The sequence below is a fragment of the Rutidosis leptorrhynchoides genome, chromosome 3 (genome assembly GCF_046630445.1).
Source record: "Rutidosis leptorrhynchoides isolate AG116_Rl617_1_P2 chromosome 3, CSIRO_AGI_Rlap_v1, whole genome shotgun sequence".
Taxonomy (NCBI): domain Eukaryota; kingdom Viridiplantae; phylum Streptophyta; class Magnoliopsida; order Asterales; family Asteraceae; genus Rutidosis; species Rutidosis leptorrhynchoides.
Window position 1 is genome coordinate 147,566,905 of NC_092335.1, and position 72,089 is coordinate 147,638,993.

Here is a 72,089-nt window from a genome sequence, read left to right on the forward strand (position 1 = left end):
ATAGGTGGGTCGAGCTGATAAACGACTATGATTGTGAGATTCGCTATCATCCCGGGAAAGCGAATGTAGTGGCTGAAGCTCTAAGTAGAAAGGAACGAGAGCCAATTCGAGTACGAGCGATGAACATAAAAATTCGCATGAATCTCAACTCACAAATCAAAGAGGCTCAACGAGAAGCTCTTACTAAGGAAAACATAGGAAATGAAATAATGAAGAAGTATGAGAAGCAACTCTTTATATGGGAAGACGGAATTCGATATTTTTCAAAACGTATTTGGGTACCAAAGTTGGGTGGATTAAGGAAGTTGATATTGAACGAGGCACATAAGACAAGATACTCGATACATCCTGGAGTTGGAAAGATGTATCAAGATCTTAAGACGCATTATTGGTGGCCTAATTTAAAGACAGATGTTGCAACATATGTCGGGGAATGTTTAACTTGTTCCAAAGTCAAAGCAGAACACCAAAAGCCGTCAGGGTTACTTCAACAACCAGAAATCCCAGAATGGAAGTGGGACGGTATTACCATGGATTTTATTACAAATTTACCCAAGACTGCATGGGGTTATGACACCATTTGGGTAATAGTTGATCGTCTCACCAAATCTGCACATTTCTTGCCTATAAAAGAAACGGATAGAATGGAGAAACTATTACGATTATACATAAAGGAAATTGTTTCAAGGCATGGAATACCTATTTCCATTATATCCGATCGTGATAGAAGATTTACATCAAAGTTCTGGCAATCACTACAGGAGGCCCTGGGAACTCGTTTGGATATGAGCACCGCATATCATCCTCAAACTGATGGGCAGAGTGAAAGAACAATTCAGACTCTTGAAGACATGCTCAGGGCATGTGTGATCGATTTTGGAAACGGATGGGATAAATATCTACCATTAGCAGAATTCTCGTATAATAATAGTTATCATGCGAGCATTAAAGCTGCACCATTTGAAGCACTGTATGGAAGGAAGTGTAGATCCCCTATCTGTTGGAATGAATTAGGAGATCGACGATTAACTGGTCCCGAGATCATACACGAAACTATTGAGAAGATAGTACAAATCAAGGAGAGATTGAAAACAGCCCGTAGTCGCCAAAAGAGCTACACCGATGTCCGAAGGAAACCATTAGAGTTTCAGATCGGTGACATGGTTATGCTAAATGTGTCACCTTGGAAAGGTGTAATACATTTCTACAAAAGGGGTAAACTGAACCCAAGGTATGTAGGCCCGTTCAAGATCATCGAACGCATTGGACCGGTAGCTTATCGACTTGAGTTACCACAACAACTCGCCGGAGTACATAATACGTTTCACGTTTCAAACCTTAAGAAGTGTCTTGCAAAGGAAGACCTCACCATTCATCTTGAAGAAATCCAAGTCGACGAGAAACTACAATTCATAAAAGAACCAGTCGAAATCATGGACCGTGAAGTTAAACAGCTCAAGCAGAGCAACATACCAATCGTTAAGGTTCGTTGGAATGCTTGAAGGGGTCCCGAGTTTACTTGGGAATGAGAGGATCAGATGAAACAAAAGTACCCACATTTGTTTCCCGAGAACGCAAAATAGGTACAACTTTAAAATTTCGGGACGAAATTTATTTAACGGGTAGGTACTGTAACGACCCGGATTTTTCCGATTGTTTTATACATATGAGATTAATATTTACATAAATTAAACATTACCAACATGATAAGCAATCCAAATTGTTGAGTCTTATGTTTTTAAAAAGAGTTTTACACAACGTTTGACCGTCCAATTTGACCGATGATATCACGAACTATATAACATACGATAATTATACGATTGTGTATATATATGTATTTATACATATTTAACATGATCTAAGGATGGTTTAACATATCATTGTGTACTAATAACAATGAGTTATAAGTATACTTTGAGACTACTAACTTAAGTTTTCAAAACGGTAATTATACGTAACGTTCTTTGACACATATACCTATAATCTATAATGCTTATACAAGTATCGTATAAATACGTATTTAATCACTTTTAAAGGGCTTAAATACATAAAACAATATAAGTATATTCACAAAAGATAGTTATATTTGAATTCTCGTTCCGTTTCCTCAAGATTTCTACACGTGTACCTAGGGTATATGTACCGTAATATACGCAGCTTCTAGATGTATTTACTATTGATAAATACCAATTATTAGACCTCAATTATTTGCTCTTAGCAGCCTTGGTTAGTCAACAACATGTGGGATCAAGTAGGAAGACTTATGAGCTAAAAATCAAAACTTAAAATCTATATATATACATACATATACACGTTTACATATACATGTAGTGACCCGAACTTTTCCATATTTTTATATATTAAATAAAATTGATATTTACATGATTAAATGTTTCCAACATGTTAAGCAATCAAACTTGTTAAGACTTTATTAATTGAAATAGGTTTCATATAGACAATTGACCACCCAAGTTGACCGGCGATTCACGAACGTTAAAACTTGTAAAAACTATATGATGACATATATATGGATATATATATAGTTAACATGATATTATGATAAGTAAACATATCATTAAGTATATTAACAATGAACTACATATGTAAAAACAAGACTACTAAATGATTTTGAAACGAGACATATATGTAACGATTATCGTTGTAACGACATTTAATGTATATATATCATAATAAGATATATTAATACATCATGATATCATGATAATGTAATAATTTAACATCTCATTTGTTATAATAAACAATGGGTTAACAACATTTAACAAGATCGTTAACCTAAAGGTTTCAAAACAACACTTACATGTAACGACTAACGATGACTTAACGACTCAGTTAAAATGTATATACATGTAGTGTTTTAATATGTATTCATACACTTTTTAAAGACTTCAAGACACTTATCAAAATACTTCTACTTAACAAAAATGCTTACAATTACATCCTCGTTCAGTTTCATCAACAATTCTACTCGTATGAACCCGTATTCGTACTCGTACAATGCACAGCTTTTAGATGTATGTACTATTGGTATATACACTCCAATGATCAGCTATTAGCAGCCCATGTGAGTCAACTAATACATGTAGGAACCATCATTTGGCAACTAGCATGAAATATCTCATAAAATTACAAAAATATGAGTAATCATTCATGACTTATTTACATGTAAACAAAATTACACATCCTTTATATCTAATCCATATACCAACGACCAGAAACACCTACAAACACTTTCATTCTTCAATTTTATTCATCTAATTAATCTCTCTCAAGTTCTATCTTCAAGTTCTAAGTGTTCTTCATAAATTCTACAAGTTCTAGTTTCATAAAATCAAGAATACTTCCAAGTTTGCTAGCTTACTTCCAATCTTGTAGAGTGATCATCCAACCTCAAGAAATCTTTATTATTTACAGTAAGATATCTTTCTAATACAATGTAATACTCATATTCAAACTTTGATTCAATTTCTATAACTATAACAATCTTATTTCGAGTGAAAATCTTACTTGAACTTGTTTTCGTGTCATGATTCTGCTTCAAGAACTTTCAAGCCATCCAAGGATCCTTTGAAGCTAGATCAATTTTTCTCATTTCTAGTAGCTTTTTTTCCAGAAAACTTGAGGTAGTAATGATGTTCATAACTTCATTCTATTCATACATATAAAGCTATCTTATTCGAAGGTTTAAACTTGTAATCACTAGAACATAGTTTAGTTAATTCTAAACTTGTTCGCAAACAAAAGTTAATCCTTCTAACTTGACTTTTAAAATCAACTAAACACATGATCTATATCTATATGATATGCTAACTTAATGATTTAAAACCTGGAAACACGAAGAACACTGTAAAACCGGACATACGCCGTCGTAGTAACACCGCGGGCTGTTTTGGGTTAGTTAATTAAAAACTATGATAAACTTTGATTTAAAAGTTGTTCTTCTGGGAAAATAATTTTTCTTATGAACATGAAACTATATCCAAAAATCATGGTTAAACTCAAAGTGGAAGTATGTTTTCTAAAATGGTCATCTAGACGTCGTTCTTTCGACTGAAATGACTACCTTTACAAAAACGACTTGTAACTTATATTTCCGACTATAAACCTATACTTTTTCTGTTTAGATTCATAAAATAGAGTTCAATATGAAACCATAGCAATTTGATTCACTCAAAACGGATTTAAAATGAAGAAGTTATGGGTAAAACAAGATTGGATAATTTTTCTTGTTGTAGCAACGTGAAAATTGGTAACAAATCTATATTAATCATATCCTAGCTAACTTATATTGTATTATACATGTATTCTAATATATTATGTAATCTTGGGATACTATAGACACGTATGCAAATGTTTTGACATATCATATCGACCCATGTGTATATATTATTTAGAACAACCATAGACACTCTATATGCAGTAATGTGGGAGTTAGCTATACAGGGTTGAGGTTGATTCCAAAAATATATATACTTTGAGTTGTGATCTAGCCTGAGACGTGTATACACTGGGTCGTGGATTGATTCAAGATAATATATATCAATTTTTTTCTGTACATCTAACGTTGGACAACTAGTTGTAGGTTACTAACGAGGACAGCTAACTTAATAAACTTAAAACATCAAAATGTATTAAAAGTGTTGTAAATATATTTTGAATATACTTTGATATATATGTACATATTTGTTATAGGTTCGTGAATTGACCAGTGGCCAAGTCTTACTTCCCGACGAAGTAAAAATCGGTGAAAGTGAGTTATAGTCCCACTTTTAAAATCTAATATTTTTGGGATGAGAATACATGCAGGTTTTATAAATGATTTACAAAATAGACACAAGTACTTGAAACTACATTCTATGGTTGAATTATCGAAATCAAATATGCCCCTTTTTATTAAGTCTGGTAATCTAAGAATTAGGGAACAGACACCCTAATTGACGCGAATCCTAAAGATTGATCTATTGGGCCTAATAAACCCCATCCAAAGTACCGGATAATTTAGTACTTCGAAATTTATATCATGTCCGATGGAGGATCCCGGAATGATGGGGATATTCTTATATATGCATTTTGTTAATGTCGGTTACCAGGTGTTCACCATATGAATGATTTTTATCTCTATGTATGGGATGTATATTGAAATATGAAATCTTGTGGTCTATTGTTACAATTTGATATATATAGGTTAAACCTATAACTCACCAACATTTTTGTTGACGTTTAAAGCATGTTTATTCTCAGGTGAATATTAAGAGCTTCCGCTGTTGCATACTAAAATAAGGACCAGATTTGGAGTCCATGTTTGTATGATATTATGTAAAAACTGCATTCAAGAAACATATGTCGATGTAATATATTTCTGTTGTAAACCATTATGTAATGGTCGTGTGTAAACAGTTGTCATAACCCGTCCTTAACCATAAGAACGTGTTAGATAACGTATGATTTCATTGCGAGGTATTGACCTCTATATGCGACATTTTTAAAAAGGAAAACTGCATATATTATACATTACAAACCAAACCATTATTTTTGTTACAAGCTTTAGACAATAAAAAGATGATTATCGTTTAACGATAATCTTCGACTTACAAACTTTACAAATGATAATAACAACACGATTTCTAGCATATTTTACAACACACGTCCTCGGATATGCAGTTTTATTTTTGACACAAATATGAGTACGCATGATCCTGCTTAGATTCAACATAATGCAGCGGAAGCTTTAATTATCACCTGAGAATAAACATGTTTAAAAACGTCAACATAAAGTTGGTGAGATATAGGTTTAGTGCGCAGCAATATATATATATAGACCACAAGATTTCGTATATAAACATTTCAATAAAAATATTCTAAGTGGTTGAGCACTTGGTAACCATACTTAACATTTTCACGTCGCATATTCCCTTTAATATGAAATCTTACTACACCGTACCAAGTGTAGTCACAAAACGAAGTACTGTGCAACCGTTGAATACTGGTCGTCCAGTCCGATTGGGGTTGTCAGGCCCGATAGATCTATCAACAGGATTCGCGTTTACAATACCGCTGTAAATATTAGTTACCAAGCTACAGGGAAGTATGCCAGTGGTACAACTCAACGTAGAATATATTTTTCAGTTACTTGTGTCCATAACGTAAAACATAAAATACATGTATTCTCATCCCGAAATATTTAGAGTTTAAAAGTGGGACTATATACTCACTCTTGTCTTGATGATATATATATTTTGACTCAGTCTTCCGGTTGATATCACGAACCTATCCATATATAATATATCAATATGTTTTCATTTTAAAACAAACGTTATATATATATATACTTGTTATACTTTTAATATTTTGAATATTTCCTTAGTCCGTAGTTAGCATTCCGATGTTAGAAATTCAATTTTTAATGGTTCATTTTTAGATGTTTAATATACCCGCAATAAACAAAACCCCCAACGAAATAAATAAAACCCCATCGTATATGTATTGGTCGAGATTAATCTTGACCCATGGTACCGGTGTTGTCAAATGACGTGTTGCGTACATAAAGTACCGGTGTTGTCAAATGACGTGTTGCGTACAATCATGGGATCTTATAATTAATCTTCTCGTGTTGTTTACGGGTGATCCTGAACCATATAAAATTGAATTATAAGTACATATATATAAAATATCATGTTATCTTAGAAATATGTGATTTATATCATTTTTTCCAATTGATCCCGTAGTTGAAATGATCTAGGATAACCAATTTTGTTTCGGTCATAGTTTCTTCGTTACAAATCCGTTTTCGTTGATTCAAATTGCCATCTTCTTGGATCGAGTTCTTCTTTAAGACTATGAACTGTAAATACCTTGGTTTGTATTCAAAATCATACGGCATAAGTGAAACATTAGTGAAACATATGAAGTTAAACATTTTTGTTACAACAAAATCATTTAATGACCATTTTTCTAAAAATACTTATACTTTGAAAAACCAAGTTTTACCTTGTTAAATTAGCATATACATAAGTTATATTACAGGTCTTGAAGTATTTTAAAAGTTAAGTTAGAAGGATCTATTTAGTTTGCAAACAAGTTTGAAAACATTCAAACTATGTTCTTGTTGTTAAACTTTTGTACCACAAAATAAGATAGCTATATATATATGAATTGAATAAGGTTATGAACATAGATTCTACCTCAAGTTCCTTGGATAAGATTGCTGTAAAAGAGGAGTAAGAAGCTAGAATCAAAAGGGTGATAGAAGTGGATGAAAGTTTGGAAGTAAGTTGGTGTTCTTGGAAGGTTTTCTTGAAGTGTTTTTGTATGGTTTTCTTATGGTGTTTTAGTATGGTTTTTGAAGCTAGATCTTCTTGGAAACTTTGCTGAATTGATTAAGGGTTTTAAGGCTTCAAAGTATGTGTGTGTTTTGCTAGAGAATTTAAGGTAAAATGAATCAAAAATGCTCATGTATATAAGCTACAAAAAACGTGTTTCATGGGGTATCCATGACAAGATTTCAAGTTGTTCTTTTGTGTAATTAGTCAATAAGCTTCCAAAATCAATTACCTAGCCCTCATGGCATGAATAATGGCTGGTTAGGTGGTGATTTTGATGTGTATTTACTATTAGTAAATACGTATAGGAGCTAGGTATGATACGAGTACAAATACTCTAGGTATACGTATAGAAATTTTGTGAAAAATGAAATGAGGATTCAAATATAGCTATCTTTTGTGAATACACTTATATGGTTTTATGTATTTAAGTTCTTTAAAAGTAATTAAATACATTACTTATACAATATATGTATAACATTATAAGTCTTAAGTATATATGTCAAATAACGTTACGTATTGTTATCGTTTTGAAAACTTAAGTTAGTAGTTTCAAAATACACATATAACTTGTTGTTATTAATATAAAATGAGATATTAAAACATTCTTTAATCATGTTAAATATGTATATATACATATATATACACAAACGTATAATTATCATATATTGTATAGTTCGTGATATCATCGGTCAAACTAGACGGTCAAACGTTGTGTAAAACTCTTTTCGGAAATATAAGTCTCGACAATTTGGATTGCTTATCATGTTGGCAAGGTTTAATTTATGTAAATATTAATCTTATAAGTATAGTATGATCGAAAAAGTGCGGGTCGTTACAACAGTATATTTTAGATTACCATTATTTGATAATCTACGTAATGCTTTTGAAACCTTTATTGATAAAATAAAGATTATGGTTGTTTTAAAAATGAATGCAGTCTTTGAAAAATATCTCATATAGAGGTCAAAACCTCGCAATGAAATCAATTAATATGGAACGTTTATAATCAAAATGAACGGGACATTTCAATACATACATATACTTCCATATCAACTTTATTTCAAGATAAATGATCTTCTAAACTCTCTCATCTTCAACTTTCAAGTGTTCTTCAAGGTCTTCATAAGTTTCTAACTTCATAATCAAGGTAAAACTATGTTTAAACTTTGATTCAATTCATGTAAGTTAATTATCTTAAATCAAGATATAAACTTACTTAAAACCTTTGTTTCTTTCATGATTTCACTTCTTAATCTTCCAAGTCATCAAGAACAAGTTCATATCTTGTTTATTCAGTAACTTTCTTCATCTTACTTGAGGTATAACCTTTGTTCATCATCTTGTTCAATTATAACTATCTTATTAAGAATATACAAATCATAACAACAAGAACATAGTTTGAATGATTTCAAACTTGTTCGCAAACTAAATAGATCCTTCTAACTTGACTTTTAAAACACTTCAAGACCTATAATATATCATAATTATATGCTAACTTAACAAGATACAACTTGATTTTACAAAGAACACCTTAAAACTGAATCTACATCGTTGGAGTGCAACCGGGGGCTGTTTTGGGTTGGATAATTAAAAACCATCTTAAACTTTGAATTGGAAGTTTATATTATGGAAAAATGATATTTCTTATGAATATGTTAATATATAAAAATCTCATGGTGTAACTCAAAGTGTAAGTATTTTTGTAAAAATGATCATCTAGATGTTGTTTTTACGACGGAAATGATCACTTTAATAGGATTCACCAAAGTTTGACCTATAACCTGTGATTTTGAATGCAAACCAAGGTATTTACAGTTCATATTCATAAATAATGGCTCGATCCAAGGAAGTGGCAAGTTGAACCAACAAAAACGGAGTTGTATTGAAGAAACTACGATTAAAACAAAATTGGGTATCCGAAGCTAGTTTAGCTACAAAAATAATTTGAATAAAACCAAACTAATCATATCTTGGCTAATTAACATGATATTTTATATATATTTACTCATGATTTGATTTTACATATTTCAGGACCACCCGTAAACAATACGAGAAGATTAATTATAAGACCTCATGATTGTACGCAACACGTCATTTGACAACACGGTACTTTATGTACGCAACACGTCATTTGACAATACGGTACCATGGGTCGAGATTAATTCCGATCAATACGAATACGATGGGGTCTTTATTTATTTTATTGAACAACTAATTGTGGACTACTAACATCGGACTGCTAACTACGGACTATTAGATATTGAAAGTATTATAAGTATATATGTAACGATTATTTGAAAAGAAAATATGTTGATATATTATATATGGTTAGGTTCGTGATATCTATCGGAGACCAGGTCGGGTTATATATCTTCAAAGCAAAAGTGAGAATATAGTCCCACTTTTAAACTCTAAATATTTCGGGATGAGAATACATGCATTTTATGATTTACGTTATGGACACAAGTGATTAAAAATATATATTCTACGTTGAGTTGTACCGCTGGATACTTCCCTGTAACTTGGTAACTACTATTTACATGCGGTATTGTAAACAAGAATCATGTTGATAGATCTATCGGGCCTGACAACCCCAACCGAACTGGACGACCAGTATTCAACGGTTGCACAGTACTTCGTTTCGGTGACTACACTTGGTACGATGTAGTGAGATTTCATAATAAAGGGAATATGCGACGTTGATTAAATGTTAAGTATGGTTATCAAGTGCTCAACCACTTAGAATATTTTTATTAAAACGTTTATGTATATGAAATCTTGTGGTCTATATTTATAACGCTGCTAGCATTAAACCTATATCTCACCAACTTTATGTTGACGTTTTAAGCATGTTTATTCTCAGGTGATAAATAAAAGCTTCCGCTGCATTATGCCGAATTTAAGCAGGATTTGGAATATGCATATTTGTGTCAAAAATAAAACTGCATACCGAAAGATTTGTAATGTGAAATATGTTGGAAATCGTATTGTTATTATCAAATGTAAAGTTTGTAAGACTAAGATTATCGCTAAACGATAATCATTATTATGTTGTTTAAGCCTTTGGTTATAATAAAGGTTATGGTTTGTATCATAAAAACGTATGCAGATTTTGAAAAATGTCACATATAGAGGTCAATACCTCGCAATGACACCAATAAGTACGTGACGTTTATAACCTATATGAACAGGACGCTTCACATAGTCCCTATTTGAGACTAATTTGACCAAAATTATGTTACATTCATTTGAAAAGTACAAGACTTGCAAGGTTTAGTTTACAAACGGTTCGACAACACGTTTAAGTTTACAAAGTTATAAAGCATAAATGAAGTAACTTGCGACATAATATAAGTTGAAAATCACAGTTGCTATAAATAGCGTAAGTATGTAAACATTTGTTTGAATCCAAAGGTGATATCACTAGCGTATGCATGTATGCTTGACCCCAAGCATGTATGAGTGTACGCGGAAGCATGTATCAAATAGCCATGTATGAACCTGAGAAACATATAGAAAACTGTCAACGAAAAACGTTGGTGAAATCATAGGTGTTTGTAAATTTTGTATTTGAACCACAAGATTTAATATAAGATGATTATCAAAATCATTTGCATTCCAAAGTTGTTGTTTGTATCGCGGGCACCCAATTATCAAACTTAACTGTTTTGTACCCTGCTACATAGTGTTAGAACATACACTATACTCGAAAATATATTTCATCCGCTAACGGTAGCGAACCGTCCGAATGAGGCTCGTCAAGCCCATGTGATCACATAATATAAGTTCTCGTTTACACTCTACAAGTGTAACTAATGATAATTGAATTGAGGCTTTTTGTTCAAACCCGTACGTGGAATGTTCGTTTTCGTACTTGTGTTCAAAGTGTAAAAGTATGATACGTATATGTTTTTCATCCCATAGTTTAAAGCATAAAAGTTGTTGAAAGATGGGACTATGATCTCACCTCGAGTACACGAGTATAAAAGTACTTCACAAGGTAAACGTGTGCATGATAGTTGCTTAGCCTTGACCTAAACAAGTAAGTTGTATCAATTAACCGGTTACGACACAAGGTAGGGCGAAATGCGTTCAATTAGTCCTATGGCTCGTTACGACTCAATTAGTATAGCATGTGAATCATGTTGTCAAGTTCCATGCAAGAATCAAGTATAAAATATGATTAAAACGATTGCATAAGTGTTTGGTTAAGTTTGACTAAAAGTCAAACTTGGTCAAAGTCAAAGTCAAAGTCAACGGGGTCGGGTCGGGTATCCGACAATTTTCCCATGATTTAAAAGTATATATAAACATGTTTGTCAAGTTCCATGTTAATCGGAGTTACGAGTAAGCGGGGGTGAAAACGTGAAAAACAAAAAGTAGTTGGGACAGACCCAAATGGCGTGCCGCTCCATATTTGGCGCGCCGCTCCATTTAACTGATCAGCAAGTCTGGCAGTTTTCACACTCAAGCACGAATCCAACTTCAAATACACATAAATCATAAACCGTAAACATCCAAAATAAGTATCTTATATCGTTGAAAAAGTATTTTGATAAGGAATACAACTAACCACTTTTCATCAAGTAAAAACATCATTTACAATAGCCGAAATCTCGTCAAGTGATCATTATATGTTCAAAATCATCGTTTCAAGTTTACAAAATGCATTTCTTGACTCGGGAATCCAATTCACACATATGATATGCCGTTTTGAAGGTAATGAAACATACATTACAACTAAACACTTACTAATAACATTTCATGACATTCAAACATCAAAAGTTCGTTTTAAGTCTATCAAACCCTAACCAAAATTCACAAAAATCAATAATCATGTGTTTGAAGTTATTCTTACTCAACCTACGCATCAAAACGAAGCTAGTGATACTAGTAACACAATTAAAACATGAACTTTAACAATTTAACAACATTAACTCATCCAAAATCAAAGATTAAGCACACCCATTTCAAATGTTCAAACTAGTTACTCAAAACAACGAATCGAGCAAACAAAACATATATTCATGTTATACACGAGCCATAGACACTAACTAACACCATTTCAAGTATATAAAACGAATTTAGAGAAATCTAGTGTTTTAGAAATGTTACCCAGACGAGATGAAATTGGTACCAAAATGTAGAGGATGAAGAGAGGATCACGAAAATGTAATTTGTTTTGATGTTTGCTTCTTGATTCGAATTTAGATGATGATTTTGTGAGTTGGGTGTTTGAGTTCATAAAATGGAAGTAGAGAGAAAATGGGGAGGTGGAGGATGGAGTGAATGAATGGTGGAGAGTGGGGTTTGACTAGTTGACATAGTCAACTAGTTTTGCCCCTTTGCAACTTTGGTCCCTCAAGTTTGAAAGCGGGTGCGGGAATTAACCAAACGAATATTTTAAAAACGCTCGAGTAAACGAGTGATGTTATAATTAAATAACGGGAATATTATGAACGTTAGCCAACGGAGACTACGAATTTAAATAACGAAAGGTATTATTAAAAAAAAGACGGCGTTAAAATAAATTTAACGGAAAAACGCGGGATGTTACACATTAAGCAGTTTTATATTAATGAATTGACATAATTGATATTGTCGTTTTCATTTATATCACTGTGTTCTATATTAGCATGATTAATCCATGAATAATTGTTGATTATTCAAAATCTCCATAATCGGTCATGTTATGGGAATAACATGAATTAAGATTAATGTGAAATTTTGGTTATATTCATTGATGATGAATAGTTAACTTGTTGAGACCAAAATTCATATGTATTCATTGATGATGAATATTGGAATGACCCAACCATGAGATGTCACTACATGGATCGTAGTCAGTAGTGAATCTTTTAGTGATTATGTCTTTGTGTTCTTAGACTTGAGATGCACGTCCGTCTTGATGAGTGTAGCATTGTACTTTGATATGGTTAAACGCTGTCATGAATAAGGCTGTTATAAAGGCCATTATTGGGTATAATGTAAAGCTCGTGATAGACACGTGTATGCAATATAGGATTTGTTCCTCTAAAATGTTTGGAGTTAGATACTTTTTGAGCTCCTCGATGAATGAATAATATATTTGTGTGGCCGCACCCAGATGTAATTAAGATGATACTTAATTAATTTAGTGATCTAATTCAGTTCTAAGATCGAAAACAAAATTGTTAAACAAATGAGAATGACCGATGATCCATATATCAAATTTAACTAAAGTATCTGAAACAGAAGGACAAATGACATTTAAACTTACCATAAACAGTTTCGAGAAACTACCCTCACATGAATTTGGGGACAATGACGTGTTGCTAGACGCTTACCATTGTTTGTATAGTTACTTGGTGTTGTGCCATGCACAATGAAATGTCCCGTTCTTATTGATTAAAAACGTTCCATATTAATTGATTTCGTTGCGAGGTTTTGACCTCTATATGAGACGTTTTTCAAAGACTGCATTCATTTTTAAACAAACCATAACCTTTATTTCATCAATAAAGGTTTAAAAAGCTTTACGTAGATTATCAAATAATGATAATCTAAAATATCCTGTTTACACACGACCATTACATAATGGTTTACAATACAAATATGTTACAACAAAATAAGTTTCTTGAATGCAGTTTTTACACAATATCATACAAGCATGGACTCCAAATCTTGTCCTTATTTAAGTATGCGACAGCGGAAGCTCTTAATAATCACCTGAGAATAAACATGCTTAAAACGTCAACAAAAATGTTGGTGAGTTATAGGTTTAACCTATATATATCAAAATCGTAACAATAGACCACAAGATTTCATATTTCAATACACATCCCATACATAGAGATAAAAATCATTCATATGGTGAACACCTGGTAACCGACAATAACAAGATGCATATATAAGAATATCCCCATCATTCCGGGACACCCTTCGGATATGATATAAATTTCGAAGTACTAAAGCATCCGGTACTTTGGATGGGGTTTGTTAGGCCCAATAGATCTATCTTTAGGATTCGCGTCAATTAGGGTGTCTGTTCCCTAATTCTTAGATTACCAGACTTAATAAAAAGGGGCATATTCGATTTCGATAATTCAACCATAGAATGTAGTTTCACGTACTTGTGTCTATTTTGTAAATCATTTATAAAACCTGCATGTATTCTCATCCCAAAAATATTAGATTTTAAAAGTGGGACTATAACTCACTTTCACAGATTTTTACTTCGTCGGGAAGTAAGACTTGGCCACTGGTTGATTCACGAACCTATAACAATATATACATATATATCAAAGTATGTTCAAAATATATTTACAACACTTTTAATATATTTTGATGTTTTAAGTTTATTAAGTCAGCTGTCCTCGTTAGTAACCTACAACTAGTTGTCCACAGTTAGATGTACAGAAATAAATCGATAAATATTATCTTGAATCAATCCACGACCCAGTGTATACGTATCTCAGTATTGATCACAACTCAAACTATATATATTTTGGAATCAACCTCAACCCTGTATAGCTAACTCCAACATTCACATATAGAGTGTCTATGGTTGTTCCGAAATATATATAGATGTGTCGACATGATAGGTCGAAACATTGTATACGTGTCTATGGTATCTCAAGATTACATAATATATAATACAAGTTGATTAAGTTATGGTTGGAATAGATTTGTTACCAATTTTCACGTAGCTAAAATGAGAAAAATTATCCAATCTTGTTTTACCCATAACTTCTTCATTTTAAATCCGTTTTGAGTGAATCAAATTGCTATGGTTTCATATTGAACTCTATTTTATGAATCTAAACAAAAAAAATATAGGTTTCTAGTCGGAAAAATAAGTTACAAGTCGTTTTTGTAAAGGTAGTCATTTCAGTCGAAAGAACGACGTCTAGATGACCATTTTAGAAAACATACTTCCACTTTGAGTTTAACCATAATTTTTGGATATAGTTTCATGTTCATAATAAAAATCATTTTCTCAGAATAACAACTTTTAAATCAAAGTTTATCATAGTTTTTAATTAACTAACCCAAAACAGCCCGCGGTGTTACTACGACGGCGTAAATCCGGTTTTACGGTGTTTTTCGTGTTTCCAGGTTTTAAATCATTAAGTTAGCATATCATATAGATATAGAACATGTGTTTAGTTGATTTTAAAAGTCAAGTTAGAAGGATTAACTTTTGTTTGCGAACAAGTTTAGAATTAACTAAACTATGTTCTAGTGATTACAAGTTTAAACCTTCGAATAAGATAGCTTTATATGTATGAATCGAATGATGTTATGAACATCATTACTACCTTAAGTTCCTTGGATAAACCTACTGGAAAAGAGAAAAATGGATCTAGCTTCAATGGATCCTTGGATGGCTCAAAGTTCTTGAAGCAAAATCATGACACGAAAACAAGTTCAAGTAAGATCATCACTTGAAATAAGATTGTTATAGTTATAGAAATTGAACCAAAGTTTGAATATGATTATTACCTTGTATTAGAATGATAACCTACTGTAAGAAACAAAGATTTCTTGAGGTTGGATGATCACCTTACAAGATTGGAAGTGAGCTAGCAAACTTGAAAGTATTCTTGATTTTATGAAACTAGAACTTTTGGAATTTATGAAGAACACTTAGAACTTGAAGATAGAACTTGAGAGAGTTCAATTAGATGAAGAAAATTGAAGAATGAAAGTGTTTGTAGGTGTTTTTGGTCGTTGGTGTATGGATTAGATATAAAGGATATGTAATTTTGTTTTCATGTAAATAAGTCATGAATGATTACTCATATTTTTGTAATCTTATGAGATATTTCATGCTAGTTGCCAAATGATGGTTCCCACATGTGTTAGGTGACTCACATGGGCTGCTAAGAGCTGATCATTGGAGTGTATATACCAATAGTACATACATCTAAAAGCTGTGTATTGTACGAGTACGAATACGGGTGCATACGAGTAGAATTGTTGATGAAACTGAACGAGAATGTAATTGTAAGCATTTTTGTTAAGTAGAAGTATTTTGATAAGTGTATTGAAGTCTTTCAAAAGTGTATAAATACATATTAAAACACTACATGTATATACATTTTAACTGAGTCGTTAAGTCATCGTTAGTCGTTACATGTAAGTGTTGTTTTGAAACCTTTAGGTTAACGATCTTGTTAAATGTTGTTAACCCAATGTTTATAATATCAAAATAGATTTTAAATTATTATATTATCATGATATTATGATGTACGAATATCTCTTAATATGATATATATACATTAAATGTCGTTACAACGATAAACGTTACATATATGTCTCGTTTCAAAATCATTAAGTTAGTAGTCTTGTTTTTACATATGTAGTTCATTGTTAATATAATTAATGATATGTTTACTTATCATAATATCATGTTAACTATATATATAACCATATATATGTCATCATATAGTTTTTTTACAAGTTTTAACGTTCGTGAATCACCGGTCAACTTGGGTGGTCAATTGTCTATATGAAACCTATTTCAATTAATCAAGTCTTAACAAGTTTGATTGCTTAACATGTTGGAAACATTTAATCATGTAAACATCAATCTCAATTAATATATATAAACATGGAAAAGTTCGGGTCACTACAGTACCTACCCGTTAAATAAATTTCGTCCCGAAATTTTAAGCTGTTGAAGGTGTTGACGAATCTTCTGGAAATAGATGCGGGTATTTCTTCTTCATCTGATCTTCACGCTCCTAGGTGAACTCGGGTCCTCTACGAGCATTCCATCGAACCTTAACAATTGGTATCTTGTTTTGCTTAAGTCTTTTAACCTCACGATCCATTATTTCGACGGGTTCTTCGATGAATTGGAGTTTTTCGTTGATTTGGATTTCATCTAACGGAATAGTGAGATCTTCTTTAGCAAAACATTTCTTCAAATTCGAGACGTGGAAAGTGTTATGTACAGCCGCGAGTTGTTGAGGTAACTCAAGTCGGTAAGCTACTGGTCCGACACGATCAATAATCTTGAATGGTCCAATATACCTTGGATTTAATTTCCCTCGTTTACCAAATCGAACAACGCCTTTCCAAGGTGAAACTTTAAGCATGACCATCTCTCCAATTTCAAATTCTATATCTTTTCTTTTAATGTCAGCGTAGCTCTTTTGTCGACTTTGGGCGGTTTTCAACCGTTGTTGAATTTGGATGATCTTCTCGGTAGTTTCTTGTATAATCTCCGGACCCGTAATCTGTCTATCCCCCACCTCACTCCAACAAATCGGAGACCTGCACTTTCTACCATAAAGTGCTTCAAACGGCGCCATCTCAATGCTTGAATGGTAGCTGTTGTTGTAGGAAAATTCTGCTAACGGTAGATGTCGATCCCAACTGTTTCCGAAATCAATAACACATGCTCGTAGCATGTCTTCAAGCGTTTGTATCGTCCTTTCGCTCTGCCCATCAGTTTGTGGATGATAGGCAGTACTCATGTCTAGACGAGTTCCTAATGCTTGCTGTAATGTCTGCCAGAATCTTGAAATAAATCTGCCATCCCTATCAGAGATAACAGAGATTGGTATTCCATGTCTGGAGACGACTTCCTTCAAATACAGTCGTGCTAACTTCTCCATCTTGTCATCTTCTCTTATTGGTAGGAAGTGTGCTGATTTGGTGAGACGATCAACTATTACCCAAATAGTATCAAAACCACTTGCAGTCCTTGGCAATTTAGTGATGAAATCCATGGTAATGTTTTCCCATTTCCATTCCGGGATTTCGGGTTGTTGAAGTAGACCTGATGGTTTCTGATGCTCAGCTTTGACCTTAGAACACGTCAAACATTCTCCTACGTATTTAGCAACATCGGCTTTCATACCCGGCCACCAAAAATGTTTCTTGAGATCCTTGTACATCTTCCCCGTTCCAGGATGTATTGAGTATCTGGTTTTATGAGCTTCTCTAAGTACCATTTCTCTCATATCTCCAAATTTTGGTACCCAAATCCTTTCAGCCCTATACCGGGTTCCGTCTTCCCGAATATTAAGATGCTTCTCCGATCCTTTGGGTATTTCATCCTTTAAATTTCCCTCTTTTAAAACTCCTTGTTGCGCCTCCTTTATTTGAGTAGTAATGTTATTATGAATCATTATATTCATAGATTTTACTCGAATGGGTTCTCTATCCTTCCTGCTCAAGGCATCGGCTACCACATTTGCCTTCCCCGGGTGGTAACGAATCTCAAAATCGTAATCATTCAATAATTCAATCCACCTACGCTGCCTCATATTCAGTTGTTTCTGATTAAATATGTGTTGAAGACTTTTGTGGTCGGTATATATAATACTTTTGACCCCATATAAGTAGTGCCTCCAAGTCTTTAATGCAAAAACAACCGCGCCTAATTCCAAATCATGCGTCGTATAATTTTGTTCGTGAATCTTCAATTGTCTAGACGCATAAGCAATCACCTTCGTTCGTTGCATTAATACACAACCGAGACCTTGCTTTGATGCGTCACAATAAATCACAAAATTATCATTCCCTTCAGGCAATGACAATATAGGTGCTGTAGTTAGATTTTTCTTCAATAACTGAAACGCTTTCTCTTGTTCATCATTCCATTCAAATTTCTTCCCTTTATGCGTTAATGCAGTCAAGGGTTTTGCTATTCTGGAAAAGTCTTGGATGAACCTTCTGTAGTAACCAGCTAGTCCTAAAAACTGGCGTATGTGTTTCGGAGTTTTCGGGGTTTCCCACTTTTCAACAGTTTCTATCTTTGCCGGATCCACCTTAATACCTTCTTTGTTCACTATGTGACCGAGGAATTGAACTTCTTCCAACCAAAATGCACACTTTGAAAACTTAGCGTACAATTCTTCCTTCCTCAATACTTCTAACACCTTTCTCAAATGTTCACCGTGTTCTTGGTCATTCTTTGAGTAAATAAGTATGTCATCAATGAAAACAATGACAAACTTGTCAAGGTATGGTCCACACACTCGGTTCATAAGGTCCATGAACACAGCTGGTGCATTAGTTAAACCAAACGGCATGACCATAAACTCGTAATGACCGTAACGTGTTCTGAAAGCAGTCTTTGGAATATCATCTTCTTTCACCCGCATTTGATGATACCCGGAACGTAAGTCAATCTTTGAATAAACAGACGAGCCTTGTAGTTGATCAAATAAGTCGTCGATTCTCGGTAGTGGGTAGCGGTTCTTGATGGTAAGTTTGTTCAACTCTCGGTAGTCGATACACAACCTGAATGTACCATCTTTCTTCTTGACAAACAAAACAGGAGCTCCCCACGGTGATGTGCTTGGTCGAATGAAACCACGCTCTAAAAGTTCTTGTAATTGGCTTTGCAGTTCTTTCATCTTGCTGGGTGCGAGTCTGTAAGGAGCACGAGCTATTGGTGCAGCTCCTGGTACAAGATCTATTTGAAATTCAACGGATCGATGTGGGGGTAATCCCGGTAATTCTTTCGGAAATACATCGGGAAATTCTTTTGCAATGGGAACATCATTGATGCTCTTTTCTTCAGTTTGTACTTTCTCGACGTGTGCTAGAACAGCATAGCAACCTTTTCTTATTAGTTTTTGTGCCTTCAAATTACTAATAAGATGTAGCTTCGTGTTGCCCTTTTCTCCGTACACCATTAAGGGTTTTCCTTTTTCTCGTATAATGCGAATTGCATTTTTGTAACAAACGATCTCCGCTTTCACTTCTTTCAACCAGTCCATACCGATTATCACATCAAAACTCCCTAACTCTACTGGTATCAAATCAATCTTAAATGTTTCGCTAACCAGTTTAATTTCTCGATTCCGACATATATTATCTGCTGAAATTAATTTACCATTTGCTAATTCGAGTAAAAATTTACTATCCAAAGGCGTCAATGGACAACTTAATTTAGCACAAAAATCTCTACTCATATAGCTTCTATCCGCACCCGAATCAAATAAAACGTAAGCAGATTTATTGTCAATAAGAAACGTACCCGTAACAAGCTCCGGGTCTTCCTGTGCCTCTACCGCATTAATATTGAAAACTCTTCCACGGCCTTGTCCATTCGTGTTCTCCTGGTTCGGGCAATTTCTAATAATGTGGCCTGGTTTTCCACATTTATAACAAACTACATTGGCATAACTTGCTCCGACACTACTTGCTCCGCCATTACTCGTTCCGACACCATTTGTTCCTTTCGTTCTATTAACCCCTGGTCCGTAGACCTCACACTTCGCCGCGCTATGACCATTTCTTTTACACTTGTTGCAAAATTTGGTGCAGAACCCCGAGTGATTCTTTTCACACCTTTGGCATAGTTGCTTCTGATTGTTGTTGTTGTTGCGGTTATTATTATTGTTGGGATGATTGTTGTAGTTGCTGTTATTGTTGTTGTTGTTGTTGTTGGGCCGTTTGTTGTAGTTGCGATTAATGTTGCGATTGTTGGGATAATTGTTGCGATTATTGTTGTAATTGCTGTTGTTGTTGTATTGGTGATTCTTATCACCGTTTTCCTCCCACTTTCTTTTGACTTGCTTCACATTGGCCTCTTCAGCAGTCTGTTCTTTAATTCTTTCTTCAATCTGGTTCACTAGTTTGTGAGCCATTCTACATGCCTGTTGTATGGAGGCGGGCTCGTGTGAACTTATATCTTCTTGGATTCTTTCCGGTAATCCTTTCACAAACGCGTCGATCTTCTCTTCCTCATCTTCGAATGCTCCCGGACACAATAGGCACAATTCTGTGAATCGTCTTTCGTACGTGGTAATATCAAATCCTTGGGTTCGTAACCCTCTAAGTTCTGTCTTGAGCTTATTGACCTCGGTTCTGGGACGGTACTTCTCGTTCATCAAGTGCTTGAATGCTGACCACGGTAGTGCGTACGCATCATCTTGTCCCACTTGCTCTAAATAGGTATTCCACCATGTTAACGCAGAACCTGTGAAGGTATGCGTAGCGTACTTCACTTTGTCCTCTTCAGTACACTTACTTATGGCAAACACCGATTCAACCTTCTCGGTCCACCGTTTCAATCCGATCGGTCCTTCGGTTCCATCAAATTCCAAAGGTTTGCAGGCAGTGAATTCTTTGTAGGTGCATCCTACACGATTTCCTGTACTGCTAGATCCAAGGTTATTGTTGGTATGTAGCGCAGCCTGTACTGCGGCTATGTTTGAAGCTAGAAAAGTACGGAATTCCTCTTCATTCATATTCACGGTGTGTCGAGTAGTCGGTGCCATTTCCTTCAAAATAGTTAAATGGAACAAGTTAATCATACAGAATATTAAGAGTAGTTAATAGTATTTCGTAGCATAATATGAACTCATTTATAAAAGCTTTTTCTTCATATTAGCGTTTTATAAGTTTAAATTCGGGTTGTACCTACCCGTTAAGTTCATACTTAGTAGCTAATATACAATTCAACTACTACAATTCTATATGAAAAACTGATTATAATAATATTTCGCGTTCAAACTTTTATACAATATTTTACAAACTTACAATACCGCTTATTTTACATAAAGCATGAAATATAGCACACAATAACTTTGATACAAGATAGTTGTGAAGACAATTCTAGCTAGTACACAAGTCGTTCAGCAAAGGCAATAAAGACACGTAATTCATACGTCCAGAAACAAGTCATGCATTCTGGTTTTACTAGGACTACTTCCCATCCTTGGTCTTGTGCAACATAACCGTTATGGCCGTTGATAAGACAGCGTGTTGTAACGTCATCAAAGGGACGAGGGTTACGTAATGTCCAACAGTCCCGTAATAATCTAAAAACCTCATTTCTTACCCCAATTACCGACTCCGTCACTTGTGGAAACGTTTTGTTTAATAGTTGTAGCCCGATGTTCTTGTTCTCACTTTGGTGAGAAGCGAACATTACTAATCCGTAAGCATAACATGCTTCTTTATGTTGCATGTTAGCCGCTTTTTCTAAATCACGAAGTCCAATATTCGGATATATTGAGTCAAAATAATTTCTTAACCCGTTGCGTAAAATAGCATTTGGGTTCCCCGCAATATATGCGTCAAAGTAAACACATCGTAACTTATGGGTTTCCCAATGTGATATCCCCCATCTTTCAAACGAAAGTCTCTTATAAACCAAGACATTCTTGGAACGTTCTTCGAATGTCTTACAAACTGATCTCGCCTTAAATAGTTATGCCGAAGAATTCTGGCCGACTCTAGACAAGATTTCATCAATCATGTCTCCGGGTAGGTCTCTTAAAATATTGGGTTGTCTATCCATTTTGTGTTTTTAAACTGTAAAATAGACAAGAGTTAGATTCATAAAAAAAAAAATACTTATTAATACAAGCAATTTTTACATATATCATAAAGCATAAGAACACTATATTCCATATATTACACCACACGAATACAACTATCTTATTCCGACTCGCTCGTTTCTTCTTCTTCGGTTTTGGTTCGTTTTGCCAAGTTTCTAGGGATATATGATGTTCCCCTAATACGAGCCGTCGTTGTCCACATTGGTTTAGAAAAACCTGGTGGTTTAGAGGTTCCCGGGTCATTGTTACAACTTAAGGACTTCGGGGGTTGACGATACATATAAAGTTCATCGGGGTTGGAATTAGATTTCTCTATTTTTATGCCCTTTCCCTTATTATTTTCTTTTGCCTTTTTAAATTCAGTTGGGGTAATTTCTATAACATCATCGGAATTCTCGTCGGAATCCGATTCATCGGAGAATTGGTAATCCTCCCAATATTTTGCTTCCTTGGCGGAAACACCATTGACCATAATTAACTTTGGTCGGTTGGTTGAGGATTTTATTTTACTTAACCGTTTTATTATTTCCCCCACCGGTTCTATTTCTTCATCCGGTTCCGATTCTTCTTCCGGTTCCGATTCTTCTTCCGGTTCCGACTCTTCTTCCGGTTCCTCTTCGGGAACTTGTGAATCAGTCCACAAATCATTCCAATTTACATTTGACTCTTCATTATTATTAGGTGAGTCAATGGGACTTGTTCTAGAGGTAGACATCTATCACATAATATCAAACACGTTAAGAGATTAATATATCACATAATATTCATATGTTAAAAATATATAGTTTCCAACAAAAATGTTAAGCAATCATTTTTAAAGAAAACACGGTCGAAGTCCAGACTCACTAATGCATCCTAACAAACTCGATAAGACACACTAATGCAAATTTTCTGGTTCTCTAAGACCAACGCTCGGATACCAACTGAAATGTCCCGTTCTTATTGATTAAAAACGTTCCATATTAATTGATTTCGTTGCGAGGTTTTGACCTCTATATGAGACGTTTTTCAAAGACTGCATTCATTTTTAAACAAACCATAACCTTTATTTCATCAATAAAGGTTTAAAAAGCTTTACGTAGATTATCAAATAATGATAATCTAAAATATCCTGTTTACACACGACCATTACATAATGGTTTACAATACAAATATGTTACAACAAAATAAGTTTCTTGAATGCAGTTTTTACACAATATCATACAAGCATGGACTCTAAATCTTGTCCTTATTTAAGTATGCGACAGCGGAAGCTCTTAATAATCACCTGAGAATAAACATGCTTAAAACGTCAACAAAAATGTTGGTGAGTTATAGGTTTAACCTATATATATCAAAATCGTAACAATAGACCAAAAGATTTCATATTTCAATACACATCCCATACATAGAGATAAAAATCATTCATATGGTGAACACCTGGTAACCGACAATAACAAGATGCATATATAAGAATATCCCCATCATTCCGGGACACCCTTCGGATATGATATAAATTTCGAAGTACTAAAGCATCCGGTACTTTGGATGGGGTTTGTTAGGCCCAATAGATCTATCTTTAGGATTCGCGTCAATTAGGGTGTCTGTTCCCTAATTCTTAGATTACCAGACTTAATAAAAAGGGGCATATTCGATTTCGATAATTCAACCATAGAATGTAGTTTCACGTACTTGTGTCTATTTTGTAAATCATTTATAAAACCTGCATGTATTCTCATCCCAAAAATATTAGATTTTAAAAGTGGGACTATAACTCACTTTCACAGATTTTTACTTCGTCGGGAAGTAAGACTTGGCCACTGGTTGATTCACGAACCTATAACAATATATACATATATATCAAAGTATGTTCAAAATATATTTACAACACTTTTAATATATTTTGATGTTTTAAGTTTATTAAGTCAGCTGTCCTCGTTAGTAACCTACAACTAGTTGTCCACAGTTAGATGTACAGAAATAAATCGATAAATATTATCTTGAATCAATCCACGACCCAGTGTATACGTATCTCAGTATTGATCACAACTCAAACTATATATATTTTGGAATCAACCTCAACCCTGTATAGCTAACTCCAACATTCACATATAGAGTGTCTATGGTTGTTCCGAAATATATATAGATGTGTCGACATGATAGGTCGAAACATTGTATACGTGTCTATGGTATCTCAAGATTACATAATATATAATACAAGTTGATTAAGTTATGGTTGGAATAGATTTGTTACCAATTTTCACGTAGCTAAAATGAGAAAAATTATCCAATCTTGTTTTACCCATAACTTCTTCATTTTAAATCCGTTTTGAGTGAATCAAATTGCTATGGTTTCATATTGAACTCTATTTTATGAATCTAAACAAAAAAAATATAGGTTTCTAGTCGGAAAAATAAGTTACAAGTCGTTTTTGTAAAGGTAGTCATTTCAGTCGAAAGAACGACGTCTAGATGACCATTTTAGAAAACATACTTCCACTTTGAGTTTAACCATAATTTTTGGATATAGTTTCATGTTCATAATAAAAATCATTTTCTCAGAATAACAACTTTTAAATCAAAGTTTATCATAGTTTTTAATTAACTAACCCAAAACAGCCCGCGGTGTTACTACGACGGCGTAAATCCGGTTTTACGGTGTTTTTCGTGTTTCCAGGTTTTAAATCATTAAGTTAGCATATCATATAGATATAGAACATGTGTTTAGTTGATTTTAAAAGTCAAGTTAGAAGGATTAACTTTTGTTTGCGAACAAGTTTAGAATTAACTAAACTATGTTCTAGTGATTACAAGTTTAAACCTTCGAATAAGATAGCTTTATATGTATGAATCGAATGATGTTATGAACATCATTACTACCTTAAGTTCCTTGGATAAACCTACTGGAAAAGAGAAAAATGGATCTAGCTTCAATGGATCCTTGGATGGCTCAAAGTTCTTGAAGCAAAATCATGACACGAAAACAAGTTCAAGTAAGATCATCACTTGAAATAAGATTGTTATAGTTATAGAAATTGAACCAAAGTTTGAATATGATTATTACCTTGTATTAGAATGATAACCTACTGTAAGAAACAAAGATTTCTTGAGGTTGGATGATCACCTTACAAGATTGGAAGTGAGCTAGCAAACTTGAAAGTATTCTTGATTTTATGAAACTAGAACTTTTGGAATTAATGAAGAACACTTAGAACTTGAAGATAGAACTTGAGAGAGTTCAATTAGATGAAGAAAATTGAAGAATGAAAGTGTTTGTAGGTGTTTTTGGTCGTTGGTGTATGGATTAGATATAAAGGATATGTAATTTTGTTTTCATGTAAATAAGTCATGAATGATTACTCATATTTTTGTAATCTTATGAGATATTTCATGCTAGTTGCCAAATGATGGTTCCCACATGTGTTAGGTGACTCACATGGGCTGCTAAGAGCTGATCATTGGAGTGTATATACCAATAGTACATACATCTAAAAGCTGTGTATTGTACGAGTACGAATACGGGTGCATACGAGTAGAATTGTTGATGAAACTGAACGAGAATGTAATTGTAAGCATTTTTGTTAAGTAGAAGTATTTTGATAAGTGTATTGAAGTCTTTCAAAAGTGTATAAATACATATTAAAACACTACATGTATATACATTTTAACTGAGTCGTTAAGTCATCGTTAGTCGTTACATGTAAGTGTTGTTTTGAAACCTTTAGGTTAACGATCTTGTTAAATGTTGTTAACCCAATGTTTATAATATCAAAATAGATTTTAAATTATTATATTATCATGATATTATGATGTACGAATATCTCTTAATATGATATATATACATTAAATGTCGTTACAACGATAAACGTTACATATATGTCTCGTTTCAAAATCATTAAGTTAGTAGTCTTGTTTTTACATATGTAGTTCATTGTTAATATAATTAATGATATGTTTACTTATCATAATATCATGTTAACTATATATATAACCATATATATGTCATCATATAGTTTTTTTACAAGTTTTAACGTTCGTGAATCACCGGTCAACTTGGGTGGTCAATTGTCTATATGAAACCTATTTCAATTAATCAAGTCTTAACAAGTTTGATTGCTTAACATGTTGGAAACATTTAATCATGTAAACATCAATCTCAATTAATATATATAAACATGGAAAAGTTCGGGTCACTACACACAAGTGGGAGTCTGTAGGATTAATGTGCAAGGTACAACATATAACTATCTGGCCAACTTCATTTGAGCCTTCGGGGTCACACACATATACACCGAGACGTCAAATAAAATATATATATATATATATATATATATGATGTATATATATTACTCAAGTAACAAAATAGTAAATCGAAGTTAATTCATTTACTATTCATATGAATAGTAAATGAAACGAAATTAATTATTCTACTATTCACCTGAAAGCGACATGATAGAAATTATTAATTATAAGTTACCCCTAAAGTATTTGAGAAATACGACTTTTAAAATAAAATCAAATGAAATATAGATTTTGAGAATCTAAATATAGATAGAAACAAAATAACTTTGTACGCGTTTTATTTCACGGACTTCACAATTCAATGTTTACTTTTACACATATATTATAAATATAAGCATTGATTGGTTTTTGGAAAAGTAAGTGAGATAAAAAGAAAAGGAAACACATACATCGCAAATCAAATGAACCCTTTTTATCACATCCTTGGCTCTTTAAGTGTTCTTGCAAACAAGAGTTATACGGAGTATTATATATTGTTTTATTATAATAATTTGATTATTATAATAAGTTACTTGGGTTTGGACTAGTATCCATTGACGGTCGTTTGAAGTGTAGTGTGGACTATCCTAAGAGACGGTCATATTTTTGATCGTAGATTTCTCTCCTTCAATCAGTTTCTTCAAGAAAGGTATATCGTTTACTCACTTTGTGAATTACATATTTTGACAATTATTAGTGGTGTAACTGGACCTTTGGGATCGTTAATCATTTGCATGTTTTATTAAATTTAAATATATTAATATTTAATCTTGTAAATGGTTTATAAAATAATAATTGATTATTATTTTAACTATCCGCTGCGTTAATCTGATTTAAAAGTACACACGGTTTTCCAACAATATCACTGAAACACATATAGAAAGTATCAGAATCATAGATTTACAGTTAGTATTATAGCAATAAAATCAAATATAGAAAGTGGAACTAATCCATTAAAGTTCAATGATTGAAGTAACGAGATGTAATCAATGGTGGAACTGTAGGCAAAAGGATCAGGATGAACATCAATGATGGTTTTTTGAAGGATACCGCCGGAGAAGCGGTTGATGATACCGCCGGAACGGCAAAAATTATCTCGGCGAACAAGCTAACGGTAGTAAGGTTCGTGAACAATCAATACAGTAAATTTTTGAAACATTTCAAATATTAATGAGCTTGTACAATGAAATAATCAGTTTACATATGATTTTTCAGAATTGAACATCCAGTTTACATATGATTTTTCAGCCTTTAAATTTAAGCAATTAGTTGAATTCAAACAATTAAGGGACTCCAAAAAGGGCTCTAAACAGAAATAGTTAGTTGGAGCCCAACACTAAACAGACTCCTACAACAGTATCAAAGGACTCAATTATAATCAAGAAAGCTTGTGTAGCCATAAACTGGAGTTTAACAGTCTCAGTTTCAATTAATACGAATACAAACTTTTGATCTCGATTGGCAAAACACGAAGTGAATGAGACGTGGCAACAATCTGATTAAGATCTTATCCGCTTGAATGATTTTCGCTCTTACATGGTTTCCTCCTCCTGTATATATTAAAGCAAATAATTAAATTTAATGAAAAAAAACTACTGTTGCAGTATCAAAAAATGGTAATTGACGAAAGCAAAGTTTAATAAAACGAAACATAATAACTTACTTGCAACTCCAAAGCATTTTTAAGTTGTGCTAAAACTTCTTTGGATGTTGGTCGTTTTTCTCTATCATCATCTAAGCACTTGTAGACAATGTTACGAAATGCATTCAGTGATTTCGATCCGATTTCATCCTTTATAGCTTTAAAAATCAAGTCACCTTCTTTTCCTTGTTCGATCATTTGTTTAATGAAACTAAGTAGAGACACACCCTTAGTTCTGGGTATCGCAAATAATTCTCTCCCATACAAAATTTCAAACAAAACCACTCCAAAGGAATATATATCGGACTCTATGGTTAATACACTGGATTTCATATATGATTCATCTACATATCCCTTTGTGCCGCAGGCATGATCGATGACATACTTTGAATCTTTATTAATTATACATACTAAAGAAAGACCAAAATCACCAAGCTTTGCCCTCCAATCGTCAAACAACAAAATGTTGGCAGTTTTGATGTCCCTGTGTATCACTACATCGTTTCCTTCAACACCTCCATGAAGGAATTCAAGCCCGGCAGCAACATCAATGCATATATTAAGTCGGTTCCGCCATGCAAGTCTAGCATTGTTCAAGTGTTTATCAAGACTTCCATTCGATGCATGTTCATAAACAATTACTTTTTCATCAGTTTCGTCGCTATAGCCTACTAGGCCGATCACATTTTCATGCTTATACTCATAAAGAATGTGTAGCTCATTATAAAATTGTTTTTCCCCTTGACCTTGACTTTTATCTAACTTTTTTGCCACTATGATAGAATGTTGAGTACCCTCTCCATGTGCAACTTCACCTTTGAATACGCTTCCAAAGCCTCCTCCTCCTATGCAATTACTAAAGTTATGTGTAGCTGATTTAATGTCTTGAAATGACATTCTCAAGGTACATTTATTGTTTTCCTGTGAAAATAAATTAGCGGACAAATTAAATATATTCACTATAACATTATATAACCAAAGATTGATAGTTTACATATATGATTTCTATTTTGCATATATGATTTCTATTTTGCATGATACAACTGTTTTTCCTAGAAGATTTAAGAATCTTAATGACCATTTTATATATACGTACTATAATATTGTTACAGTTGAGTTCTTATAATTCTACAGAAATATTTCAATGAAGTTATAGTTTTGATGTTCTCATATATATATATATATATATATATATATATATATATATATATATATATATATATATATATATATATATATATATATATATGGGAGATCAAGGGATAAGTGGTATTTTTGGGATAAGGGGATAAGTAAAATGAGATTTTTATATCTTTTACATTAGAGCTCCAATCTAAAAAAAAAAAAAAAATTCTGTGATCTACTGACATTGTGTAGATTCATAAATTTTTTTTTTTTTTTTCAACAGGAGCTTAAAATGCATCTGATGGATGTTAACGTTTTTTGAGGTTTTTTTGAGTTTTTGTTTAGGATTTAGCCCGATTTAGAGTTTAGGGTTTAGGGGTTAGGGTTTAGGATTTTCGGGTTTACTCCGTAAACCCTCAACCCTAAACCCTAACCCCTAAACCCTAAACTCTAAACCGTTCGTTTAAAAAGTCGTTCTAAAACCCTAATTTCTAAACCCTAAACCCTAATTTCTAAACCCTAATTACTAAACCCTAAACACCGTTTTTTTTTTTAATCAAAAGTCATTTTTTCTTTGTTTTTTGCTAAGATGCATCTGCTGCATGAAAGGCAGTTAAAATGCATCAAACAGCGGATGACATGCATCAGATGCATCTTAACGCCCCAATTAAAAAAAAATTATGAATCTACACAATGTCAGTAGATAACAGCAATTTTTTTTTTAAAAATCGGAGCTGTAGAACTCAAGATATAAAAATCACAAAATCACTTATCCCCTTATCCCACTTAGCGCTAGATCTTCTCCATATATATATATATATATATATATATATATATATATATATATATATATATATATATATATATATATATATATATATATATATAGGGGCAGGATCAATGAGAAAGTAACCAATCGGGGGGAAGCGGGGGGAAGTAATTTTTTTTTTCGTTTTTTTTTTTAATTTTTTTCGGCATCAAGATCAAACGAAAATATGAACATTTAGAAAAGACACTTCGTGATGATTATTTAGGCAGAAAAATGATCGACAAAAATAACATTCAAAATAATATTGTTCGTGAAGAATGTGAACGTTTTTTTCATGTTTTGTGAAGTAAAATTTAGCCCGAATTAGAGTTTAGGGTTTAGGGTTTAGGGTTTGGTGTTTTGGGTTTATTCCATAAACCTAAAACACCAAATCCTAAACCCTAAACTCTAAACCGTTCGTGTTAAAAACTCAATCTAAATCCTAAATCTAAACCCTAAATCTAAACCCTAAACCCTGAATTTCTAAACCCTAATATCTAAACCCTATAAACCCTAATATCTAAAACCTCAACATACGCTCGAAAACACGATAATTGTTATATATTACTTCTTCGGGTGTTTTCCCGCCAAAATAAAAACATTTATCACAAAGTGTCTTTATTAAATGTTCATATTTTCATCCAATCTATAATGTTCGTGAACAAAGTTTTTTCAAAAAACGAAAAAAAAAAAATTGTTTCCCCCCGATTGGTTACTTCCCCCTTGATCCTGCCACTATATATATATAATATATATATATATATATATATATATATATATATATATATATATATATATATATATATATATATATATATATATATATATATATATATATATATATATATATATTGTGGGGAAGCAAATTTTTTTATTTTTCCTTTTTTTGGAATTTTTTTCAGGCATCAAGATCACATGAAAATATGAACATTTAAAAAAGACACTTCGTGATAAATGTTATTATTTAGGCGGGATAACGATCGACAATAATAACATTCAAGATAATATTTATCGTGAAGAATGTTAACATTTTTTTTCATGTTTTGTGAAGTAAAATTTAGCCCGATTTAGAGTTTAGGGTTTAGTGTTTTGGGTTTAGTCCCTAAATCCAAAACCTTAAACCCTAACCTCTAAACTTTAAAACGTTCATGTTAAAAACTCAATCTAAATCCTAAATCTAAACCCTAAACCCTAAACCCCAAATTTCTAAACCCTAATATCTAAACCCTATAAACCCTAATATCTAAAACATCAACATACGCTCGAAAAACACGATAATTTTTATATATTAATTCTTCGAGCGTTTTCCCATCAAAATAAAAACATTTATCACAAAGTGTATTTATTAAATGTTCATATTTTCATCCAATCTATAATGTTCGTGAACAAAGTTTTTTCAAAAAACGAAAAACAAAAAAAACAAAAAATTTGCTTCCCCCCGCTATCCACCGATTGATTACTTACTCCTTGATCCTACCACTATATATATATATATATATATATATATATATATATATATATATATATATATATATATATATATATATATATATATTAAAATGATTGATTTACTTGTAACGATAAGGCTTTCTCAAGTTCCTTCACCACCACTTGCATTGTTGGGCGTTGGTTCAGCTTTAATTCCAGACACTGACACATGATTGTTATGAATGTCTCCAAAGAGTCTTCATTTGGCCCTTTATTTAAAATAAAGGTACCATCCATACTTTCTCCTTTGACGGCCATTTTCTTTATTTTTCCGTCATCCAACCACCGTTTTGCCAAATGTGCCAAGCCTTTGTCGTTACTACCCTCATAGTCCCTAAGTTGATAAGCAGACATCCCACACAAAATTTCAAACATAACTACTCCGAAACTGAATACATCTGATTCTCTTTTAAGTTTGCCTGTCTCAACGTATTTAGGATCCATCCAAGGATTTGCAGCATCAATCACATTTTGGCGAAGGGCGTTGTCATTTAGATTCAAAGGGAGAAAAACAGAGCACCCAAATTCAACGATTGTTGCGCTCCAATCACTGTCTAACAAAATATTTCTACCAGTAATATTACCGTGTATAACCATCTTTTGGTCCTCCACCTCGTAGTGCAAGTAATTCAACCCGCGTGCTACACCAATGCAGATTTTCAACCGTCTTTCCCATGTAAGAATAGGATCATCCACATACATCGAAAGGCAATTAGAAGAAACAAACTGGCAGACCAGAACAGTACAACAATACGCTTCGGTGTATCCAAGAAAACGTTGTATGTTTTCATGGTTACAACTACTAAGAATTTCAATTTCTACGCATGAATACTCTTTTCCGTACTTTTCACGATATGCATCACTATGAATGTATTTTACCGTTACAGTGTATTGTTTCTTGGGCAGTTCATCTTTATTCAAGCCTTTTACGGAAAGAAGACATTCTCTATCAAAACATTCCAGTTCTGTTGGTACCATAGTTTTGTTATGACCTTCATTACATGTATAAAAATTGCTGATATCTGTGGCCAATAGTATGTCCCTGACTTCAATCCTCAAGTGTTCCAAATTTTTTACCGGAAACAATTCATAGTTATTTAATACATTAAAGAAGTAGATAAAAGTTAATCTATATGCATGCTATAAAATTTGAACTGTACTTGAGTTATTTTGGCGCACTATTAATCCGTTTATTTATTAGCCAATTACCTTATGAATGCACGGCGGGAAGCTTTCAAGTGTCTTGTCAACCAGGCTAGCCTTATTGTTGACCTTGACTTCATTCTCTTCATTAACCTACATCAAGATTAAGGTAAAATAAAGGGTGATGATATGTACAAAGCTATTTTTATTATGTACACAACCAATCATGTTTTACAAACTGTAAATCATGATCAGTTGTGTACATAACAAAAATAGTTGTGTACATATCACTCCCCTATATTTAATAATACAATAGTAGACATGCTATACGGCTTTTAGCGTGGTCAAGACCCGAGAGTTTTATTTCACGTTTACAGTGAACGAGATTTGTGCTTTTAACTATTGGAGAGTGAAGAAGATTGAAACAAAGTTGAGCTGCTGCTCATTGCAATCGAGATAGAAGGGATCGCAACCGAGATAGCCCCTTTCTCAATCGAGACAGAAGGGATCGCAAGCGGGATGGCCTACAAAATATGGTCAGTAGCAACATGTCGTTTTTGAAGCTCCATCGAGACCGGGATGAGGTCTAATGGGTGGAATTTGTGTTGGACTTGGACTCCTCGTTGTGATGCGATTCGTCTTTCTTTTTGCACTAAAAATATAACCATTCCAACCCATACATGTATGCATGAAATTACCAATAAAATATCTCTAGTTTGGCCGTGGATTAAATTAATCACATTGATTACATATAACCACGTTATATCTAGTGTTCATATTTAATTTTTGCGTTCTTACTTTCGTTTTTCATTTTGGGTGAGTGCTTTTCTGGAATCACTTGCGTTGTTTGGGTTCTAAAAATCCTTACAACTTGTATTAAGAGCTCTAGGTTTGATTTGGGAACAATGTTTGAAGATGAAAAATTGAAGATCGATCGGTTTGATGGAAAGGACTTCGCTTTTTGTAAGATACAAATTGAAGATTACTTGTATCAGAAAAAGCTTCACCAACCCTTTCCAGAGGATAAACTCGAAGGCATGAGTGTTGTCGATTGGGCGTTGTTGAATCGCCAAGCTTTGGGTTCAATTCGTCTTGCACTTGCTAAGAACGTTGTTGGCAACGTTTTGAACGAGAAGACGACATTCAATTGTTTGAAGGCTCTCTCAAACATATATGAAAAACCTAGCGCCGCTAATAAGGTTTTTTGTATACGTCAATTGTTCAATACGTAGATGAAGAAATGTATGAGCGTAACGGATCATATCAACGAGTTCAATAACCTTATCTCAATGTTAGCATCAGTGGAAATTGTGTTGTATGATGACCTAAAGCGCTAATCTTATTGTCATCTTCACCAGAAAGTTGGTCGAGTACGGTTATCGAGGTTAGTAGCTCCGCGGGAACTACTAAGCTAGCGTTTGAAGGAATTAGGGACTTGATTCTTGGTGAAGACACTACTACAAATAGTTGATAGGAACCCTCATAAGAAATCTTTTTTTTTTTAGGAGGAAGAAAAAACAGGTTCCTAAAGCAAATAGAAACCTCTTTTTTAAGGATTGGAAAAAAACAGGTTTCTAAACCGGACAAAAGGAACTTTTTTTAAAATAAAATCGGTTTCAGACTATAGGATCCCGTTTCTTTAAAAAATAGGTTTCAATTCATTTTCCTTTGGAACCTCTTTTTTTCTTAAAACATATCCCGGTGTAATTTTTTTTAGCGGGAACTAGAAAATTTAAACAAAACACGTTAGCTTATTATTTATACCAAAAACCAAAACCCCCACCATTTACATTTACATCCACTTACCACTTTTCACTTTCCACCATTTGCTTCTTTGTTCAGGTAAGTTCTAAATTTCTATGTGTGTTCAACTAAGGCACTAACACAATATAATTTTTTTTTAAAGCAACATAAATTTATTATATTACGCATGTATGTTTGCCTATATGGTTTTATAATTGCAGCTGCAGCAATTCCCTTGACATGGATAAATTGATAGATAATTTATGACAATGATAATTTATTTACCCAGTATCATCGTGTCCAAAGGGTCTTCTTGCTTAATTATTTGTGTATATTGGCTAGGTCCGATATTTGAATAAGGGACACCCCTTTGAAAGTTGGAGTAGGCTGAAGCAATGACGGATTCTGGGTGCAACATTTGAGCCATTTAACATCACAGTCACTTCTATTTATGTAGTTGGTCAACCTTTTGTTTATATTTGTCCAGATAATCTAGTTGTTTTGGTTAGTTGTATATATTTAGTCTTTGTAAGTTTCATGTTGGGGTTAACACCTTGGCCCGTGATGTAATTTTTAGTTTATATTAATAATAACTTTTCTCCCTTATCATTTCACCTCCTGTAAGCTATAAATCAATTTAGGAAGAAAAAAAAAAAAGTTAAAGAAACTGATTAAAAAAAAAAAAAAACAGGTCTCATTAAGGAAAGGAACCTGTTTTTATTAAAAAGAGGTTTCTATATCAAGAATAGAAACCTCTTTTTAGCAAAAAACAGTTTCTAAAGCTAGGCAAAGGAACTGGTTTTAAAACCGGTTCTCCACATAAGGAACCCCTATCGAAGGAACTGTTTTAAAACAGGTTCCAAAGGCTCTAAAAAGAGGTTTCTTAGGGGATTTTTTGTAGTAGTGTTCGTTTGGAAAACATACTAATAATTAATAAATTATAATATAATAATCATTAATATTTTTGTAAAAAATTAAAAAAAAAATTGCAGACGGCATGTCGCTGTAATACGTTGTTCGGATAACTTTGTCGTGCTTTAACTTGTGTTTTGACTTGAAATTCGATGTGGGATCTAGTTGTCGTTCGAGAAACCAAAATTTTGTCGTCCTAACAAAGTTTCAAGGACGAGGCTCTCCAGATGACGATCGACATGTCGTCCGAAAATTGGAGTACCTTATGCGGATGACATGTTGTCCGTATGCATCGTATGGGAAGCAAGGTTTTTTGTAGTGATATTACTCATCGATTGTTTATTAGTATTATGTTTCTTTTATTTTTTATTTTTTGGATCTCTTTCAACACGCTACGCAAGCTGATTAATCTCGAGGCGTCAACTCACTTTAAGAGTTGCTCGGCCGAGCTTAGTGAACCTCCGTGTCCAAAAGAGGATAATTCGCTTCGACTAATAACTGATTTACATATATTAATTAATCCAGTAGCTTTCGATATTCTGCTTTTAAGTTATTGTAGTTGAAATATTTATTTATATCCTTAATTTTGCTTGAAAACTAAGGGATAAATCTCAGCCCTTAGATCAATAAAATAAATGGCTAGAATTAAAAATGCGGGACAATCACATGTGATTGTAAGATCCACTCACATGTGATTGTAAGATCTCAAGCAAAATTTAAGGATTTAAATGAATAATTCACGTATATTTCATATAAGTTTGTCTGATTATCGAAATTAACCAAGAGGTTAAAAGTAATATATAATTTACTTAACTGTGGCAACGATGAAATTAACAAGAAAAAGAAAAGCACCATGATTACCTCATCGTCCGTGGAGCAAGTAATAGACGACACGTAGTATGCATCGTAAAGTTTACGGGAAATTTGGTATGCATCTGGACGTTGTGTTCGATCGTCTTGTAAGCAAGAGTAGGCTGCTTCTGAAAACAACTCGAATGATTCCGGATTCATTTGATTCCGCAAATCAGGATGTATTATTTCATTCAACGTTCCATTTTCGTAATGTTTTTTGGCCAATGTAGCAAGCAACTTATAATCTTGAAATGCTTTCCTTCCACACAACAATTCAAATAAAACAACGCCGAATGAGTAGATATCCGACTTGTGGGTCACACCTTTAGTCGTTTCAATTGCTGGGTCCATATAACCTTTTGTACCAATAGCTTCACCAAGGTGAACTTGGTCCTTTCTATCTATTGATTGTTTGATCGAATGTTCAAATCCAGATAGCTTAACACCATCATAGTCAACACCATCATAGTCGGTATAATTTTTATCCAACACAATAGTGGAGCTATTAATATTACGATGTATGATGCAATAACTCCCACCTAACTTATCGTGGATGTAAAGTATTGCTTGTGCAACACACAAAGATATTTGCAATCTATCAGCCCAACTCAAGGTGGTTGGGTTGTTTATATACCTCGCTAAACTTCCCTTTGCATAAAGGCGATTTACTATGATCTTCTCACCTTTTTCATCACAATACCCAATTAGAGATACTATATTATCGTGTTTGAGAGTAGAAAGCATGAAAATCTCGGTCCAAAATTCAGCGTCTCCTTGCCGTCGGTTACGATCTAACCTCCTCGCAACAATCTTTATAGACTTACCCGAGCGGTTGATTTTCCCTTTATACACGATTCCAAAACCACCTTTTCCAATGATATTTTTTTCAGCAAAGTTGTTTGTGGCTTTTAGTATTTCTTCAAGTGGGATTTTTAAGTGAGCCAACTCTGTGAATGTAGGTTCCATATTTTTGGTAATCGACTGAAAGCTAGTAAGCGGAAAAACTGTGGGTTAAGAACAAGAGGAAAGTAATAAATCAAGTAAAAATTTAGAAGCACGAAAACAATGGGTTATGATAGAAAGGGAAGCAGGTATGCAAACACATTCATCACATATGATACAGGGAGTAAGGATAACTAAAAGTTGACTATTGCATTTTATACTAAAAGTCAAGTATCAGACTTATTATGGAAAGATGAAATCACATGTAGAGGAAAATATTAAAAAAAATTTAAAAAATCAAAATTCTAAATAAAGCATCTGGATATATTTATATCAACAACTTGAAACCTGTAAACACTGCTAACAGCCCTTCCAAGCAATTATGTGTGGATTTATTTTTGGTTTAAATTTTAGTCTTAGTAAGAACCTTGTCTAATTTATACAATACAATCCAGTAGTCAGCTGGATGCATGTTAGGCTAACAATTATAAAATGAAGTCAACGATAGCAAGTAGCATGAATAAGTTGGAGATAATAATGCCCCAATCAATTTGATCAGCGTACACAGTCCACTAGGAAATGAAAAATAATTTTAGAACATGTATAGTTTTTAGTTCACATTGCAAACACAGAGTTGAATGATTTGGTATTATTATAAATTGTGAGGAAATTTTGTAAGTATTTACGGACAAGGTTGGTTTCTGAACATTAGTAACAGGAAAATGCATAATCAATAACTAGAGAACCAACCATAAAACTAATTAATTAGTAATAATCACTGAAAAACATACAGAAAGTATCAAAATCAAAAACTTAAAATTAGCATTATAGTGCAGCAATTAAATCAAATTCAAAAAGATAAAAACCCTAAATTATTCATTAAAGTTCAATAAAAGAACTAACCAGCGGTAACCAGTGGCGGTACCAGGATTTCAAGTCACCGGGGGCAAAAAAAAAAAAATTAAAATCGTGGCAATTTTTTGGGCAAAATATGGAGATTTTGGGGCAAAAAATGGAGGTTTTTAAGCAAATTATGGAGGTTTTGGGGCAAAATTTTAACATTTGTGGACAAAATTTGAAGGTTTTTGGGTAAAATTTGAAGATTTTTGGGCAAAATTTAAAGGTTTTGGGGCAAAATGTGTAGGTTTTGGGGCAAAAAACAAAATCCACTAGGGGCAAAGTCGAAAAATTCAAAAATTTTACACTGAAAATTGCAAATCCACTGGGGGCGGCTGCCCCCGCCTGTCCCCATTAAAAACCGCCCCTGGCGGTAACCAATGGTAATATTGAATTGAAGGCAACAGGATCAGGATGAACAACATTGATCTGTATTTGAAGGATACCACCGGAGCAGCGAAATTTATCGTGCGAACAAGATAACGATGGTAGATTTGGTGAACAATCAAAATAGCACGGAGTAGTATTTTAAAGGATTTCAAATATTGATAAGTTTGTACAATGAAACCCCATACACAATGAAGCAAAATCGCAGAATTATTTAGTAAGACCCCACTCTTTTCTACTTTTCAGCTACTTCACCATACTTCCTTTCTATCAACTTAAGCCACCAAATACTTTAAATTTAGCCACTTTATCTACAATTCTTTTCAACACAAGTCCTGCACTTGTAACCAGATTAAGTTAGGACCATTCATGAAATAAATCACAAGTTAATATTGTCAAATCTAATCTTATATTTCAACACCCTTTGTGGACTTGTAAGTCAATTTGGTATCGGGAATTCATTTGGTGGAAGTGGTGGTTAATTTTGAACTTGGTCAAATTTGTGGTTACGAATAATACTTCCATTGTTTTTGGGATAAGAAATGATTGGTACGAGGTTCTAGTAAACTTTTGAGCCAATTGAATCGTGTTTTGGTTGTGTTGAATTCAAGATAAGATAAATGAGTCAAAAAGTGAAAATTATGGTGCAGGGCTGGTATGTATCACATTCCCTTTTGTTCCGATTCTTCTGATTTGATTTAAGGGCGCCGCATTGGTTGATGTTGGGGCATTCAGTATATCAGCCGCATTCTAAGGACAATGTGACGCATTTTTTTATTTCATCACTGTTTTGGGACGTTTCTGTTGATCGGGTTTTAGGAAATGTTATAAAAATTGATTGAGTTCCGCTATATCTTCCTCATGAGATTAAATCAATAAAATCTGATAACTTACTTGCAACTTCAATGCCTCCTTAAGTAGCGTCAAAACTTCTTTTGACGTTGGCCGTTTATCTCTATCACCATCTAAACACTTAATGACAATGTTTAAAAATGCAGTCAATGATTTTGACACAATTTCCTCCTTAATAGCTTCAAACACCAAATCGCCTTGTTTTCCTTCTTCATATTTGTGTTTAACAAAACTGAGTAGATCCCGACTCTCGTGTTTAGGGATTGTGTAGATTGCCCTCCCATACAAGATCTCAAACAAAACAACACCAAATGAATAAATATCAGATTCTGTCGTTAAGAAACCCGATTGAAAGTACAACGGGTCAACATATCCCTGCGTACCACAAGCACGATCAATGGCGTAGTTTGTATCTTTATTTAACGTACTTATGAAGGAAAGGCCAAAATCGCCGAGTTTTGCCTTCCAACCATCACACAGTAGGATATTAGCGGCTTTTATGTCCCTGTGTATCACTACCTCTTTTTCTCCAACTACTCCATGTAGGAAACTGAGTGCAGTTGCAACGTCAATGCATATCATAAGCCGATTTCTCCATTTGAGTCTAGCATCATTCAAACAATTATCAAGACTTCCTTTAGATGCATACTCCAACACAATGATTTTTGTATCCGTTTCGTTGCTATAGCCTACAAGACCGATGATATTCTCATGTTTATACTCATAAAGAATTTGTAATTCATTGTAATATTGTTTCTCTCCTTGACCCAGACTTTTATCTAACTTCTTTACAACAACGGTATTCTGTCCAACTTCTCCTATATAAACCTTCCCAAAACCTCCTCCTCCGATGACACGTTTGAAGTTTTGTGTGGCCAATGCAATGTTTTCAAAAGACATTCTCAAGGTGTCCTCATCACCTTCCTGTAAATATTTCAACAACCGATAAATATATTTAATTATCACTTATTAATAAAAAGAAGATAAATAAAAGAAAATGCCTTATTAAAATACTACTTACTTGATAGGTTAATGCTTCCTCAAGTTCTTTGACAACCCTTGTCATAGTTGGACGCTGATTCTGCTTTGTGGACACACATTGACACATAATTTTTATGAATGTGTCCAAGGATTTTTCACTGATTCCATTATTCAACAAAAAATTGTTTTCAACATTTTCTCCCTTTATCATACGAGCCATCATTCTCCTAAAAACTTTATCTTCAAACCACCTTCTAGCCAAATCCGCTAAATCTTTATCATTACTGCCCCCAGTTTCCATTAGACGATCGACAGATATCCCACATAGGATTTCTAACATAATTACTCCAAAACTGAATACATCCGATTCTCTTTTCAGTTTACCGGTCTCAACATACTCCGGATCCATATAATGATTTTTTTCAGCAATCTTATTGAGGTGGAGAGCACCGTCATCTTGATTTGGAGGTAGAAATACAGAGTTTTTAAATCCAACAATCTTTGCACTCCAATTATTCTTGTCCAACACAACGTTTTTACTATTAACATCCCGGTGTATTACAATCTTTTGGTCCTCCATTTCGTGGTGTAGGTATCTTAGACCACGTGCAACGTCAAGGCATATATTTAAACGTTTTTCCCATGAAAGAGTTTTTTCTTCCAAATAAGAAATAAGATAATCAGTAGAAACAAATTTGGAGACAAGAACCCACCAAATATTATCTTCAAAAAATCCAAGAAATAATTCTATGTTGACATGGTTACAACTGCTGAGAACCTCAATTTCCGGGGACGAATATTCTTCACCGTATTTTTTACGATAAGCCTTTTTCTCAATCAATTTTATCATTACATAGTAATATTTCTTGAGTAGTTCTCCTTTTTTCAGGCCTTCTTCCAGGATAAGAGCTTCTCTATCATTACAGAGGAGTTCTGTTCTATAAAGATCATCACTATGACCGTCGAATTTTACAGATTTGTCTGAAAATGTGGTGGCGAGTAATACGTCGTTGAAATTAACCCTCCACTGTTCCAAGTTTTCTACCTGCAAGAGTGTGGTGGCAATTAATATGGCCACTAGATTCTTTTCGTATTCAAATTTCAACAATTTACATTTTTAATTTAAATTTTTTATCCATATGTCAATGGGCTAATTTTTAATAGTAATAATTATAGTAATAGTTTCGTGTTAAAGTAATTGTTGACTTACCATTCATACATTTTTCAAAATAATTTTTCATTGAAAAACGTAACTGCTAAATATAATTAAAATTTTCAATTTAGCATCATTGAATTGTCACGGACTTATCTCAATAAGCTCACGTGCGGCACTTAGTCTCTACTAAGTCAGCCTTACTCGGACCTTATAATGATTCAAGTAACCAAAAGAGAAAATATTATAGAACAAGTGGAATTGAAGAAAATACTTATATTGCTTGAGAATGTTTTACAAGAGAGAATGTTTGAGATTTGAGGTGTGGTGTGCCAAATGAGATCACCCCTATTTATACTACTTCTAACACAAAATGGATGGCTAAGATTAATCTAAATCAATGGTTAGGATCTAAGTACTAGAAACTTCAAGTATATACATGGAGATAGATATTTCCATGAACATTCCATACCATTCCATGGAAGAACTCATGGGAAAGTTCTAGGGAGCTTCCATGATGTTCTTGGGCCTTCCATGAAGTTCTTGGGTTAAAACCCTTAATTGGGTCATAATCTTAGTGGGTTGGGCCACGAACTTATTCGGTTGTGACATTCTCCCCCACCTAAGCTCGCGACGTCCTCGTCGTGTGATCCTCGTGATACTTCTTGATTTTCTCTGTGAACTGCCACAATAAGTCTTCGGCTTCCCAGCTTGCTTCACTATCGGGCAAGTTACGCCACTTAACCAGGTATTCTCTATAGCTCGGCACACCTCGTCTCCGTACCGTTCGATGCAACAAGATATCTTCCACTTCACGATCGAACGAAGTCGCAACTGCCATTGGTGCTCGTTTGGAAACTCCTCGTTCTGGGTCTTCCTCGTCCCCATGATAAGGTTTTAGAAAACTTACGTGGAAGACTTGATGAATCTTTAACTTGGGCGGTAGTTGAACTCGATAAGATACGTTCCCAACACGTCCAATTACCGGGAATGGGCCTTCATATCTCCGGATCAATCCTTTGTGCACCTTCCTAAATGTTTTGAATTGTTGAGGTAAAAGCTTCACCATCACCTGGTCCCCAACTTTGAACTCAACATGTCGTCTTTTCTCATCCGCCCATTTCTTCATTTTCTTGGCCGCCTTATCTAGTGATGCTCGCGCCAAGTCGGCTTGTTCGTGCCACTCCTTCATCGTTCTATAAGCGGCTGGGCTGCTTCCATCATATGAAGCGGCCAAAGCATTCGGGGTCAATGGTTGGCGTCCTGTCACCAACTCAAAAGGACTCTTCCCCGTGGACTCACTCCTTTGCATGTTATAAGAGAACTGAGCAATATCAAGAAGCTTAGCCCAATCATGTTGATTTGCACTTACATAGTGTCGAAGATAGAGCTCCAATAGTGCATTCACCCTTTCCGTATGTCCGTCTGTTTGGGGATGAAAACTCGTGGAGAAATTCAAGTCCGTCCCCATGATCTTGAACAACTCCGTCCAAAAACGCCCTGTGAACCTCGGATCTCGATCACTTACTATCACATGCGGTATCCCCCAATACTTCACCACATTCTTGAAAAATAGTTTTGCGGTTTCATCCGCGGTAACTTCGGATGATGCAGCTATGAAGGTACCATACTTAGAAAACCGGTCTACCACGACTATAATACTCCCACACCCTTCCGACTTAGGTAAGCAAGTAATGAAGTCCATGGAAACACTCTCCCATGGTCCTTTCGGTGTAGGTAGCGGCTGTAATAGTCCTCCTGGTTGGCGTTGCTCTATCTTATCTTGTTGGCATATTAGGCATGTTCGCACGTACGTCTCTACGTCGTCTTCCATCCTTGGCCAATAATAAGTGCCTTCTACTAATGCCAGTGTCCTCTTGATACCTGGATGACCAGCCCACTTTGAATCATGACACTCCTTCAAGATTGTCCGTCTAAGATCACCCCGCTTAGGCACATATAACCGGTCTCCTTTGGTGAATAATAGATCACCCTTGAGCCAAAACCTTCGCGTTTTCCCATCTCGAGCCAATCCAACAAGGTTTTTGGCTATAGGATCATGCTCTAATCCCTCCTTTATACGATCTTGAAGGAAGAATTGTGGTTTTGTGATCGCTGCAAACTCCGCCTTACGACTTAGGGCATCAGCTACCACATTGGCCTTCCCAGGCTTATACTCCAACACATAGTCAAATTCGGCTAGGAAGTCTTGCCAACGAGCTTGTTTGGGACTCAACTTCTTTTGGGTTTGAAAATAACTCGTTGCCACATTATCCGTCTTGATCACGAACCTTGATCCCAAAAGATAATGCCTCCATGTCCTCAAACAATGAACCACCGCCGTCATCTCCTTCTCCTGCACAGTGTACTTCCTTTCCGCCTCGTTAAGTTTCCGGCTTTCGAATGCGATCGGGTGACCCTCTTGCATTAGAACTCCTCCAATAGCAAAGTCCGATGCGTCTGTGTGTAACTCGAACGGAATGGTCACATCCGAAAGTCTCAACACCGGTTCTTCCATGACCGCTCCTTTCAACTCTTCAAATGCTGCTTGACATGTCTCATCCCACAACCAAGCTTTGTTCTTCTTTAACAATTCTGTCAATGGAGCCGCTTTCGCCGAGTATCCCTTGATAAAACGACGATAGTAGTTTACTAAACCAAGGAAAGATCGTAAATCAGTAACCTTGGTTGGTGCCTCCCACTATTGGATTGCCTTGATCTTAGCCCCGTCCATCAGCAACTTCCCATCTTTTATTCGATGTCCAAGAAATTCCACCTCTTTTAATCCAAATGAGCATTTCTCTAGTTTCACATACAACTCATTATCCCTTAGTACTTGGAAAACTTGTTTCAAGTGCCTCACATGATCTTCCATGGTGTCGCTATATACGACTATGTCATCTAAGTACACCACGACAAACTTGTCGAGGAACGGGTGGAATAATTTGTTCATCAAAGTACAAAATGTGGCAGGGGCATTGGTTAAACCAAAGGGCATGACTAGGAATTCATAAGCGCCATACCTCGTCACGCATGTGGTCTTAGCCTCATCTCCTTCGGCAATTCGGACTTGATAATATCCCGATCTCAAGTCTAACTTGGAGAAGTATCTCACCTTCCCAAGTTGATCGAACAAATCAGCAATAAGTGGGATTGGGTATTTGTTCTTAATAGTTACCTTGTTAAGTGCCCGGTAATCTATACACATCCGCAAGGACCCATCCTTCTTTCTTTGAAATAGTACCGGAGCACCATACGGGGATTTTGACGGTCGGATGTATCCCGCATCCAGCAACTCCTTGAGTTGTCTTCGCAACTCCTCCAACTCGGGTGGTGGCATTCGGTATGGGGCTTTGGAAGGTGGTTTTGATCCCGGCTCCAACTCGATCGCATGGTCAACCTCCCTCCTAGGTGGTAACTTCTTTGGTAACTCCTTGGGCATGACATCCTTGAACTCATCGAGGACCTTCTCAATTTCCTTGGGTACCTCTAGTTTTCCCTTATCTTCGACCGTCTCTTACTTTGCTACTGCTAAATAGCATGTCTCATTCTTGTTGTACCCCTTCTTGAATTGCATGGCCGAAAGTGACTTGGATGCACTCTTGCTTCCACGTTCGGTTGACACCATACAAGTCTTCTCACCATCCAAGATACACAGTGAATTAGCAAACGGCATAGGGAAACCGCGTACCTTATCTAGGAACTCCATCCCAAGTACTAACTTGAAGTCGTCCATAGGCACGACTGAGAGATCAATCATTCCTTCCCATTCTCCAATCTTCACATATACGTCTTTAGCCACCCCACTAATCGGTCTGGCACTCGTGTTCACCGTCTTCATCATGCCACTCTCTTTTGTTTCCTTAAGTCCTAGCCTTTTGGCTTCATCGGTGGAGATAAAGTTATGAGTTGCTCCCGTATCCACCAAAGCTCGTACCCGATCTCCACAAATGTTAATATCTACGAATTGGAGTCCTTTAGCCACTACCTTCGGTATCTCCGTCTTGGCCTTGATTGCGTTGAGGATATGCATTGATCCTATGCACCGCTCCTCATCCTGACAACCCGCCTTTTGAGCTTCCATAGCATGAAGGCTAGCTTTCTTCGGACAATCTCGGGCTCTATGAGGTCCATCACATATGAAACATCCATCATTCTTGTAAGAAGTTTTTATGCTCTTGTTATTCCCGGTTGGTGGCTTACGTGTATTATCATTCCTTGATTGGGCGGGCTTATCTCCCCCACCTTTCTCATGGCTCACCTTCTTATCTTTTGACTTGAACGAATCTTTCCTATTAGCATGGTCGACTAGTGCCTCCGCTTGAGCAATTGCGGTGGCAAGGTCTTGGACTCCTCGTCTCTCCAACTCCGTTTTAGCCCAAGGTTGCAAACCATCGAGAAAATAGAAGAGGAGAATATCATCGGGAATATCTGGGACCTCCAGGCTAAGGTTCGTGAATTCTTTAATATACTCCCGAATCGTCCCGGAATGATGTAATTTACGTAGACGACTCATCGCATCCTTTTGAGCATTCTTGGGGTAGAATTGATTCTTAAGTTCAGTAAGGAAATCATCCCAAGTATCAATAGTAACCGTACCTTTCTCGATATCTCCATATCGACGACGCCACCATAACGCTGCGGTATCCTTCAGGTAACGGGTTGCCGTCTTGATCTTCATTGCAGCATCCACTATGTTGACTCCCTCCAAGTATTGTTCCATCTCCCATATAAAATCATCAACCGCTCGGGCTTCTCGCTTCCCCACGAACGGTGACGGCTTGGGAACGTCCACCTTCGGATCATTGCATCCAGTGTTGCTACCCCCACTAGCCATGAATCTCAAACAAGAGTTCATGTTGGTTTGTAAATCCACGAGGCGTTGGTGAATAGTGGAGACCTCCCCCTCCATTTCGCCTCGCAACTTCGTAATCTCACCCATGAGCATACCCCTTAAGTCATGGATCTCACGTCGCATGTCAACGTCTAGCACGTTGATTGCACTCCTGCAATCATCTTTCAATTCGTCAAAGTCCCCGTCCAAACCATCCAAACGTTGGTGGACGTCTTCGACCTTTGCTTTCACGTCGTCCATGGATGTCTCTACATCCATGATCCTCTTGTCCAAGTTTGCGACAAAGTCTTTGGACATACCTCGGTTCTTCTTGGCTCCTTGTCGAGTCTCTACCCGACCACGAGTCTCATCACCCATCACACCACTTGTTGCGCTCACATTCTTCTCGGTCTCGGTTGCCATCTCCTTGAATCGACCTTGATCTTGATACCAAATGTCACGGACTTATCTCAATAAGCTCACATGCGGCACTTAGTCTCTACTAAGTCAGCCTTACTCGGACCTTATGATGATTCAAGTAACCAAAAGAGAAAATATTATAGAACAAGTGGAATTGAAGAAAATACTTATATTGCTTGAGAATGCTTTACAAGAGAGAATGTTTGAGATTTGAGGTGTGGTGTGCCAAATGAGACCACCCCTATTTATACTACTTCTAACACAAAAATGGATGACTAAGATTAATCTAAATCAATGGTTGGGATCTAAGTACTAGAAACTTCAAGTATATACATGGAGATAGATATTTCCATGAACATTCCATACCATTCCATGGAAGAACTCATGGGAAAGTTCTAGGGAGCTTCCATGATGTTCTTGGGCCTTCCATGAAGTTCTTGGGTTAAAACCCTTAATTGGGTCATAATCTTAGTGGGTTGGGCCACGAACTTATTCGGTTGTGACAGAATGCTCAAAATAATTTTTTTTCTAAAAAACTTCAGTAAAACGTGACATTATCATGTCTATGTTAAATCCAACAAAAATTTACAAGGTAGTTGTCATTGACATTATCAAATCAATATTAAATCCAAAAAAAAATTATTAGGGAATTATTTAGAGAAGGAAGGAGTATTATGCTTTTAACTAGAGTGATGACAATCAAATATGATTATAATTGTTACACTATACAACATCATAAAGTATATTTGATTGTGTATGGATCGAAATTGATTCTGTATGGATCAATCCCTTTTAACTATGTATCTCTTACTATCTATTTGCTTCTAATGTAAGGTGACCCTTAATGTAATTTCAAATTAATACCTGTAAATTTTTAACCAATTTTTTTGTTATTTTTTTAATGAAAAAAATTCAATCAATTACCTTCCAAGAACGTGAAGGTATAATTGTATTGATCTTGTCCTCCTTTCTCCGTAGTTCCTCTTCCATCTTATTTCTTTCAGGCTACATTAAATAAAAAATCAGTTAATAAACTATTATATTATCACAATCAATACATGTAAAATTTTTAACCAATTTTATTTTATTTTACTTTCTTTTTTTAAAAAAGATAAAAATTCAGCAAATTACGTTCCAAAAGCGTGAAGGTATTCTATTCATCTCGCCCTCCTTTCTCCGTAGTTCCTCTTCCTTCTCAATTTCCTCATGCTACATTAAATTAAAAATCAGTTAATCAACAACTATATCGACATCACTATGGCTCCCTTTTTAATGCATCTTCCAACCAATTCCAACATGTTCATAACCATAATTCGTGAGCAGTGAGTTTTTCAAACATTTCATCATAAATGAAACTTCAGTTTCTTGGTGGAAAATAACTTTATTTAAACTTGGCATAACATAACTACATAAGCTTACATATACAGATAGTTGTTGGTATCAAGAACTCTCATTTGTCACGCATGCATGTGCTTTCGGGCAGAAACTTGAACCGCATTACAAGGATCCGAACCTTAAACCATCTCGAGGGGCAGGCAGGTCGGACCTGGGTCCTGAATACGAGTCGGTAAAACCTCTCTGAGGCAATCCAGCTTTCAAAAAAATAAATCTCACGGATATTTTTAAGGGGAGAAACTCGAACTTTCTTACAATCTTTATATGACTTCTTTTATTTTTTCTTAACCATTTTTTTATATATTTTTTATTTAAAATCTTTTATACTTCTTTCTTTTTCTCTTTTTCTTTACAATTTTTTCTACACCCACACTTTAATACATTATTAAAAAACAAGAATATTCGAATTCAGTTAATTTTAATTATTAATTTGAAACATATTTTATCCTTTATTTTGTTAGAGTTATTAACGTTTAAATATTAAATTTAAAATATAAATTTTATACAACGAATAACTAACTAATTATGTTATATATAAAATAAATAAGGAGTCTATCGCTACAACGCGCTGTTTGTAAAAATTTATAAAGTTATAAACTTAACAAACTCAAAAGAGATGCCAATCGGTAAACATAAGATTAATGTCATTTTTCTCACCGCCATAAGAATCATCTTTTATCAGAACTAAAATATCTTATTCCCTCCATTCCATAACAGTTAAAAGTTTTACGAAGTTTAAAAAATTATAATTGTCCCATAACATTACGACACTTTTATCCTTGCTATTTCTTATATTCCCTGTATTTTAAAAAAATTTAAAGGTAAAATAGTAAAAATTTTATTTTTATTTTCTGACAAATTAAAAACATTTATTAGTTCACCAAATGTTATATGCAGCAATGATGAAATTATTAAAAAAAAATAGTACTAGTCATGAACAGCAAACAACAAAAATCTTTAATTTCTTACCATCTTTTGAACATCCTCAAACCGCAACCTGTATGCTTCAAAAAGTTTAGCACAAAGTTGGCCCGCATCTGGACGTTGTGTTCGATCTTCATGTAAACAAGAGTAGGCTGCTTCTGCGAAAAACTTAAATGATTTTGAAATCGTAATTTGTTCCCATAGATGAGGATGTGTTATTTTCTCCAATGTTCCGTTTTCATAATGAAATTTGGCCAATGGACCTAGCAACGGCTTATTAACTTCGTTCGCCTTTCTCCCACACAACATTTCAAATAAGACAATACCGAATGAGTAAATATCCGACTTATGTGTCACACCTCCACTCTTTACAATTGCCGGATCTATATACCCTCGTGCCCCGGTAATCTCAGAAAGAAAAACTTCGTCCCTACGACTTACTGAATGTTTGACTGAATGTTCAAATCCAGATAGATAAGGATTCATTTTTTTATCCAATACAATCGTAGAGCTGTTAATATTACGATGTATAATGTAATAACTCTTGTCCAAGTCATTATGGATGTAATATATTGCACACGCAACCATATAACATATATCTACTCTTTTATCCCATCTTAAAGTTGATGGGTTATCTAGATGCATCGAAAGACTTCCTTTGGGATAATGGTGATTTATGATGATCTTTTCGCCTTGTTCGTCACAATAACCAATTAAAGAGACTATTTTTTGATACTTGATGCTAGAAAGCATCGAAATTTCGGTCCAAAACTCGGGCTCCCCTTGCCACTGTTTACGACCTAATCGACGAGCATTAATTCTTATAGACTTTCCTAAGTGATTGAGTTTTCCTTTATAGACGTTTCCGAAACCACCTTTTCCGATGATATTTTCTTTAGAAAAATTGTTGGTAGCTTCAAGTACTTTTTCAAGAGGGATTTTAAAGCGAGCAAACTGTGTGACTTGTGTAGGTTCCATATTTCTATTAACAAGTGAGAATTAAGAAGCACCACAACTAAGAGTTACTAAAGAAAGAGAATTCAAGTGAGAAAAATGAAGCAGAGCAATGGGTTGCAAATGCAGGAGGGGATAAGATATAAGTGGAAACTAACAAGCACACGTGTATGAGGAACAACCAACTAAACAAATGTATGTATGTATCGTATGTATGTGTTTTATTAAGAGTAACTTAATTAATATAAAAAAAAAACGAAGGTATATGCGAGTAACCCCTATCTCTTACTCCCTCCGTCCCAAATCTATTTTTCCAAGAAAAAAAACACGCAGTTTTAGGAAATTCTACTAACTTCATTCTCCACCAATAATATATTTTCTCTCTCCAGAATAACCTCTTTTGATTGGTTGAAAAAGAATCTGAACAATTAATTTATGACATCCCAAAATAGAATAATGGACAATAGATTTGCAGACGGAGAGAGTACATTACTTTCTTAAATCTTTGTATTAATTTTAAAAAATATTAATACCATGCGCAAAGATAACTAAGACATAGAGATATTTTGGGGGGTTTGAGATGGGATGACTTGACGTGGAAATGTTATTTTTTGAGTAGGTAGAGTTTGGAGGATGTTTTTTTGTAAGTCCTGCTTTATTTATTATCTTATTATTAGACCACTCCCAGTGGTGAGTCCTCCACCATGTCAACAAGCATGCCCTCCGAGGGCTCCATTGGCGGTGTCAAGCCTTCCCAAGCCCTCACCAAGCTCTCACAAGATTCGCCCTCTAATTTGTCTTGGTGAAGAAACCTGCCAGCACGAGTTCAATTTCTATTTCTTTATTTCTTTGCTTTATTTACTTGTACTTTAGCATAAACAATTTGTACATTACTTATTTAATTAATTTTGTGGGGTATGTGATTGGGAGGAAGTATGTCATGGTTGGCAATGGTGTGTCCTGGAAGTGTTATGGGAGGAGTGGTGAGAAAGGAGGAGAGAGAAAGCTGATGTGGTGCTGAGGAAGTATCAATGATGAGGTGCTGAGAAAGCTGATACGTAACATGACTATTATTATTATTACTATTATTGATATCATTTTGTGCATATAAGTATTATTATTAACCTTATCATAGTTATTATTATGAGTATCATTTTTAATGAACTATTACTAAAATTAATATCACTAGTAGTAAAAATGATTATTTTATAGTTATTATTAATATTAGCACTGTTATAGTTATCATTAAAACTAAAAGTATCATTAATTTTAAATCTATCATCTTATTAAAAATTAGTATTATTACTAAGAATATTATTAGTAGTATCATAATTACTAATATCATGAGTAATGGTGTATCATATCGTATACACACATAAAAGGCATAATAGTTGCATAAAAATAGCATCAGGAAGGCTGAAAACAACAGTTTTGTGGAGATTGTCCGTCCAGCGTTCTCCGCTGTACAGGCTGCTCCGTCATGCGTAAGCCCTGAAGGCCGCCTAGCGCATAAGCCCTGGCCGGAGAGCGCCGCATTTAGCATAAATTTCGGAGCACATGTAACAGAACGTATCATCATTTGACACGTGTCCCCAAACAAATCTGGTAGATCTGACACTATAAATAGACCCCTTGGGTCGTCATTTTACACAAGTTCAGATATTCTGACAACTTTGAGAGCTGAGACTTCACTTCTCTTTCTCTCTCTACTTTCTCTCATTAGAAGTCATCCGGCTAGCACTCTTACGCTCTACAGACGACAGATTGATTAAGCCACCCCACAAGTTTCTACACTTGTGAACCGGGTCTGCAGGGATTATTTCCCGAGGGTAAAAATCAATCGGCAACACTCCGCCCTCCTAAAGCTAGATCACTTCTAGTCTCTTGTTGACATACTAAGCCTTACCTCATAAGGAAATAGGTGTTAACAATGGCGCCATCTACCAATGCAAAGAACCCACGAAACGGAAAAGGAACGAAAGCAGTTGAAGCTCCATTTGTACTTGAAGCAGTCAACAATCCATCAACTGACGACATGGTCACTGTTGAAGATGTACCTATTTCACCACTAGATGGTACGATTGAAGAAACAGTTGCTGAAACTACAGAAAGGCTTAAACATTTGGTAACTAATTCAGAGAAAAGGCCAGTAATCGAAGAAGCGACAGCTAAAAGTGCAGCAAGACTTCCAAATTTTGTTACTAATCCAGAGCGACGACCATTGATGCAACCACGGCGATGTCCGTCATTTATACCTTTTCGACGGATGGCGGATGGCAAAGACAAGCAGATAATGAAAAGGCAATCTATATCAAAGTACAAGTTATCCAGGCTACTTGACAAGCTGGGCAGTCTTATTGATGATTCTGGGGATGATAATGACCTGAGTTGTGATAATAATGACTCTGATGATGAAATTGACAAAGATGAGTTCATGTCAGAAAAGCAGGCAGTGTTGCTTTTAAATGACATTCTTAAGCAGATAGCTCCAGCAAAATACAAGCAACGCTTAGCGCAGCCCGCCGTCCATGCTGTGGCTGTGGACAAATTTTTTGCCCTCATTACTGGAGAACAAGCCACCAAGCCACCAGCGATGGCAGAATCAACGCAGTGTTTCATTGATCGAATTGCTAATTATCCATTGCCCAGAAATCTTGCTATACCAACAATTGGAGTTTATGATGGCACAACGGATCCGGAAGACTTTTTGACAATGTTTGAAGGCGTTATGAGGTTGCAGCATTGGGAGGATGAAACTGCGTGTCATATGTTTCCTATGGTACTGCAGAAAATGGCACGTGAATGGTTTGCTGGTTTGCCGCCAAGGAGTATTACCAGTTTTCTCGATTTGAGAGCAAAATTTGTGATGCAATACCAAAATCTTCGGAGCTGTACTCTGACTCATCTTGATGCACACGAGACCACAATGCATCATAATGAATCTTTGAGCAATTTTATGAAACGTTATACACTTGAAGCACAAAAGATCCCTGATTGTCCAGAATCACAGCTTGTATCTGGCTTCATTTTTTGTCTGGACCAGCGACGGTTTAGTGCACTTGTTCATGCGTTATGGTATGACTTGCCAAAAACATTGCATCAGGCGTTGGAGGTAGCACAGAGGCATGTTCGAGCTGGTGAGCGTGGGTTAAACAAGTTTGAAACTGGTGGCAGTAGCAAGCCGCACAACGGAGGACGGTATTTTGACAGAAATCAGAGAAGGAATGATAATTCAAATGGAGGATGGAGAGGAAACAATCACCCTAATGATTTCCACCACAACAGAAGGCCAATCGAAAGGCACCCGTTGATAATGGCGCTTACTAAAATGCCGAAAGAGATCCTTTTTACTTAACCAATTCGTACCACTTTCAATGCTCCAGCACCTATGGAAGAGAGGGAGGGTCCAAAGAGTGAGTTGTAGTGTGATTTCCATGAGGCTTGGGGCCATGATACGGACAATTGCAAATCTTTGATGAGAGAAATTATAGCGAAAATCAAGTCAGGAGAATTGAATCATTTGTTGCCTGGAAAACAGTAAAGGAGGAATGATCCTCGCAGGAAATTTGCGTGGCAAAGGAATGATGGTAGCAGAGGACGCCGTGGAGAGAACAGAAGAGAGTAGCATGGCGGAAGAGATAATCGGAACCAACCACAGTACGGAGAACGGATCACAGAGCGTGAGACAACTCCAGAAGTTGTAATCAGGATGGTTTGGATTAACGATGGTCATTATGAAGAAGGTGAATCATCAAACATCAATTTGGACAGCTGGAGATATGCCCCAATTATCTTTCAGCCAATTCAGAATTGGGCGTTGTCCGTCCAACCAGTGATCATTTCAGCAGAGATAGCAAATAAGTTTGTCAATTGTATCTACACAGATACAGGAAGTGAAGCTGACATCATCTACTGGCATTGTTTGAGAACTTTTCCAAGGCATGTGCAGAGCAGAGCTAGGCAAACGAGGTTGAAAGTTTCTGGACTAACAGGAGCACCGATAAATGCCATGGGGCAGATTCGTTTGGAAGTTGTTATGGGCACATTTCCACTATTGAGAGCAGAAAAGATTGACTTTACTATTCTAGATGGAAATTCTCGATTCAATGTCCTTTTTGGGCGGACAGCGATAGCAAAATTTGGCACCATAACATCAACGGCCCATGCAGAGGTCAGATTCCCCACTCCAAATGGAGTCGCAGCCATACATTCACAGTATGTGCAGCCAATAAGGGAAAGATCAACGTTTGCAAATGGGCCAGAAGGCAGAATGAATCAGAGAAGGCGTGATAGGTTATTCAGCGAGGAAGAAGTTCAGGAGTTTTTCATTCCGTAAGCAAGTGTGAAGGCCGGACAGCGCTGGGCGCTCGGCATATGAAGAAGAAATTTGTCAACAAGTTATCAAGAACAGTGTTTATCTTTTCAATAAAGAGCAGTTTCATTTAGCATTTCAATAAAAGCAGTCTTTTACAATCGTTGTACTCATGCATGTTTGGCATTTGAAGAACACATTTCGAATTATAAGATGAAGCAGATTTTATCAAACTTACTGTGAACCATTGTGGTTATTTTGCAGTGTATACATTAGCAATTGCATACATTAAACATTCATGACGTACTAATTAGGCTTGATCCATCTAAAAGTCGTCATCAATCGTTTATGTACTGCACAGTACTGAACAATAATTTTATATTTTTCTTAAACAAAGTGCTGCCCGTGACAAATGTAAAACATTACATTTATAACCTGCCCACAGAAGGATCGTATTTTTAAATACCTCCGATGGCGGAAGCTTTTGTGCCGGCCAGTAAAGGCACAAGGGATCGGCTAGAAAACGTTTAAGTTTTACTAGAACGCACCGAGGCATGATACAAAACTCAGATACTTGTCATGACAAACATTATAAAAAATTACTTCACAGAACGAAGTTATATATTTTATGTATGAAGGCAAAATAATTAGCAATTCTTCCTCATATACTTTATGACGGAAGGCGTAAGACAAAGAGTTTATTGATTTATAGTCATTCTTCTAAAACACTTCATAATTCTTCCTCATTAATTTTATTATGGAAGGCGTAATCAGACATCGTATTCTTGATACTGCAAGGCATTTACATATGAGTTACCTTATGCACTTTTCAAAATGATTTGCTCAAATTATACGCTGTACAATTGTGTATAGAAATTTTATGCTCAGGTGCATAATTGATTGGTTTTAAAGCGTTAAGCATAAAAATATTTGCAACAAGCATATTAGCACACATAGTCATCACAATAAAGTCAGTATATATATATAATGTTAAAGTCAGTAAGAAATTTATTACAAAACATTGTTTGAAATTTTTACAAAGATCAATTAAACTGCACGCCAAGCACATCTTGAGCAGAAGAGTCTTCTTTGCTGCATACTTCATCATAAACATTTATCTTCAGATTTATCAATTTGTTCTTAGCCTCATCAACTTTTTCTTGAGTACCAGGAGGCATAAGTTTAGCAATGGCAGCAGAAGGAGTTTGGTTGAGAGCAAGGCGTTTGAACAGCTTGCCGGTCACATCAGCAATAGCATGGGCGCAGGCAGCATCAACATAATCATTGTAGGGATTCCCTGCAAGAATGGATCCAAGCACCTTAGCTATCAGACTTGGCACACCTTTCTTAAGCTCAGCAAAATTTCCCTTGCCTTTCTTCGCCCTCCGGAGTAGCTCAGCTGTTTCTCCAGCTCACCCACTTTCACCTGCTCAGCATCCTTTTCCCCTTGCAAAACAGCAGCAACATCTTGAGCACTTTTTAACTCAACTTCTTTAGCCTTTATTATTTTCTGCGCATCATTTAAGGCACGCTCAGCATCAGCAGCTCTTTTACGAGCATTTGCACTTTCAGCTATGTCTTTACGAGCAAAGGCAAGAATAGACTCTTGATGTTCCTACAGTTGCAGCACAGAGTCCAGGTGGTTGGTTAGCAGTACATGAGCTGCCATAGTTGATTCCCTGAGTTGATGAGAACGAAGAGCAGAGAATTGGGGTTTCAGCTCAGGGATAACACAACCCTGTACATCAATAAAATTTTATGAGTTATTTCAAACAGCTCACATCAATAAATTACAAGCATATATATGCAGAGGGTCTTATCGTTCATACCTGAATAAGAGTTGCAAATTCTTTATCTTTAGTGGCGGGGTTTGCAATGATGGCTTGCAAAGCCCTCACATGAGCAGGAAGAGTTGGCTCTTGAACATTGGAGGAGGTGACAGCAGGATTAGTGATATTAGGAAGAGGAGAATCATAAGCAGAGTTGCCTTCAGGCCTATCTTCATGAAATTCAGATTCATCGAAGGGAGCAAAGTTTGGGTCAGGTATTTTCAGGCCCTTCTCTCCTTCACTTTCAAGATTCCTCTCCGGCCTCCGGTCACCGCCCTCTGTAGCCTTCCCTTGGCTATCATCCGACTCTGCTAAAATTACTAACAAAAAAAAATTAGTATTATGAACAAACATAACAGTTATAAGCAAAAACATGTGCATTTTCAAAAGAGAGCAGAATGGACATACTTCTCCTACGTTTTTGCTTTTTGCCCTCCTCAGTACTCTTCACCCTTTTAGAGCATGTGCTCTTCTTTCTTGTCTTTTGGATTGGAGGAGGAGTAGGGTTGGTTTCACCCGTAATGTCAACTGATGTCGATGTTTGCTGATCGGCGGTGGTGGTATCATCCGTTGTCCGCTCAGTGTTTGTATGATCAGACCCGGATTCACTGTCTGAGCTGCTCACAGCAATTTCTTTCCCCTTTTCAGCATCAGCAGCAGCTTTAGCTTCAGCTGCAACTCTCTCTGCCTCAAGCTCTTCAACAGTTTTGTCACGAGCAGTGACCTCTACATCATCATCAAGATCAGGGGATAAAAGAGCAGAGCAGACCTGCATCACGGAGTTGCCTGCAAAGATTACATATTAATAGCAATATAAGTACACATGACAAACAGTAGACAAAAATCTATATATATAATAGGATGATCATATCACATCCTACCCTGTTTTTTCTCACGAAGTACTGGCACAGAATTGCTTGGCCATTCTTGGCTCACTTTGCACAGCACAAGGATTCCCTCATACCTTTCATATGATCTAGGTGGAATACGGAGTCCTTTCAAGCTATTTACTATCCGCTGTTCTGCGGGAGAAATTTTAACACCCTTTCCTATGCCAACATCAATAGCACCCCACTCCCGGACAACGGAGTATTCTTCCGGAATAACAGTTTCATCAACAAAGAAAAATGGACTTTTCCAGTCCTTCAAGTTTGAAACTCTATTTAGACCAATAAAATGATTATTTTTCTTACTATCAATAGTAAGCCAGCAATCGCTAATCGTGCGGATTCTAAACAAAGAGATAAAAACATTAATGCGAGGCTTTATATTAATAGTATTGCAGTACATTTCAAAAAGGATGATTTTTTGAAGACCATGGGGATGTATCTGACTAAGACAGGCCCCGTAATATCTAAGAAGGCGAAGAAGAAAGTTAGTAAGGGGAACACGGAGGTTGCCGTGGGTAATTTGTAAAGCGTATAAAGTAATTTTCCCCTCAGGAGGGTTGTCAGCAGTTTGTTCGATGGTGGGAAGAACAGGGTTGTATTGATTGAGATGGTGAAAGGCAATCTTTAATCCATCTAAATATTCACTAGTCAATGATGAAGCCATCATGCTAACTTCTGGAATGTCAGCAGTATTTGATGAAGAAGGCTTGGCGTGTTCTTGGCCAGTACTCTGTGAAGAAGCCATGATAATACAGTAACAGATATCAACAAGAAGAAAATAGCAGTAAGATGAAGTGTACTGACCTTGGAAGACGGTAAACCTTAAAAAGTTGAAGATTGAAGAAGGCGATGAAGATTTGGGAGAAATATGCTTTTTGGATCTTGGCAAAGGTAAAAAAGTGATGGTAACAGGGTTATGACGGTTTTTATAAGGGTTCATCGGTGCAATTTTTATGGTCATGATTGAGACACGTGTATGGGTGAGTTTAAACGAAGGGTGCAAGATAACACTTTTTACAGCTGGAGGCGCGTGGATGATCTTAGCCGTAAAAAATTAATCATAACAGTGTCAGTAAAATTCGCCTGCATTTAATGCCTAAAATGTTTTCCCCGATGCAAGTGGGCAATGAACAGGCTGGTTTGGCATGCGTTATCAAAAGTTTAACAACTTAATCATTTTTCAAATGCTTAAGTCCTTAAACTGGGGGGACTTAATGGTGTATCCTATCGTATACACACATAAAAGGCATAATAGTTGCATAAAAATAGCATCAGGAAGGCTGGAAACAACAGTTTTGTGGAGATTGTCCGTCCAGCGTTCTCTGCTGTACAGGCTGCTCCGTCATGCGTAAGCCCTGAAGGCCGCCTAGCGCATAAGCCCTGGCCGGAGAGCGCCTGATAATGCTAAAAATGAACATATATTTCATAGCATTATCCCTCAGGAAAGACAAGTTTTCAGTTGCAATTGTTCTATTTTCAAGTAATATTCGTTTATATTAAATAAGTGCGAAGACAAAAGGCAGATTCGACGAATTGAAGACACAAAGGTCCGAAAAGCTAAAAAGTACAAGATACAATTAAAGTGGTTCAATTTATTGATGAGAAACGTCTAAAAATGACAAGAGTACAAGACGCAAAACACAAAGTACACGATATAAAATAGTACGAAAGAGCGTTCGAAAATCCGGAACCGAGGCATGAACCAACTTTCAACGCTCGACGCAACGGAGCTGAAAGTACAAGTCAACTATGCACAAGAATATAATATAATATTTAAATAATTCATAATAAGAATAATATTAAATAATAAAAAGTTGTTAATTGAGCATAGTTCAGGGGTCATAAGTGAAAATTTCAATTTATCATTTGCCTATAAAAGGCCATCTAAATCGATGATTTAGATACACCTTTCTTCATATTTCTTTCTCTCTTCTGTAATATGTAATATATATTTATATTATAATTTTAATATAAGTTAATTTTAATAATAAAGTTATGGTTTAGTTGGGTTATTGTAAGAAATATTTTACGGGTTTTAAGTCGAAACTCTGTCCGTGTAACGCTACGCGATTAATAATCACTGTAAGTTATGTTCTTCCTTTTTAAATTAATGTCTCGTAACTAAGTTATTATTATGCTTATTTGAGCCGAAGTAATCGTGATGTTGGGCTAAAATATTAAGACGGGGTTATTGAACTTTGTACCATAATTAAGGTTTGGGCAAAAGACCAACACTTGTGGAAATTGGACTATTGACTATTAATAGATGGGGGGTATTGTCTAATTGAGTGACAACTCATTGGAGTCTGTCGAACCTATCTTCAAATTAATTATCCTAATAATTAATAATGATTATGGTTGTCCTATTTAGTGACGTTCATATGGAATCTATTATAATCATTTAATTAATTATTCGGGTTGGGTAATTGATTATTCAAACTGATCAAGTGGGTAAATTAATATTCATATCTAATCAAAACAGGGGTAGATTACATACAGTGATAACTGGTGTAATTGTTGACAGAAGTGATAACTGCGTCACAGTTTAAATCCTTAATTAGTTGGAATATTTGACTTCGGGTATAAGGGTAATTTGACGAGGACACTCGCACTTTATATTTATGACCGATGGACTATTATGGACAAAAACCAGATAGGTATCAAATAAACCAGGACAAAGGACAATTAACCCGAGTAACAATTAATTAAAATCAAAACGTCAAACATCATGATTACGAAAGTTTAAATAAGCATAATCCTTTTATTTCATATTCTATCGCAATTTTATTTATTGTTATTTTATTTATCGTCATTTATTTATTTTACGCACTTTAATTATTGTCATTTATCTTTACGCTTAAAAATATAAAATCGACAAACCGGTCATTAAACGGTAAAAAACCCCCCTTTTATAATAATATTACTACTTATATATATATATATATATATATATATATATATATATATATATATATATATATATATATATATATATATATATATATATATATATATATATAAATATAGTTTTATAAAAATATAGTACGTAATTACTAGCTCCCTGTGGAACGAACCGGACTTACTAAAAACTACACTACTCTACGATTAGGTACACTGCCTATAGTGTTGTAGCAAGGTTTAGGTATATCCCATCCGTAAATTAATAAAACTTGTGTCATATTTTGTAGTATTTCCTAGTAAAAATAATACTATTTTGTATACACCCCCTACGACATCAAGTATTTTTGGCGCCGCTGCCGGGGATGCGCTAAAACGCTATATTTTTAATTATAATAATATTGAAATAAAATATAATAATATAATAATATTGAAATAGAATATAATAATATAATAATATTGAAATAGAATATAATAATATAATAATATTTTAGAATTTGATACGTAAAGTTTTAAAAAGTCGTATTTATTAAATACTTCAGGGGTATATTATGTAACTTGTAATTAATAATTTCTATCATATCGCTTTTATGTGAATAGTAAATTAATTAATTTCTTTTCATTTACTATTCATGAATAGTAAATGAATTAAAAAAAAAGTTTTGAAAAAAAATAATAATTATAAAAAAATTATTAATTTGTAAAAAAAAAATCGTTTAAAAAAAAAAAATCGTTTTTTTTTAAGAAAAAAAAAATTTCGTTTTTTTAAAAAAAAAAAAAAATATTGTAAAAAAAAATCGTTTTTTTTAAAAAATTAAAAAAAAAAAAAAAGTTTTAAAAAAAATTTATATAAAAAAAAAAAATTTTTTAAAAAAAAAAAAAAATTTAAAATCCTTAAAAAACGAAATATATAAAAAAAAAATTAAAAAAAAAAGTTTTTTTTATTACCTTTAGATTTTTAGACTCTAGTTACAATTTTTAGTATTAAGTTTAGTTTTGCCATAGTTATTTTTATTTCTAGAATTTTTAGGTTTGCCGTAAAATCCCTTAAGTGCTTATTCCTTAGACTAAGATTTATGTGCTTTAGAATTTTGCGACGCCGTTTTTCGCGCTACTTTCTTATTTTTATTTTTCGACGCCTATTTTTCGACCTTTTATTTTTCGACGCGCAATCTATTTCTTTCTTATTTCTCGCCATTCTAGTTTTTAGGACTTAGAATTTTTTCTACTTCTTCTCTAAATTTCTTAAAATTACGAAAATTTATTTTAAGTGGTTAAATTGATAGACATCAAAATTTTCTGGTTCGTAGTAATAGTTGGATTTGTACGTGAACCGGGTTATTGGAGCCAAACAGTACTCAATTATATTGAGACCAAACGAATCCTGCCCCTCTGCTGCATCTTTTGGCTATTCGAAACGTGGGCAAAATCAGAAAAGTCTATTAATTGGATAACTTATATAATTTTTCTTTCCTTTTAAAAACTAATAGGATATTCAGTGAATGCACCGAGTAAAACGTTCACCACCTTTCATACGTTCACCACCTGTAACTCGATCAAGACATCTAGCCAATATTGTCGCCGTTGATTTTTCTTTAGAATCATCATCTAGTCGACCAAGAACTCCAACTCAAATTTCCGATAATCCATCTTTTGAACCCGACCTCACAATTGAGAATCCGGAGAATATTCAGGGACAATTCCAAGATCCAGAACCACTAATCATTCCTCCTGAACCACAAACCATTAAATCAGAATCTTCTAGTGATTCGTATTCAACAAATTCAATTATGAAAAATCTGGAACCTCTAAGTATGGAAGACCGAATGAGAGCCACACGCACGGGCCAAGGTCACGCCATTATTAAGCCAGACATTAATGCGCCAGATTATGAAATCAAAGGACAAATCCTACACATGGTAACTAATCAGTGCCAATATAGTGGTGCGCCGAAGGAAGATCCAAACGAACATCTTCGTACGTTTAATAGGATCTGTACACTATTCAAAATCCGAGAAGTTGAGGATGAACAGATCTATCTCATGTTGTTTCCATGGACTTTAAAGGGAGAAGCCAAAGATTGGTTAGAATTGTTACCTGAAGGGGCGATTGACACATGGGATGTTTTAGTTGAAAATTTTCTTAAACGATTCTTTCCGGCATCCAAAGCCGTGAGACTTCAAGGAGAAATTGTTACGTTCGCGCAAAAGCCAAATGAAACATTATATGAGGCGTGGACAAGATTCGGAAGGATGTTGAGAGGATGTCCTCAACACGGTTTAGACACTTACCAAATAGTACAAATATTCTACCAAGGTGTCAACGTTGCTACACGAAAAGACATCGACATAACAGCTGGTGGTTCCATTATGAAGAAAACCGCAACTGAAGCTTACAAAATTATTGATAACACTGCTTCCCACTCTCATGAGTGGCATCAAGAAAAAGATATATATCGTTCATCTAAAGCGGCTAGAGCCGATTCTAGCCATAACTTTGATTCCGTTTCCGCAAAAATAGATGCTTTCGAAAGACGAATGGAAAAGATGAATAAAGATATTCACGCAATACGAATCAGTTGTGAGCAATGCGGTGGACCACACTTAATGAAAGACTGTCACATTGAACAAACGATGGAACAACGTGAGAATGTTGTCTACATGAACCAAAGGCTGGAAAATAGTTATCAGAATAATTATCAATCGCCAAGGCCAAACTTCAATCGAAATCAAAACATTCTTTACAATCCAAAAGGACCTGACAATAACTCGTATAACCAACAAGGTCCGAATAACCAACCAACTCAAAACAACACTTTCAATCAACAAAGACCTGGCTTGTATAAACCACCACAACAAACCGAAGAGAAAAAGTCAAATCTAGAAGAAGTGGTATTTAAGCTAGTTGAATCTCAAACACAATTTATTGAAACTCAAACTCAAACGAATGAGAGGTTTGATCAGTCATTTAGAACTCAACAAGCTTCTATTTTGAATCTAGAAAAACAAGTAGGTACTCTTGTTAGATTGATGAGTGAAAGGAAACAAGGAAAGCTACCGAGTAATACTGAAGTAAATCCTCGGAATGAAAATGTTAATATGGTTTCAACAAATTCTGAAAAACCAGCATCAGAAGATGGGGAGGTTTTAGATGTAAGTAACAATGAAGAAGTTACACCACCACCACCCGAGTATGTAAAGCCAGTGGTGGCACCATACAGACCACCCATCCCGTTTCCAAGAAAAGGAGTTGAGTATGAGCAAGTAATAGGTAATAAAGTTTGTGATACCTCTGGAAAGAAGAAGAAGAAGAATAAAAAAGTGCAAGAAATAAAAACCATAGAAGTAAACCCGGTGAAGACAGTTCCACCAAATCCTCCACCTAGGGTAGGTGATCCGGGTGAATTTATTGTTCCTTGTCTACTTAGTGACTGTGTCATGTATGATGCACTAGCAGATTTAGGTTCAAGTGTGAGTGTTATGCCTCTTTCATTATATAAGAGATTAGGTGTAGGTGAGTTAACTCCAACGGATATGAGTGTTCGACTCCTTGATCAAACCATTAAGCACCCAGTTGGAATTGCTGACAACCTACCCATTCAAGTAGGTAATTTAACCTTTCTAGTCGAATTCATTGTCATTGACATAGAAGAGGACTCAAACGTTCCTCTAATTTTAGGTCGACCATTCTTAGCGTCCACCGGGGCGTTATTTGATGTAAGAAAGGGTAGAATGACACTTAGTAATGATGAGAAATCGATCACCTTTATGATTCGAAAGTCTAAATATCCACAAACCAAAACCGTTGAACCGACAAAAACGATTGGTAAGAACCATGTTGTTTTACCAACTCCAACGGTAATGCTTAACAATAATAGAACGCCTAAGTGTGGGGAAAATGAAGTAATACCTAATGATGACTTGATAATAAAGAACCCCATAGTTGATACGAAATTAAATGACCCCGTTATTAATAGTTCAATGAAGAAACTTTTTAAACGGGTTATTGATGCTAAAAGTAAGGGGAACTTTAAGTTATATAACCGGTTAGTATCCAATCTGTCACCTAAAGAAAAGGCGAAGCTAGTTGAATTTGTGGATATTACGGAAAAAGCTGGTCACTGGCTTAAAGCAAAAGTCACAGATATGCAAGTTGATTATGGTCCAAGAGAAATTGACGATGAAGTTAATCACAATTTCGACACCACATCTACCTAAGTGTGAGGAGATTCAAATATTCTAAAAAGAAAATGCTGTTTGGAGTTAGTTGTTCTGTTCTCGTGTAGTTCCGAGAATGGAATCCGATTGGTCTTTTCCACTAGCAGACACTAAAGAACTAGTTTTCTCCCCCCATTCTGAATTTTTTTGTTTTTTAGGTTTTATATGAAATTAATATGTTTTCTTTTTAAGTTTTGTGTGAATTTAAAAACAAAATTTACTTTATTTCATTAAGTAAAAAAATGATTTCTAAAATTCGTCGTGAGTTGAAGATTAGGTAGTTGAACCGAAATTACTTTAACCGAGGGCGGGACGAGAAATTCTGTTATCATTATTTTTAATTTAATTGATTTAAAGTATGCCAAAAAAAAATATTAGATTTTATGAATTTTTGAATGTGGGGTAATATACCCAACTTCAAAATTATGTATGTGTGTTTGTATTTTATGTTATATACAAAACAGGGTAAAATAACGCACTTTCAAAGACTGTCATTAAGTTCAGAAAAAGGTACTAATTTTGACGACAAGAAACAAAATATCAAATGTGAAATAACAACAATATGTTTGTAAACTCGGTATTTTTAATCATTTTTCTACACTAATCACCCTCATGAATTTAAATTTTTACTGATTTCTTGCAAATGAGGGCATTGCAAGATCTCAAGTGTGGGGAAGGGTTATAAATTCTTTCGGGTTTACACTTGTTTTAATTGCCAAATTTTGTGAAAATTTGAAAAAAATTTCAACTAAATGAATTCAAAATCATGTTTATACATATTTATGAACGATAAAACTAGGTGTTAATGCCGAAATTATTGTTACCTCGAGGACATAAATTGAGAAACAACCCAAAACGCTTGAATTCATTTAAAATAGGATAGAAGAGAATAAAAAGGCAAAGAAAAGAATAAATAAAAGCTAAGTGTGGGGAGAATGTACCAAGTTATTCAATTAAAAACTATCTATCACATTTTTGTATAAGAATTATTGTAGGTACTTTTGCTTTGGACGATACTAATCAGTTTTACCCGGTTTACTGTAATATATTTTAAAGAAAGATGGATCTACACGATGAATCAATTCCATCATTAAAAGGAAGTAAAGTCTTCCGAAAAAGACACGCGCTTCTTGATTTAGGTCATGAAGTTGTCGTCCAGACCAGCTGTAGGTTGACGAAAAATCTAGAAAAGTCATCTCTAAAATCAGCAGGAAATCCACGGACCTCAGCATCAAACAGGGTCGCCATGTGGTAAGATTTATCCTAACCATGAGAAGGATTTATCTCGCATAATGGGGGGGCACCGTGCAAATTAGCTTGATAAGACTAATGAATCAAATCCCCAGAAAGGATAATCTCCTTAAAGATTAAAAATCAGCTTTTAAGACTGATATTACTCAATCCTAGAGATTGACCTTAAAGATTGAGAATTACAAACTCATGGAATTCAATGATATCTAAACTCGAGCTTGAACGAGAAAATATTTTGATCAAAAATAAAACCGATTTGTTTTCTGAAAACCTATTTTCAATGCGTTCATTACCATTGAACGTAAAATCCTGAGAATTCATTGGAATTCATTAGGTCACCTGAACCATCGGGTGTCAACCGTAAGAACGGTGGTTGCATAGCATGGTCGGAGACAGGACCTTGTGCCAGACCGAAAAATTATAGGATGATCTTTACTATCGCTCCTACCAAGGATAGTTCTAGCATCCGACACGTTTTTAGACCATAATCAAATGCATGTCATTAGACATTGCCTTAACAGTTTCTTGTTCATCGCTTTCCTTTACAACCGGACGGTAGTTTACCAAAAGGTAATATACGGAACAAGTAAACTGGATGTGTGCTTTCCGATACCGGGATAGCAGTGGATTACACGAACCTAAAAGTTTTTAGCCAAAATATTGATCCACAAATATATTTTGCAACAACGAATGGTGGGTCAAATCAGAAAACTTATCTAGGGTAAAATCTAGATTGAATTTTCAAAAGATCAAATGTTTTCATAAAGATCCAATTTCCTTAAGGATCTACATTTTTATAGTCATGTGGGACTGTAAACCGCCTTTCAAATGTGCACTTTGCTTTGGAAACCGAAAGTAAATCGGCTATTTAATTGCAAGTGTCGTTGACATGAACCCGAGGCAACTGTGGATGGCACAACCACCTTCAACCATGGTTCTATCGTTACTATCATTGTTTATACCGCTCTATCAAAATCACTGATGTACAAAGTGTGAAGAATAAAGAAGTGATTCGTGTGATGTATTATATTACTTCAAGACTGTATTGCTTGAGGACAAGCAACGCTCAAGTGTGGGGATATTGATAATGCTAAAAATGAACATATATTTCATAGCATTATCCCTCAGGAAAGACAAGTTTTCAGTTGCAATTGTTCTATTTTCAAGTAATATTCGTTTATATTAAATAAGTGCGAAGACAAAAGGCAGATTCGACGAATTGAAGACACAAAGGTCCGAAAAGCTAAAAAGTACAAGATACAATTAAAGTGGTTCAATTTATTGATGAGAAACGTCTAAAAATGACAAGAGTACAAGACGCAAAACACAAAGTACACGATATAAAATAGTACGAAAGAGCGTTCGAAAATCCGGAACCGAGGCATGAACCAACTTTCAACGCTCGACGCAACGGAGCTGAAAGTACAAGTCAACTATGCACAAGAATATAATATAATATTTAAATAATTCATAATAAGAATAATATTAAATAATAAAAAGTTGTTAATTGAGCATAGTTCAGGGGTCATAAGTGAAAATTTCAATTTATCATTTGCCTATAAAAGGCCATCTAAATCGATGATTTAGATACACCTTTCTTCATATTTCTTTCTCTCTTCTGTAATATGTAATATATATTTATATTATAATTTTAATATAAGTTAATTTTAATAATAAAGTTATGGTTTAGTTGGGTTATTGTAAGAAATATTTTACGGGTTTTAAGTCGAAACTCTGTCCGTGTAACGCTACGCGATTAATAATCACTGTAAGTTATGTTCTTCCTTTTTAAATTAATGTCTCGTAACTAAGTTATTATTATGCTTATTTGAGCCGAAGTAATCGTGATGTTGGGCTAAAATATTAAGACGGGGTTATTGAACTTTGTACCATAATTAAGGTTTGGGCAAAAGACCAACACTTGTGGAAATTGGACTATTGACTATTAATAGATGGGGGGTATTGTCTAATTGAGTGACAACTCATTGGAGTCTGTCGAACCTATCTTCAAATTAATTATCCTAATAATTAATAATGATTATGGTTGTCCTATTTAGTGACGTTCATATGGAATCTATTATAATCATTTAATTAATTATTCGGGTTGGGTAATTGATTATTCAAACTGATCAAGTGGGTAAATTAATATTCATATCTAATCAAAACAGGGGTAGATTACATACAGTGATAACTGGTGTAATTGTTGACAGAAGTGATAACTGCGTCACAGTTTAAATCCTTAATTAGTTGGAATATTTGACTTCGGGTATAAGGGTAATTTGACGAGGACACTCGCACTTTATATTTATGACCGATGGACTATTATGGACAAAAACCAGATAGGTATCAAATAAACCAGGACAAAGGACAATTAACCCGAGTAACAATTAATTAAAATCAAAACGTCAAACATCATGATTACGAAAGTTTAAATAAGCATAATCCTTTTATTTCATATTCTATCGCAATTTTATTTATTGTTATTTTATTTATCGTCATTTATTTATTTTACGCACTTTAATTATTGTCATTTATCTTTACGCTTAAAAATATAAAATCGACAAACCGGTCATTAAACGGTAAAAAACCCCCCTTTTATAATAATATTACTACTTATATATATATATATATTTATATAAATATAGTTTTATAAAAATATAGTACGTAATCACTAGCTCCCTGTGGAACGAACCGGACTTACTAAAAACTACACTACTCTACGATTAGGTACACTGCCTATAGTGTTGTAGCAAGGTTTAGGTATATCCCATCCGTAAATTAATAAAACTTGTGTCATATTTTGTAGTATTTCCTAGTAAAAATAATACTATTTCATACCCTCACGCTACATCATCAGCGCCGCATTTATCATAAATTTCGGAGCACATGTAACAGAACGTATCATCATTTGACACGTGTCCCCAAACAAATCTGGTAGATCTGACACTATAAATAGACCCCTTGGGTCGTCATTTTACACAAGTTCAGATATTCTGACAACTTTGAGAGCTGAGACTTCACTTCTCTTTCTCTCTCTAATTTCTCTCACTAGAAGTCATCCGGCTAGCACTCTTACGCTCTACGGACGACAGATTGATTAAGCCACCCCACAAGTTTCTACACTTGTGAACCGGGTCTGCAGGGATTATTTCCCGAGGGTAAAAATCAATCGGCAACACTCCGCCCTCCTAAAGCTAGATCACTTCTAGTCTCTTGTTGACATACTAAGCCTTACCTCATAAGGAAATAGGTGTTAACAATGAGTATTATAAAAATTAGCACTTTACATAAAAATTATCATTTCTTGTATTATTATTATTATTATTATTATTATTATTATTATTATTATTATTATTATTATTATTATTATTATTATTATTATTATTATTATTAAATTAGTATTAATATCATTATCTTAGTATAATCAATAATTTAAGAAACAAATGATATTTATATAAACATATACTTAATACACATAAATAAACTATATTAACACTTTATGTATTAAAACATATAAAATGAATACATTCAATTAAATATATATAAGTCATTAATATAAAAACTATACCACTAATAATAATATATATATTTGTTCAATTACAAGTATACGTTTTAACGTATATACAAATAATATAGGTTTGTGAATCCAAGGCCAACCCTATACTTGTTCAATGTCGTTATATGTATTTTTACTACAAAATACATTAGGTGAGTTCATTTGATTCCCTTTTACTCTTTACATTTTTGGACTGAGAATACATGCGCTATTTTTACAACTGCTTTACTAAATGCTTTTGAAATATATTTTAAACTGCGAATACATGAAATGCATTTATAAATGTTTGACGAGATAGACACAAGTAAAACATTCCTCGAATGAATTATGTGGACGTGATAATTGCCACCATTGAATTATGTGGACGTTCTGATTGCCACAATTGATATGAATATTTTTCCCCTATGCTTGGTAACCTAAGAATTAGAATTCGGGTATGGCCCTAATTCACGCGAATCCTAAAGGTAGCTACCGGGTTTGACACCCCCACCCAGAATGTTCACTAGACGGAAGAGCTAGTGGGCGTGGTGTTTAGTACTTCGAGGTTGATATGATTATTATACAGACAAGATGTTCTGTTTTGGGGATATTATTATGCGCATTATATGTTAAGGTCGGTTACCAAGCCAAGAATTGAAAGCTATGAAAGCTATGAAAGAAATGTGAATGTTATGTATCGAGAGAATGATTTTGAGATAGTAACTTTATCTTTGAAATACCTATTTTGAGATAGTAACTTTATCTCTGAAATATCTGATTTGAGATAGTAACTTTATCTCTAAATGAAAATCTTGTGGTCTATCAAAATGATGAATTTTATTGTTTTATGATAAACCTATGAACTCACCAACCCTTTTGGTTGACACTTGAAAGCATGTTTATTCTCAGGTTTGAAAGAATTCTTCCGTTGTGCATTAGCTCATTTTAAGGACATTACATGAAGTCGTTCAAGGCATATAGAGGTCCGTTCATCGCGATGGTACCATATGTTATTGTATTCGTTCGGAAGATTTTGGACGGGGTATGACATGTGGTATCAGAGCGGTGGTCTTAGCGAATGATAATGCTAAAAACGAACATATATTTCATAGCATTATTCCTCAAGAAAGACAAGCTTTTAGTTGCAATTGTTCTATTTAAAAGTGATATTCGTTTAAATAATAAAAGGTGAAGACAAAAGATAGATTCGACGAATTGAAGACGCAAACGACCAAAAAGCTCAAAAGTACAAAAGACAATAAAAAAAGGTTCCAATTATTGACAAGAAACGTCTCGAAATTACAAGAGTACAAGATTCAAAACGCAAAGTACAAGATATTAAATTGTACGCAAGGACGTTCGAAAATCCGGAACCGGGACCAGAGTCAACTCTCAACGCTCTACGCAACGGACTAAAAATTACAAGTCAACTATGCACATAAATATAATATAATATTTAAATAATTCTTATAATTATTTAATATATTATATTTATATTTAAAACCGTTGGTAAACAAAGAGCCAAGCTTGTGTGAGCTGTAAAAGTAAACTCCGCGACTCGCGGAGTTTGAAGGCCAAAATGGCCGCGAGTCGCGGAACCCCAATTTCAGAAACTCCCTATAAAGCTCGCGCATTCTGATCGTAAAAACTCATCTTTTTCTTCTCCTCATTCATACGTAATATATATATATATATATATATATATATATATATATATATATATATATATATATATATATATATATATATATATATATATTATAATTTATATTTTAATTTTAATTTTAATCCTAATAATAAGGGTATGTTAGCGAATGTTGTAAGGGTGTAAGTCGAAATTCTGTCCGTGTAACGCTACGCTATTTTTAATCATTGTAAGTTATGTTCAACCTTTTTACATTAATGTCTCGTAGCTAAGTTATTATTATGCTTATTTAATCCGAAGTAATCATGATGTTGGGCTATAATTACTAAAATTGGGTAATTGGGCTTTGTACCATAATTGGGGTTTGGACAAAAGAACGACACTTGTGGAAATTAGACTCTGGGCTATTAATGGGTTTTATATTAACTAAACAATACCTTGTTAATTTAATATACAAACTTATAATTTGACGTATTTATATATAACCACATACGCTTGACTGGGTACGGTGGGCGGGATATCTATAAATACCAATAATTATTCATTTTACCGGATACGGAACTGGATTAATAGTTAATAAACTTGTTGAAACAGGGGTGAATTACATTCAAGGGTAATTGGTGTAATTGTTAACAAAGTAGTAAAACCTTGGTTTACACGCAGTCGATAACCTGGTGTATTCATTAAACAAAGTATTAAAACCTTGTTACAATTCGAATCCCCAATTAGTTGGAATATTTGACTTCGGGAATAAGAATAATTTGACGAAGGCTTTCGCTCTTTATATTTATGACTGATGGACTATTATGGACAAATCCGTATGGACATATTAAATAATCCAGGACAAAGGACAATTAACCCATGGGCATAAAACTAAAATCAACTCGTCAAACATCATGATTACGGAAGTTTAAATAAGCATAATTCTTTTATTTCATATTTAATTTCCTTTATTTTATATTTAATTGCACTTCTAATTATCGCATTTTTATTGTTATTATATTTAATTGCACTTTTAATTATCGTACTTTTTAATTATCGCAAGTTTATTTTATCGCACTTTTATTATTCGCAATTTCATTATCGTTATTTACTTTATGCATTAATTTAAAGTCTTGTATTTATTTGGTTTTAACTGCGACTAAAGTTTTAAAATCGACAAACCGG

At 34.6% G+C, this 72,089-nt stretch overlaps 3 protein-coding genes across 4 annotated transcripts; all 3 read right to left on the reverse strand.

Annotated features, from left to right (window-relative positions):
• Positions 1 to 28,126: 28,126 nt before the first annotated feature.
• On the reverse strand, positions 28,127 to 33,028 carry LOC139896897 (uncharacterized). Its single transcript, XM_071879538.1, has 3 exons — positions 32,041 to 33,028; positions 28,557 to 29,456; positions 28,127 to 28,443 (listed from the first exon to the last, which is right to left on the reverse strand). The coding sequence occupies exons 1-3, from the start codon at positions 32,932 to 32,934 to the stop codon at positions 28,426 to 28,428; spliced, it is 1,812 nt and encodes a 603-aa protein (XP_071735639.1). The 5' UTR covers positions 32,935 to 33,028; the 3' UTR covers positions 28,127 to 28,425.
• A 133-nt stretch (positions 33,029 to 33,161) lies between these two features.
• Positions 33,162 to 50,459, reverse strand: LOC139902760 (uncharacterized). Of its 2 annotated transcripts, XM_071885361.1 has the most exons (8): positions 49,437 to 50,458; positions 48,204 to 48,281; positions 47,997 to 48,077; positions 40,706 to 41,710; positions 39,727 to 40,608; positions 38,452 to 39,167; positions 36,616 to 37,594; positions 33,162 to 33,252 (listed from the first exon to the last, which is right to left on the reverse strand). In XM_071885361.1, the coding sequence occupies exons 1-6, from the start codon at positions 50,367 to 50,369 to the stop codon at positions 39,156 to 39,158; spliced, it is 2,991 nt and encodes a 996-aa protein (XP_071741462.1). In that variant the 5' UTR covers positions 50,370 to 50,458; the 3' UTR covers positions 33,162 to 33,252; positions 36,616 to 37,594; positions 38,452 to 39,155. The 2 variants fall into 2 exon arrangements, with proteins under 2 accessions (XP_071741462.1, XP_071741461.1); XM_071885360.1 differs by lacking the exons at positions 33,162 to 33,252; positions 36,616 to 37,594; positions 38,452 to 39,167 and adding an exon at positions 39,174 to 39,633 and having other exon boundaries at positions 49,437 to 50,459.
• Positions 35,164 to 37,572, reverse strand: LOC139900486 (receptor-like protein kinase HERK 1). Its single transcript, XM_071883255.1, has 2 exons — positions 36,616 to 37,572; positions 35,164 to 35,247 (listed from the first exon to the last, which is right to left on the reverse strand). Exons 1-2 carry the CDS (start codon positions 37,570 to 37,572, stop codon positions 35,164 to 35,166), a joined length of 1,041 nt encoding a protein of 346 aa, XP_071739356.1.
• Positions 50,460 to 72,089: the final 21,630 nt, after the last annotated feature.

Bases quoted from the DNA above. Each gene is read 5' to 3' on its own strand.
- LOC139896897 (XM_071879538.1), bottom strand. From the start codon at position 32,934: ATGGTACCAACAGAACTGGAATGTTTTGATAGAGAATGTCTTCTTTCC. The intron at 29,457-32,040 runs GTAAATCAATCA...TTATTTTCACAG, and splicing joins AGAAAGCCTTATCGTTACAA to GAAAACAATAAATGTACCTT.
- LOC139900486 (XM_071883255.1), bottom strand. From the start codon at position 37,572: ATGGAACCTACATTCACAGAGTTGGCTCACTTAAAAATCCCACTTGAA. The intron at 35,248-36,615 runs GTAATCATGGTG...TGTTGCACCCAG, and splicing joins CTTGCTCCACGGACGATGAG to AATCCGTCATTGCTTCAGCC.
- LOC139902760 (XM_071885360.1), bottom strand. From the start codon at position 50,369: ATGGAACCTACACAAGTCACACAGTTTGCTCGCTTTAAAATCCCTCTT. The intron at 48,282-49,436 runs GTAAGAAATTAA...AATTTAATGTAG, and splicing joins TTGAGGATGTTCAAAAGATG to CATGAGGAAATTGAGAAGGA. The intron at 48,078-48,203 runs GTAATTTGCTGA...TATTTAATGTAG, and splicing joins TACCTTCACGCTTTTGGAAC to CCTGAAAGAAATAAGATGGA.